Below are 60948 nucleotides of genomic sequence, written 5' to 3' on the forward strand. Positions count from 1 at the left end.
TTCCTACAAAGTTTATAATAATGTTCATAGCTCCACAAACATGGACTCTAATGACTTCTGCTCTCCTGAGGTTTGTAGCTCCAACATGAGCTTGATATCTGTTTTTTTTTAACCAAAAACAAAGCTCTTAAGAATTCTTTATCATATTGTCTTGAAGTTTACAACTCCCACTGAAGCCCGACTCAGACAAATTGCAAACATCTAAATGCCAGTGACCCTGTGATAGACAGGCGACCTGTCTAGGGTGTACCCGCTTCCTGCAATCATGAATTCATTATGATCCTTCGCATCATTATTTCCACACACAGTGAAACATATCTTCCTTGTGCACCTTCGGGTACAGCAAGAATCAAACACTATGTCTTAGCTCCTCCACAGCCCCTACTTCTTAGTGTGACCTCTGACTCTAAGGTCCCTCTTGTGTTTCCCTGGCAGCACCACCAATCAGCTCAGTTAAATGTGAGCAATGTGGGAAAACACAAGTTGCTCATCTCATACCAAACTGCACGTGCACGTGTGTGTGTTTGTGTTGGTTTTCAACTGATATTAAATTGTGGATTCAAAAACACAGACACCTGTCTTTGACACAATTCATGCAAACTAAACAGATGCTGGTCGGATGAATAATCATCTGTTTATTCAGATCCTTATGCACTATTTGCGTGTAAGCTTTGAGTCTGGTACTGTACGTGGTTTCCTCCACTGGTTTGATAGAAGAGCAGTTTGTCTTATGTTGTTGTGTGTAACATTCATACTAAATGTTAGTGTTTTTTAATTTCATTGTTATTAAGTCTATATTATGTCTCAGCTCTGCAATAGACTGGCAACCTGCCTGGGGTGTCCTCTGCCTCTCCCCTTATGACTGTTGGGATAGGCTCCAATACTCCAGCAACCCTGAACTGGATCAGCGGTTATGAAAATGGATATTGGTATGGATATTGTTAAATATATATTTTTTGAAAGAGCATGCATAAGTTTTATCCTGAGGATTTCCCAACAAACAAACCTTACATCTAAAACAGAAAGTAGGCAAACACACACACACACACACACACACACACACACACACACACACACACACACACACACATGCTCTGTTCCCTTCTTTGTGATCACTTGGCAACAGCACACAAAGGCCAAGGCGTGCTCTGCTGCACACAATGTGACACTGCTTGTGCATGACAGGGTGGGGAGGAGCACAGCTCTACCCTTAACACACACGCAAAAACACACAGAGTGGATTTGGCTACAGGCCACGTCCTGCATGTGTCTGCACAAGCCAAAATAACATGGAGACATTCAGTACAGTGCCCAAAAGCACCATCCCCTCAGCCGCACCATTGGAGAAATGAGCAGGGACCACTGCTTTGTCCTTCATGCTGATTAAATGCTAGATTAGTTTGTCTGCAGCAGACTGAGTGCACAGCAGTATTAATTACTCCATAATTACACCAGATTGTGTTTCTGCTGTGTTTGACTGCTGTTGTTTTACTTTTTACTCTGTGGTCAGTGGGGCTTTAGTAGCATGAATCAAGGAACTTCATTTGAATCACTTTCAATCCAGCAGCCTAAACTGATGGATGATCCTCCTCTCTAACTCAGGGAAAGCATGAGCAGCCATTAAAAGGATCAGTGCATTCCTCCAAAGAGAGCACATCTCCACTCCTCCATGTGTGCAACTGTTATCCTTAAGGTCCCTCTAGCTATCGGAGAAGTGTTAGTGAGAGGAAGGATAGGAGGCAGACAAAGGGAAGGACAAGCGTACTGCAGGCAGCACTCTGCTCATTTTTGTGTCCTCCACTCCTCTTTAGGGAACCATGGCTACAGGCGGGAGCCTGTGCTTTTAGTGGTCTGAGGGACCATGAGGTGTGTGTGCAGCTTAGTTCAAGATGCACATGGGACCAGAGGGCTCTCCCACTGAGCAATAACTCTCCTGCATCTGATGGGGGTTGGGCAAAGAGAAATAAGGAGATGGGATGTGAAACAAGTCCAGCAGGGAGGGAGGGTGCAGAGATGGGACAGTATCTTCACCAGATTTTGAATCAGAATCAGAATCAGAATCAGAAGGTTTTTATTGCCATATGGGTGAACAGGTTCACAGCATTAGGAAATTGCTGCGGTACTTCGTGCTTACAGAAAAAAAAAAACAAATAAGTATAAAAACTATAAGACAATATACAAGTATACAAATTGCAAATATACAGAGATATTAGAGCTATAACTATAGCACAATATTACAAAATTACAAAATATACAGTGCAGAGACTAATTAAAAGATAGAAGAATGTAGACTATATTCCACTAATATGTACATCAGTGCAATCAGACAGGTGCATAGACATAGGGTCATCAGCGTTTGTGGAGGGTGGTGGTAACAGTCTTAGGGTAATTGTTCATGAGTCCAACAGCAGAGGGGAAGAAACTGTTCTTATGGCGGGAGGTTCTGGTCCGTATGGACCGTAGCCTCCTGCCTGAGGGGAGAGGGTCAAAAAGTCTGTGCCCAGGGTGAGAGTGGTCGGCTGTGATCCGACCTGCACGCCCCAGTGTCCTGGAGGTGTACAGGTCCTGGAGAGATGGGAGGTTACAGCCAATCACCTTCTCAGCAGAGTGCACAACGCGCTGTAGTCTCTGTTTGTCCCTAGTGGTGGCTCCAGCGTACCACACAGTGATGGAGGAGGTGAGGATGGACTCAATGATGGCAGTATAGAACTGCACCATGGTCCTTGCTGGCAAGTTGAATTTCTTCAACTGCCGCAGGAAGTACATCCTCTGCTGGGCCTTTTTGATGACAGAGGTGATGGTGGGCTCCCACTTGAGGTCCTGGGTGATGGTAGTTCCCAGGAAGCGAGAAGAGTCCACTGTGGTGATGGGGGTGTCAGTCAGGATGATGGAGGGTAGAGGGGCTGTGTGCTTCCTAAAGTCCACTATAATCTCCACTGTCTTCTGGGCGTTCAGTACCAGGTTATTGTGGCTGCACCAGGACGCCAGACGTTTGACCTCCATCCTGTAGGCCGACTTGTCCCCGTCTGAGATGAGTCCGATGAGAGTCATGTCGTCTGCAAACTTAATAAGCTTGACAGACTGGTGGTCAGAGGTGCAGCAGTTGGTATACAGGGAGAAGAGCAGAGGAGAGAGGACACAGCCCTGAGGAGTGCCAGTGCTGATGTTCCGGGAGCCTGAGACATTCTTCCCCAGCCTCACGTGCTGCTTCCTGTTCGTCAGGAAGTCAGTGATCCACCTGCAGATGGGATCAGGCACGTTCATCTGGGACAGCTTTTCTTGGAGGAGATCAGGGATGATGGTGTTGAAGGCAGAGCTGAAGTCCACAAACAGGATCCTGGCGTAGGTTCCCTGGGAGTCCAGATGCTGTAGGATGAAGTGCAGAGTCAGGTTGATGGCGTCGTCCACAGACCTGTTGGCTCTGTAGGCAAACTGCAGGGGGTCCAGAAGGGTCCAGAAGATTTGAGTCTCATCTCTATTTTACTTCCAAATGAAGAGGACTTTGAAGAAAGAACTGCTGCATTAAAGCCCTGCTGAAAATGGATAAGGACACTGGAGTGTTCAAAAAGAAGGGGTGGCTCTAAGAGAAACACTGAGCAGAGCAATGACATTGATCTTTAGTGACACAGGAGCTGTAAAATCACAGAGAATACACGTACTAGAGAGATGTTCTTGCCTGTACCCAAAGGGGCAACGGAGACATAGAGGTGACTGAGATTACATAAGCACTGTGAAGGATTGTGACGAGGTCTTTGCTGGCTGGCGGCATCCACGGGAAACTTAAGCCAAGTCGCAGTTAAGATAGCAAGATCATACAGGCACCTTATAAGAAAGCATTAAAGATGTATACATTATGAATGTTCTTTCATTCAAGGCATGCTAGCTTTGCCTCTTTTTTTTCTGTGACATGCAACTGAAAAAGTGAAGAAAGTGTCACTTTACAATCTTGACCTTCTGCAGATTGACAGAAAGCACAAGTTAGGGTTTTTTTAGTTTAAATCACAAAACAGATTTTACCTGTTAGCTGCTGTCCATAATATGATACAACATCCTAAATGAAACACTGAGGAACTGAACCTCAAAACTCGACAGTCTCCCACACTGGATTAGTAAAGGGAAAGGTTGAATAAATATTTCAGCAAATAAGAATCCTGTCTGAATGTCTCTGCTTTCCTGCATTGTTCTTTCCCACCTTACACTGCATCTACTCTCTGTCCCCATTATGCAATCAAAATCCTGATGACCAACATAAATAGAGACTGGTTCTCTGTCTGGGTATGAATCATCACCTTTAGAAGTATGCCGAGATAAAAGAAAACTTTTTGATCAATGCATTGTCTAGATACTGGAATGCGGTCTGTTACTATGCAACACATCAGCTCCAAAGATATTCCCGCAGAGGATTTTCATCCGCCATCTGTCTGTGCCCTCCCCCTGAAAGCTGTTTCTTCTTCTTTTTCTCCTTCCTCTTCTCTTTGACTGGGTTTTTGATTCCCAGCTGCTTGGGGTGGGGGGTGGGAGTGGGGGGGGAGGGGGAGGGGGAGTCTTTCAAAAGTAAATATCCATTTCCTCCCAGATGCTATTCTTTTATCCTTCATGCTGACTGCAGAGGTACCTTTGTGACAGGAATCAGTATGCCGCACAGGCAATATTTAAACACTCACTCGCTCTGTCTTTTCTATCGCTCTAATTACCAGCTTTGCCTCTGATGTTAAAAAGAGTTCTTAAGGGGAGACAAAATATTTATAGATCATTGTGTTTATCCAGGGTTGCATGTAATTACTGTCACTTTGCAAACATTTTGCTTGAAATAAATGCTAGCAAATCAGTCTGGGGCTTAACTTGTGTTTGCTATTGGGTTGCACAGTGTGTTCGAAGGGACTTGTTTGAGTGGCACGCCATGTTTACTAGTAAATGTTGCCACACTGTCATTTCACTGAATTGTTGGTAATTTAAAACACAGCTAAAATGATTCTGAACTTAACTCGATATGCAGTCTTACTGTGAATTAAAAAAAACAAACAAACACTTGAAAATGCATCTTGTTTAATGTATGCATTCTAGGAACACATGTTGTAATAAGGATGCAGAAACACTTGCTATAATTATCTCACATGACTAATTTTTCTGTTTGCTCTAATTCAACATCTAAACTGCTGAGCGAGCTGTTTGCTGCTAGAAGAAGCAGCTGTTCGGTTTGCTAATTGTAAGAACTCCTGCTGAGCACTCTTAATGTGTGACATCTCTACGTCAACAAACCGCAGGTGAAATAACGTTACCGCTTCATAACCACAGGGATTTTCTTATATTCACAAACTTAACCTACAGACATTAAAAAAAACCCACAGATTAGCGTCTGATAGTTCTCATTTCCTTTGGATCTGCATCAGATCTCTGCACAAATGCACAACTAGGATTTATAGTACAAGAAAGAGTTACGTGACTTATTAGTAGATAAAATCATCGTGTGGCCCACAGTCGAGTGGACTCAGTTGCAGCAGCCTACACTTTGGCACAACATAAATACAGTTGTGCAAGCACAGTTTTTTTTTTTTTGTTTGTTTTTTGAGCAAGTCCATATTTATATTTAGAGTGTATATATTTAATTTGTGAAGCCTGAACGTCTTGTCTATAGGATTGCAGTCAATCTCCATTCCTTTTGCAATCATCATGCTGCAGTCTGGCAGTTCTCTGGAAAACAAGTTAACATTAATGACTTTAATTGTACTACTACAGTCTGCAAATGCGAAGAAATGTGATTAAATCAACACACATGCTGCTCTCTTACACTCGGGTGTATATTAGAAACTATACTTTCCATTCACTGGAAGCTGTGGAAAGCCAAACCGAGGTCTGTTTGTGAATTAAGGTGTCGGACTCCAACATCAAGTCTGAACGTGGATCAGATACAATGTCGATCCTCCTGGATACAGACTTCTCATGTAATGCTGTACATGGCTACATCAAAATGTAGTGAAACCCAAAATACCTCTGAGTCTTTTAGCACCTGTGGAGATGTGATGTGCTCAGAGTTTCCGTGGTGCCACCTTTCAGCCAGGGATCTGCCAGCTTTTGTCACAAGCAGAACCAATTTTTCCATTAACGTGACAAAAGCTCCAGACATCTGTTGCACACGTTCAAAAGAAAGACCGGGCCTTGGTTAAGATTCCTGTTTGTAAAATGATAGAAAGGTCATATTAGTTGTCATGACAGCCATAGCTTATAGCTGTTGCATGAGGCAGCCTGAGATAGGACGGCCAAGGCTGAGTATTCAGACAGCAAGGGCAACAAAGGGGTTTGCTATTCCTTCATGCACCTGGAAAGTATGTTCTAGGCTGTGATTTTTATTTAATTTATTTTTTTCAGATTTTTTTCTTCAGATAAATATTTTCCATTTATTGCACATCCAGTCACTGCAAGTGCTGTGTGTGCTACGAACAGCCCAGTTTGGATAGGTGATTACTGGACACTGTTTAAACCTCCCCAACAGAGGGCAGATGATGGAGCCGTTAGTCTCTTATCGTGGAGAAATTCGGCTGTTGCTAATGAAGAACAGCTTGAGCAGATTCTTCAATCTGTGACGCTGACAACCCAGCCAAAGACCCCAAATGGTGCCAGCTCTGCTGTTGTGTTCTGTCAGTGAAGTAAGTCAGTAAATCTGTCAGAATTACTTTAAAAAAAAAAAAAAAAAAGCGCAGGGTCTGTTCTGCTAAACCAGGCACACACAAAAAAGTCGTGTAACCCCGACAGTGAATTAGTAAACAGAATGTAAGAAAATGTGTCATGGTATGCACACACACACGCACGCGCGCTTATCTATTCACCAGTGTATATCCATTCATACTGTATGCACAGATGCAGTCAAAGGCACACAGACAAAAGCTGCAGAAGCACAAGCACCCACACACCCACCTTCACTTTGCTGTTCTTAAGCAAACAGCCCGAGGCACAGTGAATGAGCATGTCAGTGGTGTGGGATGACATTCTGTCACACAAAGAGTGTGTGGAGACAGATGCCTCCTCATCCTCCTCCTGTCCATTTACCTAACATACATTTAGAGCCTCAGATGTCCTTGTTGGTCTTTTATGATTTGAATCTGTTAATTTTTGCACTAAAAGACAAAGCTGGGTATAGATATCAAAATATAGCTTCGAACGAATGCAAAAGTAGGTTACATCTGGGGAAGATCCTCATTACAGTGAAGGGCGAAGAAGAGTAGCATACTCTGCACAGGTAGATCTGTGATTGGGCGGCTTTAGTACCCGAAGATGAGAGGATGAATAGACAGACAGGCAGGCAGGCGATGTGCCAGGGTTCTCCCCACAGCCACAGACACTCTAATTAAGGAGCACAGTGGGGAGAAAGGGCAGAAACAACAGCGCTGCATTGTCACATAATGATTTTCTTATCATCTGTAGTGCAGGAAAAGCTGCACATCTCCCATCTGATGGCTATAAACACGTTCTAGGAGATGCCCCTGAGCAGCTGTCTAGTCACACCCAGAAACATGAAATCAACAAAGTCTTGGTGTTATTTTCAGCGCCTTGGAGAGAAAAAATAATCAGCTTGTCCTGATATAACTGTGTAGAGCTTGTTTTCACAGGGTCATCAATTCATCTTATAACAACGCTTGTCACTGTGCATTTATATTAATGGATATTTAGTCAACCTACGTGATTGCTCTGCATAATCACTGATACATATTTATAGCTCTCGTTACATTTCTGCAGCATCGTTGACCCTATTCCGCGATGTCCAGATGGACCAGATGGAGTGACAGGGAAGGGAAATACCTGTAGAGAGGGACAAATAATTATTCATATTTAATTTAAAACCTGTTCCAGCAACCTTACTGAGACAAAAACTGAAGAGTCTGTGTCATTTTATTTCCGTTTCATCAAGAACACACTTTACATTTAAACAGTACAGCCTAGAGGAATTCTGTCGGGAGGGTGGCTTCTTATGAAATTAATTCACATGGAACATTTTATGCTAAAATGTAGGTTACATCCACTGAACTGAAAACAAACACTGTAGTAGGCATGTTTGTTGTGTTTTCACTCCGTTTTGCTGTCTGTTTAGACTCATCATTCTCACATTCTGCTCTTCTGCTTAGAGTTTCCCAGCTTGTGTATAGCAATAGCCAAAGAAACCAAACCAAAAAACCCAAAACTCATATCTAAATATGCAAATATGCGATGCTTGTTACTATGTAACAGGCAATGCATAGATATATTATAAATAATATAAAAGGAAATAGATAAATTTCCATTTATTGAACACATTGCAAAGCATGCGGTAAATAAAAACAAATAACAGGCAGACAGTTAATAGGAAAGTGGTTACAAAAATAATGCTGGTAAAAAATTGTTTGGATTTCACAAATTAATTGTGGGAGAAATGGAGAGGCGGGCGATAGGGATGGCAAGTTTGAGCAGATGGGTCCTGGTCTGCGTTGTGAGAGCAGCAGATGCCCTGAGATCCTAGGCCACAGAAATGCCCCCAGACGCTCACATCAAAGCGTTAAAGAGGCCAAGCCCAGTAATTCCGCCTCATTACACGTTCCCTCTCGCTGACAGGAATAAAGGTTAATGTATTTCCTCAACCAACAACTACTATTTCCACCGGGAAAACGATCAGGTGGATATTTATACTTGGTAAATGGATGCCGGTCAAGGCAAATCCGAACCTTTTGTGCTTCACTCTTACATGAAAACAAATCTGAGTCAATACAATCCAATACAACAGTGAATGATGTTGTCCGTCTACATTATTTAGGAACCCTTGCTTTACAACAAGCTTCCCCTGGTTGGACAAAAAAATATAGCACTGAATTTTTTCTTTTAGTTTGCAATTTGTTTTAATTTGTTTTTGCTAATGATGACATTTGTTTTACTTTTAATATATGACAACAGATGGCACTGTAAACAAAATAGTGCAATTAAAAAGAACATCCTTGAAATGAGCCATGTTTTGTTTTGTTGTTGTTGTTGTTGGTGGTGGTGGTCTTTTTCTTTTTTCAGCTTTAACCTTTTTAATGCAGATGTGTCTTCTCCTCAGTAACTATCAACACTCAGCTCCAACAGTATTTACACTCCCATCAGATCCTCACTTTTATGTCATATATAAAATGTCAGATGCTGTCACTAAAACTGGCCCACACACCATAGAAACACACAACTTAATATCTGTGGGAGATGCTCTGCTCCACTCACTGATTTGTGGCAGTGAAGGAGGTGATGCAGGACTGTGGGTATGCGATGATGATAGAGCCGCATACCAAGCAGACACCGTCGCGCAGTCTTCTCTGAGGAGAGTGCCACCATCTAGTGGACCAGAGATATTTCTGCACTGAAGAGTTTGATACACAAATCACTGGACTGGTGAATTCAGAGCATTCTGGACCCTACTTCTGTTTGACACTTATTTTAATGCAGTGCTTTAATTGATTCACCAGCAAACTCTTGTACAAAATGTTCTCTAATGCTTTTTTAAAAAAAAGAAGGGTCATCCTGTCACTCCCTTTGGCTACAGATTTTCAACAATCTCACACCTAACGCTGTCCTTTGCATTGTAACAGGTGAAGAATCAGCATGCATGCTGCACTCTTCTGCAACACCACACATCCTCACACCTCTCCCTCATCCATGGGCAGGCTGCTGCCTTTGTAAGTCTCCTACTTGGTCACAAACTTGTGGAATTTGGAATTTGCTGACAAAAAAAATAAATGCTCTTTCTATTATGCACAAGAAACAAACTGCTGTGGCGGGTTTCACAATATGTTTGGAAAATGTCATCTGCCATTTACTTACAATATATATTTCTGGTTTCTCATATCTTAATCTTTGGTTAATATTTGTGTATTGGAAAGTATTTAGCCTTACTTGTCCCTGAATTGTAGTCACATGGCTGCAGGGATGGCAGTGTGACTGACAGTGGTTGGTCAACCACTTTGGTTCATAATGAAATCTCAGCGACTGCTGCACATTGTGCCATGATATTTGGTTCTTATGTAAATGGAGCCCCAAGGATGGATCCTGTTTACTTTGATGTCCCCGTTTGTTTTCCTCCATTTGTTTTAACATTAAATAATCCCTTCAGTCACAGCTGTACTTTATGCTCAGTGCTAATAAGCAAAATTTGCTAGTTGCTTGTGCTAACACACAAAACTGAAATGATTAAAGTGATAAATAATAAAGCTGCTAAACGTCAGCATTTTTATCTCTCTTGCAGTGCGTGTTAGCATGACAAAGGCACATTGCTATGAAAATTTATTTGCCCCCTTCCTGATTTTTTTTTTTTTTCATGTTTGTCACACTTATATGCTTCGGATGATCAAACAAATTTTAATTTTACATGCAAGTTTTAAATGATAATTAAATGATAATTTCAGGAAAAAAAAGCTATCCAAGCTTCCCTGGCCCTGTGGATTTACTCAGGTTATCTTGATCTAATTTTAAAATTTGATTATCTGAAGTATTTAAGTGTGACTAACATGCAAAAATATAAGAAATCAGGAAGGGGGCAAATGCTAACATGGCTCTAGATGTTATACTTTTAGTGTCCTGTGGGCCACCACAGCAGATCTTCTGCCTCCATCTCACCCTATCTCTAGCGTCCTTCTCTGTCACAACAACCTTCTTTATGTTCACTGCATCCATGAACCTCCTCCATGGTCTTCCTCTTTATAGAATTCATTCTTCTACAGATCACATGCCCCTCTGGAATACCACCTGAGCTGGTGTTGTAGTGAACGTGCTTCCAGGTGATGGTGTTTTTGAGGCCAGTAGATGCAGATTGTACAGTGGTGAAAATGAGTCTCATGCTGACGGTATTCTTCAACGGTTTCAATATTTTCTCTCCCTCCTTGCAGGAAGGCAGGACACAAAGTGCTGCGGTACCTCACACCAGAGTTTGAGCGATGTAGATCAACTTGTTTGTGATGACTCTTAAATCCAAATTAAAATGCTACCTCTGTGCAACTTTAACAGTGATGTACACATGCATCTCATGTGCAAATCAAAACCAGTGACTGAAGTTTTGCCTTTTAATGCGGTTTGCTTCACCTATCTGACCACCACAAAGAAATATGGGGGTCAGTCAGATCGACAGGATCACAGCTCAAATTATTAAACTGTTGACTGAAAGAAAATCAGCCCACAACAATTTTGATAACTCATTCTGCAATTAAAATGCTGTCTGTCATTTTGAACTAAACATCTTGATCGATCAAAATAAGTCATCTGAAGAGGTCAGATTGTGAGGGATATTTTGTCACATTTTTTGATAATTTATTTGATTAATTGATCTGAAAAGAAAATTTAACTAAATTAATCAGTGACTGTCCATCTTACTGGTTTAGTTTATCTTAAATACTATGCCCAGCAGTGTCTGGCCATGATCAGCAGTAATTAGAAGTTATAAACATCATTTCAACACATTATTTAAAACATTATTTAAAATGTGTATTTTTTAAAAATCTATCTTTGCTTGTACAGGATATTGTTGTCATAAAGTATGCTATATTTCTATACTATCAGGCAAGTTGTGAGCAGATAACATAAACTCTGTACAGTAGATGGCAGATAAACATTCTGTGTCTGCCTTCAGCCCTACACCATTCCTATGGTAACAGATTGAGCAGAACAATAAACCCACTTCCCCAAAATTTTAGTTTAAAATTGTTTTAATATTTTATATGATAATGCTCACTGAACTGGCGTCCATTTTATCATAACTGATCCAGGGTTTTTTATGCAACGCAGTTACTATTTTAGAGACAACACTGGCCTCTAGTGGACATATATGTAATATGTAGCATATATTGCACACTGACACAGGCTCATGTGTGCACACGTGACAGGAAGATACTACTCATGTAAATTAAATATTACAGTCGCAGCTGGGAGGTTTTTCAGCAGGTATGCATAATGCTGGGAGTTTCTTCCGTCTGGATCCCATAGTGCACACTCATAGGAGGGAAGATTTTCCTCACCCTGACTTTATTCCAAGCAAATGGCTTTTTTTTTTTTTTTGTCTGTTCCATTTTCGCAAACGGATGTGTGACGTCAAAATGAGGATGAATGACGAAGGTGCGTTCACGAAGGTGTTTTTTTTTGGGGGGGGGGGGGGGGGGGGGGGGGGGGTGGGTGCTCTGTGAAAAACCCTAAACATAATTTCTCCATTTCACTGCCACTGCCACTAAAAGGCACATGTTTTTCAAACAGAATATAAAGTTTCCTCCCAGTGATGAATTTTACTGGAAGTATATTAATATGCTAATATTAGTGGGATTTTAATTGTTCTCTGCTCCATTTTGTAGGGGGAATATTGCAGGGTGCTTTTTACTCCAGCTTACTTAAATTCTGACAGCTACATAGCCTATACCTTTCAGTTTAAAAATAGAAAAACAAATATATAGGGAGAATGGGGAAATAATTGCAGCTGCGATGATCAAATTTGGATATATGAAACTTACAGCCCTGTTCTAATTACCCGCACTGCTGAAAGATGAACACATATCAGTCACAATCTTATTTCAATCTATTATGTAAGATAAGGAAGATTGCAACAGAGATCAGGGACAATTTCATGTAACCTCGCAGCCAGCTGGTTACATGGCATCAAACAACATATATATGTGTCATATATACACCAATCATCCACAATAATATTATAAAACCACCCACATCTGAAATGAATACTGGTCACGTTACAACACAATGTTTTACTCAGAAACTCTTGTGGTATAAGAGAGACCTACAGATGGTTTTAACATTGAAGCTGATGGGTCTATATTGCACTATTAGTACATGCTTGAATAAGGCTATGATTGCTTATTGTGCCAGCATATTTTTTTGTTTTGTTTTTTTACTTTATATGTTGCAGAAGTATTGACTAAGGAACTTTAGTAGCTGGTCATAGAGCTGCCTTTTTCCACTTTGTGTTGACACATCTGAAAAATTAAAAATGTTTAACTTGTATTTAAACTAAGTTGATGATGATTGTAGCAACAATGTTACTAAAGTTTTTTTTTTTCTCTGGATTTTGAGAGTAAAAATTGTAGAAATATTTTTAATACTTTTTCCTATGCTTCTAGGCTTAAATAAACATGTATAATTTAACATAGCTGAAAACTCAATCTGCAACTACAATTCCAGTTTTTGAACTGCCTCAGGTTGTGAGCAAGAGTTAAAAAACAGAATGAAGAACAGGAACTTTAATATCAAGTGCCTCTGCAAAACGACTCAGGTGAAAGCAGGTCTGTAAAGACTACGTCTACTTAGTTACAAGGTCATCATACAGTATTTGAAGGGACTAGTAAGCATCTTGTCTTTGTGAGAGAAATTTTGAGAGGGGAAGAAAGTGCTTAGCAAGCAAACCAACATGAGTATCTGACTGTTTCATAACTGAAGGACATGTTGTAATTCATCTCTCTCCATAAGCAATTCATATTCAGCAAAAAATCTAAGCAGAAATAAAAGATTCAAAATGCACCCAAAAAAGTGGTGACCTGTAATTATTCACTCAGCCAAACACTGAGCTGTGGAATCAGTACTGAGCCACTGAGCACTCAAAAAATTAAATTAATTCTTTAATTAATTAATTAACATACAGCTGCCAATGGAGATGTAGTGCTGCCACAATGTAATTCTTCCTTTATAATACTAGTTCAATAAGGAGTGATCATTGGGAGGAATTAAATATGATTTATTGATAAGGAATACAATTAGCTATTTGGTGATTAGACTCTGATGGCCCATCATAGCAGAATGAACTCCCAGCAGAGACAGGAATTAGGACATCACCCCCCCAAAGTCTAGATGCTGGTGGTGAAGACAAAGATGGAGGCTTAGAAGAGGCTCTGAGATAGAGTTGGGTGGTGGAAATGGGGAGGAGATGGGTTCCACAAATGAGTCTGAAAGGGGGAATGGCAGATGAGCAATGATACTACTCTGAGCGGAGGCTGATTGGCTCAAAGAAGAAGGGCAGAAAGATGATTGGACTAGAACTGATGAAGTCAGCATTAAGTTGACAGTTTGGGAAAGTGGAAGTGGCTTTTTTGGGAAAGCAGGCAGACGAGTGATTGCAGATCTTATTGCATCTTATTGAACTTATGCCTTAGCTTCATTATAACCTTTGTGCTCATCTTCTTGTAAATTGTGAAATTATAGGATACTTACAATTATTTTTCACTGAGGACTGCGCAGTGGACAGTTGTACCTTTAACTGACAGTTTATAGAAGAGAAACAAGGAACTGGGACTATGATGTGGATGACCTACAATAAAGTTCTATATTCAAACAAGTTGGGAGACTTTGCTGTTGGTTGGCACAGTACCAATCTGAGCTACAGCGATAGGCCACGTCCAAGTTTGGGACAAAAATATGCAATCATACAACCTGTAAAGCAGACATATTTATAAAAAGCATAATCAAGAAATAGCAAGTGTTATTATCAATTTGGAGAAGTGTTCCCAGGCAGTGGTGTTTCACATTAGATGGTACAAAGTATCCTGGGTTGATAAAAATTTCTTATGTAACAGGCTTGATTAGAGGCAATAATCCGAGCAGACACCTAACAAATCATCACTAGCTTGAGATTGAGTTGCCTATGACGCATCTTTTTTATTTAGGGCCGACAGTGAATATCCAAACATAACTCTTTATTCAAGTATTAAAATGTAAAGCACATTATTTCGAACAAAGTACAAGAGTCAACACAATTAGAAAAGCAGAACTCAAACGTTTCCGTCACAATCAATGTGTAATACATGTATTTTCTCCCAACTATCGACTCTCCTCGGCTCCTCTTTAGTCACGTAATGCATAGAAATGTTTGCACAGTAGCTTTAGTAAACTACAATCCTGTGTCCCAAAAAATATCTGTTGGTCCCTTAACTAAAATAAAAAGGATGACAACAAAAGGAAAGTATTTGATGCGTGGATCCAACCAAATTAAGTGTAAAGTGGCCATGAGCCAAGCAAGTTACTGCACTTAGCAAATCACTTTCACACATACGGACTGATAATTTCTGAGGGTTTTCCAGCATTTGGAGTACAAGAATGTTTATGGAGAGGCTAATAATGTTAATATACACATTTTTATGAACTATGTAGTATTTTGTACTGAAAGCCAAATAGTATAGCTACAAACATAATGCCGTTTACCTATCAAATAACATCAAAATACGCCCAAACTATTTACCTTTCATCAGAAACTTCATGCTTGATTTTTTATCAAAAGTCAATATAAGAAAGGCACAACAAAATGAGATCAATATCCCACCCTAAATTAGATTAATTGTTCCAACAACTATTATTTTTACTTTTTTTTTTTCCTCCACTATGTATTTTGGATTACTTATTTAGATAAGCTAATTCAAAACAGTTACCTCATTTTTAAATGAGAAGATTAGCAGGTAAATCTCCCAGTTTGACGGGAACAGAGGCATAGATATTTAAAGAGCTTTTGTGCCTATGATTTGGTTTAAGTGGTCTATATGCCCTTGATATTTGACATCGTCATAAATCTGGTAATCGGAGAAGCACATTACTTACAACTGATGTAATGGGTTCAACACCCGGGAGACATCTTGAAATAACAAGAGTGACCGATAGGAAAAACCCGGTGGGAAGTCCTAATGCATGTTAAAAAAAAGGTGCTGCAATGAGACATCATTTAACATTCTTTTCCTATTTGAGCAAAAATGGGGTAAGGGTGAAAGATGACACACAAATGAAGCAATTGACATCACCTTGTAGCCACTTTGGACAGGGCTTCACAAACCTGTTTGCCCCGAGCACTCTTAGAAGAGGAAGCAAAAACTATTATTTCTACTTAAGTGAAAAACAGACTTCCTTACCAAAGTGCCTGTGAGTGCTTTAGATTGCAACATCTTCAGAAAATCAATTCTGTTTGTCGAAGCAGTGCTATTCTGCCATGTGAGCCATGTACTATCCTTATAACATGTAATTAGTAACAACTCAACAAACTTTTCTGGGGAATTCAACAAAATATGTGTGTTTATAAGAAATAAAATGATTCCCCAGAGAAGAAATACACATTAATATAACATAAACTGTCATTTAACATTAAACTTAGGTTTCCTAAACAATATTTAAGTACCATGAATTCCAACAAATCACGATGCTCTTAAATATGCGTATCAGATATCAGTCCCTGTTGCCAACAGTGACAGCTTTAATACAAGAATGCACTGCACTCCAAAGTATTTTCTTCCACATGTAGCACTGGGATAAGCTGGAGAAAAATGAACAAACTGAGGAATAACTAGTGGAGTGATATGGGCTCCGCTGCAGCATTAGGCTCCTGTTTGCTGAGGTCTTCGTCTTCAGCCACCTTTTAAGGGACGGGCAGTCTCAGAGCAAAACCCGGAGCTGAGTCATGTCCACCTTGCGGACACGACACTCAGAAAAGTCCTACAAAATCCTGGAAGAATCTTTCATTTTCATACCATCAGTCTGCTGTGATGCCTTTCTCTCTGAGCTCCTCTGTCACTCGCACCAAGTAAGTGGGATCAGGATAGCCAAAACTGTAAGAAGAAATAAAAAAGCCATCACTGCACCGATATGAGCTCAGGCAGTAATAGTACCATCTAACCAAGGACAACGACTGATAGCATTTCTCTGTCAGGAACATGGATGAGACCTGTCAGTCTCTACCACACCAGCAGCGGTGCTGAGCATATTACAGTATTAAATCTCACTAGCTGTTCACTTCCAGCCGAAAGCCATACATACCAGCGTGGCCCGCCCCATATTGAGGTCTTGTGGTGAATGTCATTCCAGGTGATGACGTTTTGCATGCCCGTAGTCATGGAGGTACCGATGGTGAAGATAAGGCGCTGTTCGAAGGCCCGGCGCAGCAGGCCCAGCACACGGTTCCCCTCGGGGCTGTCAGGGAGGTAGGCCACACGGTCTGTTCCTGGGTAGCGCACACCCGGGTTGGGATGTTCTGGCTGTTAAGAGTTATAATAGGACAAGCTTATGTTAGATGTTAGATGTTAGATTCAACTCACTGTCACTGTGCACACAAGGCACACAACGAAATGATCGTTCCAGATCACTCATCTAGAGATGAGCATCTGCGGTCATGTAGCCAGAGACCGGCATAAAGGCATAAACGGCTTTGATCAATCATATGTCTCTGTCAGGGTCTCGCGCACTTTGTTACATATTTTAGCAGACAATTTTGTGAGGAATGCATTTCCAAAAGTGTATTTTTTTTAAAATATATAATCTATTACAGATATTTTGTGATTTATCCATTTATATGGTAGTTTCTTCAATCTGAGATACATTTCAGGAAACAATAAACACAACCTTGAAACTTGATTTTGCAAACACATTACACCCCCCACCCCTACTTTGTGTCTGTTTCCTGGGAAGGGAAACTCCACTGCAAAAAGGTCAGTTTATTTTTCTGGGGAAGTCCGATACTGACATCTGTTTAAATTTCCTTCTGTGTGGAAACCCACTCATCTTATCTCAGCTTGGACTTGAAGTTTACACAGTATTACACAGAAAAGCAGAACACACACTGGCGTGCTGGGGTTTGAAAAGATTATCACCCTTACCAGGAAACATCTTTAAAAAAAAAAAAAGACAGACATTTTTTATGTTTTGTTAAAGAAAATGTAGATGATCCTAAAGTTTTAGAATTATATTTTAAGGTAAGCTTATTCCAGGGACTTCATGGACTTCCCTTTGGAAACTGTAAATTTGGAGCTGGATTAAAAGTTATTAAAGTAAGCCAACTAGATAGCAGTCAGGCATTCATATTCTTAATTATTATTTGCAATTCTAATAATCAACAACGTTTGTGTTGTATGTCCATGGAACTGAGTTGTTTTATTACACATAAAGATGATTACTAAAACCTTCTTCCCCTGAGTTGCACTTACTGTCCGCATCTGCAGTGCATTCTTGACCTACTCACCGACTGTAAGCCAGGAGGGAAGCTGTAGATGATGCAGATACACCCATAGCCTTCATGGCCAGGAAGCTCCAGATCAGGATCTCTCTCTACGATCATTGAGCCATTGGCAGGCTGATTCCCAATCAGCTGGCCATACACTAGCCGACATACGGGGCACGCTTTCTTCACTTTAAAGGCTTGATCCAGGCAAGAGTGACAGAAAGAATGGCCACATTTTTCCAGGGTAGTCTTCTCCACTATGTCCCCCATGCAGATTGAGCAGGTATTACTGTCCTCTGTTTCACTGTGGGAAGCCATGCTGGAGTCCATGTCTTTCCTCTGGGCAGCCTCGTGGAGCATGACACATGCCCCCTCATCAACAGGCTTCTTGAACCTCTGCTGCTGTCTCTGGGAGCGCCGAGGCTGGGGAGGTGGAGGCTGAAGCAGGCTCCCCTCTCCATTCGGCTCCAGGACTCCCACACAGGGCAGCAGCGCCCTCTTCCTTTTGGATCCCCCCTCCTGTTTGCTCATTTCTTTGCGGGCACAACGGCATAAGTCAATGAAGGCTTTCCGTGTCTCGCTGGAGATGGGTCCATCCATCACCCCAGCTCCGACGCTCCTTGAGCCTTCTACTGGCTGCAGCCGAATGGCACAGCAGCCCCCCCTCTCTCCTCGCCTAATGATACCAACACTCATCCCCTGCTTGTGCTGGAAGTCAATGAGCCAGGGCCGCCCAGCGGCAGTCAGGTAATCCCACACTGCCTGTGAAACCAGCACCTCATCACTGCCCTGGCCAGCACTCACACTCATCTCATCAGAGGAAACTGCACAGAGAAGCACATAAAAGTCATCAGTTTCTCAGCAGCAAAAGCAAGTTCAAACAAAGCACTTGAATGCGTGTGTCAGAAATTAAATCTCGCTTAAGAAGTTACCCCCCACAAGTGTTGCAATATGCTTTTCACATGCATTAAGGGGGGGGGGGGGTGCTATTTTTTAAACATACATGGCTACAAGAGTGTTTTAATTTGTTTTCCTTTTCTATGGTGTAGGAGCTCCGGCAAATAAAACAGCATGGCATTTGGTTAAAAAAAAAACAAAATTTCTGCAGTGTATCTATGCATGACAGATTAATCTATGTCTCTACACGGGCAGCTATTTACAGTGGCTGTAGCGCGTCAAAAAGATATACAACAGGCAGTATCGCGGCATTGCTAAGGACGTATCAGCTGTTCACAGATTCAGACTGTAAACAAAGGAAACTTAATCCCCCGTCATACGCGCAAAAGCACGAAAAGCCCACTGACAACGAGCCACACGCAAACACTTGAGAATGACACTTCTTTTGTGGTTAAAGGTTACCTTGTGATCCCATAAATTCCTTCAATTGCGAATAAAGCGTCCTGTTGAACAGAGAAAGAGAGGAAGAAAAGCTGAAGGACTGGAACAAACGTAATCACAGCTGCTCGCCGATATTTACACTGAGCCATCCTCCACCGCAGCGAAGCGAAATTCAGCGATATCGCAACATTAGCTTAGCCTTAGACACATTTAGCTCAAACATTAGCTAGCCTAAGTGTTTCCACCACCCCCCTCACCCCCACCTCGATTACTTCGACACCTCACCCTTAGCCGTAGCTCGTCGCTGCCTGTCAGGGAGGTTTCTAGCTGGATTAAAGAGCACTGAGCTCCATCGGAGGAGGCCTTTATTATTATTATTTCCGACGTGCTGCTGCAGTTTATCGGCGGACAGCTTAATCGTTTGTAGTCAAGACATGATTCATATCTCTGGAGGATTTCAAACGGCCAGCTTTCGCAAATGCCATCCAGACTCTGCGCCTTCTCTGTCAGTCACGCCTGTGTTTGCCTTCCTCATACGTCCTTGGCGTAACAGAGTAAATAGCGTTTGTAGTTGCTCTTCTTCTTATCTGGCTCCGACCACGCTAACTGTGTGACTGCCTGTTACAGTCAGCTAATTTGTTTTTCTGCTTCATTCTGACTGACTGTGTCTGAGCTTTCTAATAACCGTTCCCTTTCTGTTGAGTGTACGGGAGCAAACATTATTAAGGAAACTGGGACCTACGAGAAAATGTGACCAGGAAGATCGTCACCAAGCTGTCACGATTGGGTGACACATGTTTTTTGTTTTGTTTTGTTTTGTTTTAATAATGTTGTGATTCATTCTGTACTGTCATGGTTATCACCTTTAACATAATAAATAAATGGAGATCCACTCTATTGTTCTATTTTGATTTAAAAAAAAATAATTTTAATGCCCCAGTTAAAAATTTTGGATATACTACAAATAATTCGAATGAGCAAATAATAATAGCAATGCACTTATGTACCCTACAGCTGTGCCTGAACACACTAATGCACTAATTGCAGATGGGTGGGAGGAAGAAAAATCTTGTGGAAATCTTTATCAGCAGGGTGAAGGCTATTATAGTTTTGACCTTGGCTTTTGCAAACGATGTTTATGTGGTTTTAGAACAGCACAGCTATAGTAAGAAGAGATGAGAAGAAGGCTTTTCATAATGTAGCCAAGAACATATTCCAGGTCTCTATAAACAACCCACACATGCCTTTCTATCATCCACAAAAAAAAAAATCAAGCTACTAACTTCATTCATATATGCACCTATAATGACATATTATTTGGAACATAATCATCAACTACCAGTCATCCTGCACCATGCAAAAGTCTTTTGTTCATTCTCATTTGTTTACATGGTGTTTAGGAACTGGGCACAAGATCTAACTAAATTACATGTTCATTAATGTGTTTATCAGAAGTAGTTATTTTATTGTGAACATCAAAATGTTCCTTTAAAAAATCCCTCCTTATTATGCTTATAATAGTGTTACACATTTTTCTTTTCTTTGGCTGTGATTATGATTTCCTGAACAATAACTAAGATCTGAGATCAGGGTTGCATTAATGGAAAATGACAGTAATCCGCCATCATCCTCACATGAATTTACTCTGCCCTTAATGAGGCAGCGACATGGAGCCTGTTAAAGGAATTATTAGCACTCACAGAGAGGAAAAGATAAGCGCCTCACTTCCTGCAGAGATGACTGAATAGATACACCACACTAAACGTGTGTTCACTTTCTTGCCGATTTATCATTTAAACAATTATTAAGTCTATAGATTAACACCTCTTCAAGGAAAAGAAAACATGGAGTTTCCTACCCACTCTAATTTTTGCCTAAATACATCTTGTAAAATATATATTTCAGCATTATTAACTAATGAAAGTGAGCCTTTTGACATAATTCAAAAAATGTACAAGGGTTCGCTTTCATATTTAAATCATAAAAGGCATATAAGTCAATACATATAAAACATCCACCAGTTGTTTTTTTTTTTTTTTTAAATCTTTTTCCCATATGGGTTGTTTGAACCAGAATCAGAAAACCTAAAGAAAAAACTTGAATTATTTATGAAAATTCCAGATGCTGTAACCATGAAACATTTGGTGTTAAGCTTGATGAATGAGAGTGTTTTGCAGTTCTGTTCCTTGGTGTTCTATTATTCTGAAACTGAGGTCTGACTCCATTATAACTGCAATCACAAGCAAACTTCTGACATTGAAGGTTGCTCTCCTGTGTGAGAGGGATGCATAAGATCCCTTTTTGCACTTTTTAAAGCGGGGTGGGCAATTAATTTTCCAAAGGGGCCACATGAGAAACTGGGACTGTTGTGGAGGGTAAGCTTATAAAGAGATCAAATTAATATCTAGCAGAAATGTCCCTCCACAGTGGTCTCAATTTATCATGTGGCAAATTAATTGCCCATGCCTGTTTTGGATAAGGGGAAGAGCATGGATGGATGGATGAACTACTCTTTTAAAGGAACCAATAATGTGTTAAAGAAATAAAGTGGAAAATGAAATAAGCCAAAACACAGACTGTTTCTGATATTCCAGCCTCCATCTTTCTGCTTTTCACTTAATGCAGGTTTATGCAACTGATGACTAAATCATGAAATGTGTGCTTGCATTAAAGTGAAGTCAGATGAGACACTTACATTTACAGACCTACATGTGCAGTTCCTTAAATCTTCAAATAAACGACTGCTTAAAGTAAGTTTTCATCTTCCAGTTAAAAACAGTGTAGACACAAAAGCGTAAAATTATGCTCCAGTCTGAATGTGCGCTGCAGAATTCAAAATGTTTTCACTGAAGCAAAATTCCTTTTAAATCCTACCAAAACAGTGAAAAACTGTATCTGTGACTGGCTTTGTTTTTTTTTAAGATCAGATGAGATTTATATATTTAAAACATAATCATATCCTACTCAAGACACCATGCCTGTGAGTATAATGACCACTGGGTCTTTATTCACTGTAACTGGAGCCACTCCAAGATTTGTGCACCATTAGTCTTTCATTTCTGCTACACTTTGCATATTAAAGCTTGGCAGTGTTTAAGTATTACATATATGTAATTTTTATGATTTCTTCATGAAAATTGTCTCAGAGAATGATGATACTTTATTGCACTGAAGAATAATGCATACATTTTAGATTACACTAGAGTTACCAAACCATTATGACCAAGTTATCAAATCCCTCTATGAACACAGCCACAAGCTAGTGTACTCCCAGTGCTGGTTCAAAGCCCGAATAAATGGGGAGGGTCGTGTCAGGAAGGGAATCTTAACCTAAAAATCTTTAGCAAATCAAACATGCAGATCATCAAGAATGAGATGCCCATATCAGATCGGTCAGTGCCCAGGTTAACTGTGCTACTGTTGGCTGGAGAGAAAGGAAGAAGAGAAGTGGAGGCATGTTTGGATGAGCTGCCAGGCAGAAGAGGAAGATCACAGAGAAGATTCATGGATGTGGTGAAGGAGAGTGTGCAGATGGTTGGTGTGACAGAGGAGAAGAGGATAAGGTGAGATGGAGGTAGATGATCCACTGTGGTGACATCTGGTGACAAAGCTAATATTTGCACCACCTTACTGTGAACTGCTTTAAAAATCACTTCATTACTGTTTGTTTACATTTATGCCATGTAAAGTACAGTCAGACATTTTTAGCAATATACTTGTCAAACTTTATAAATGGCATCAGTACAATCAGGACAGTGGGAAAGGAAGACATTAGGTTTAAAAAATCACAACAATGAATCCAAATTATGGCTTATTATCTGCCAGAAAAACTAGGAGAAAAACCAGCTATTGTTAGATCACCACTAACAGCTCTCTTTTCTTTAATAATCACTACTTCACACGATTACTTCTTGATGAAACTACTGCAGCAGCTTTGGGCATACTCTTTTGAGGACAACAATGTGACTGTAGTTGAAAAATATTCTGCATTGCAATATTGAAGTTGATAATGTTGGATGAAACCCTCAAACCTCAGACTTTTTCTAATTGTTCTGTCATGAACTTTAACATTAAATCTACTAACTGAGGCCTGTAGAGTCTAAGATGTAGCTCTTGGGATTTTTGCAGTTTCTCTGAGCATTGCACGGTCTGACCTTGGGGTGAATTTGCTAGGACATCCACTCCTGGGAAGATTGTCAGCTGTCTTGAATATTTTCAGCACCCCCTTGACCCTGAAAAAGCTAAGCGGAAGAGGATGGATGGATGGATGGATGATCTTTCTCACTGTAGAATGATGGGCTTCAGATTGTTTGGAAATGGCCTTATAACTCTTCCCAGACTGATGGGCAGCCACAATTGCTTAAGTTCATCCTTCCTCCTTGGCACTGTATTAACAAACATCTGAATGCTCCACACCAGCAAACTGCCAAATCTTCTGCTTTTATAGAGATGCTCTCACATTGCTGATGATCAATTAATCAAGTGTATTTTATTAGCAGCAACTGGCTGCTACTTACCCTCTTAATTCCCATGGAAGCAGTAAGGGCATGTTTAGTTTTTCACACACTGTCTCTGCATTTTGGCTTAAGTCTTGTTAAATAATGGCACAGTGTAATATGACGTGTTTTATTGTTCATTTGAGATTGCTTTTATCTCATTTTAAGACATGCTAAGGCCCAGATAATTTTGATTAAGGCCTGATACGTAAAACCTTACAAATGACAGGGTGTACTTTCTTTTAACTATATATCAGAGGCGATTGCTCTAAGACTGCAAGGGAAGCTCAGCTTCCCCTAAAATGTCAAAAAATAGGTGCTCAAACACATACTGTTGTGTGTACATGTCATTGACTAAATATGCGCTACAACGCGCTCAACTTTTGTTCAGAATCAGCTTCTTATCACTGGTAACGACGCGGCTTTCCTCTCACTCATTCCCGCAGCTTCCCAGTGCTTTAAACAGTGTGGACGCTGAGCGTCTACAGAGCTCAATAGCGAAGCAAAGAGTGCAGCGAAACGAGACGAGTCATTGGATAAATGCTGGGCTTTGTCCCGCCCATCGGACGCTCAGCGTCTCTGGGGGTCTATGGGGCAGTGGGCTGGCCTCGGCTGTCCCGGACGCTCAGCTTCTGCATGATGATTGGATGATCTGTCTGAGGCTGAATCCCTTTTTGATTGACAGCGAAATGAGCGAATCAGCGATCTTTTGGTGTAAACTCCTATTAGATCTCCTTGGAATAAGCTGCTCAAAGCCTATCATGCATTGATAAGTTGGAGTGAATGGGGAACTATTATCACCAGTAACCTATACCCTTATGCAGAATCCATCAGGCATGCAAGTGTGCCATTGCTGTCTGATTCACATACCTCCTCTTTCAAACATTTTTGTTCCATCCTACCTAACTTCACTGCTCCTGTCCCACGCATTCAGAAGCTGCAAGCATTGTTATTCGACCCGTTATTATCAGTGTCATCTGTGGCTCAGTCCTCAGCAAACACTCATCTGACTCTGCCATCCTCTCCTTTCTATCCATTGGCTATTGTTCTATTTGTGTTTTTCTGGCAGCTGCCAAGCCTCATACTAGTGATGCTGTCTCTCTCCTCTCTCGCCCAACTGCTTGAAGCAGATCCCAAAGTGACATCAGCTAGAAGCTTCCCCGGATGGCCTTTTGTCAGTATCCATGTGATCTTCTGTGAGCTTAAGTGCTTTAGTTCACAAAGAAAGCCACTAAAAGTAGCAGATGCAGATGACACCCTCTATTCCTATGGGCCTAAAAAGCTATGCTTTGCTGTGATTTATAGCCAAGGACAATGTTAGAAAGTCATCTGTCAGCAAGCTGTGCAGGTAGATGCTTAGGCTTCCACCACTGTATCTTGGGCATTTCTTGTCTGTTTTGCAGTATGACAGGCATCACTACATCCATCCATCCATCCATCCATCCAGGCATCACTACATTCACTACTTTAAATGTTTTTTGTGCTTATATTTTATGTTTGTGTATGAGTCTTTGTGTTGTGTGTTGTAATATGATGGGAAGCAGTACTTTGCATAACGACTCCATTTCTATCTAAAGTTTGCTTTAACTGCAAAGCATTTGCAGTCTTCTCCCTATCTGGAGAGGTGGTGTACTTCCCATTAATGCCACTGTACCAAAATTGGCTGCAAATTGATGGTGCTCAAACAATAATTTTTTAATGAGGGACTGAAATTAATTGTTTGAGGTTGCATCAAGAAGGGCATCTGGCACAAAAAAGATCTTTTAAATCAAACATGCAGAGCTACCTCCTGTAGCCACCCCTTGTGAATAAGAGAACAGCCAAAAGAAGCTTTTTAATAGAATTCAAATGTAAAAATATAAGATCTTTTCATTTTTGTTACTGGGAGGTAAAAGTTTGTGTTACAGTGGACTGCTATACATCCTCATTTCTTTTTTAAATCAGAGAGTATGGAAGCTTGTTTCTGTATATAAAAAATATATATATAATTTTTTTCCAAAAAAAAAAAAAATTTTATGTAAGAACTCAAAATTTCAGGTTATCTCAAAATTTTGACTTAGTAACTCAAACGTATGAGAAAATAACTTGAAATGATGAAATGTAAAGTCTTTTAAGTTAAAAATTTGAGATAATCTTTTTTTTTTTTTTGACTTAGCGTGCTTACGACTGAGAAATTCTTATCATAGGAGAATGCAGTGTCCCTTGGTTTCATAACTAACCAAGTGACACTGCATGCTCCAGTGCATGGTTGCTGATATTTTGGCATACATTATATTGAATATTTATTATATACACATGAATATTTCATTTCATATCCAAATCTCAGTATTGATGAAATTCATTATAGCATTAACTTTGACTTTCATAACATAAACGCTTCACAAATAAATGAATAGACCTCGTTGCAGCTCGACTAGTTACAACAATAAAATAATTTCATAGTGACCCAATTATCATATTACTGCAGGACTCAGGAAAGCCTACTATCATCTAGTTGTAACATTCATACAGTGTAAGTGTGAATTGTCCATCTCCATCATTAGATAGTGGGACTTCACTTGGGTGGAGGAGTTCTCACACACCCCTGGCTCCATGAGCGCGCTCCTTCTAGAATTATCTCCAGCGGCTTCGGTTTGCGGAGCGCCGTGCGCACGCTCCAAATACGGGACGTCACGAGAGAACGTGGAAAACACGCGATCTTTGCAGAGACAAACCAGCGCTTCTGTTGTAAAAGAGAGTTAACTGTTTAGTTGTCAGGAGTCATTTTTGCCGGGCACTACCGCTAGATAACAGTGTCAGTGTCGTGGTTCGACGAGGGAGCTTAATTTGGTAAAACAGTAAATATGTAAGTCTTGATGATTTACCGTAGCCGTTAACGTTGGTAACTAACTAGCTACTTGGTAGTACAGATCACCTACTTCGTATTAGCTCAAGTGAGCTAGCACACGAGTTAGCCTCAGCAGTTCAGCCGTGCCCAATACTGTTGCCAAGACAAAAAAGGCACAGCACCTCGTTAACCCCACAGACTACAACTTTCCCCCAGCCTGCTATATTTTTGAACAAGCCTGTCTCAAACTCGTAACGTGAGCTAGCTTTGTTTACGGACCTGACAACAGCTCAGTCATCGTTAGCTAGCAGGCTAATGTCAGCGATTATGATAAGCGTAATGCTAACAGTGAAAAAGCATGGTGTCATGCTCCCGAGTGTTCACTTTAGGCTAACGTAAGCTAACCCTAGCTTTCACTTTCTGTTAATTTAACTGTCCGTGATTGCAGGACATTCTGCTCTTAACTGTGTGAAACAGTGGCCTGAGTGTGGTTCACATCTAACCATGACGGTATTACCGGAATCCTTCAAAGTATTATAATATGTTAGTATGTGTATCAATATGTACAATGTTTAATTTTAAAGGCTTATCGTAAACTTTTTCTGAACAGGGGTAGCTTGTAGGCAAATAAAGGGCTGTTTGAGAGGCCCGTGTGCTAATCTGAATGAATGAGCTACCCCTTCCTCAAACACCACTCTAACGTGTGTGGGTACTGCACCCTATACACGTGGGCCATGAGCGTATAATGCCCACGCTAGGCTGTGAAAGTTAAATACCTGACTAATATTAACAAGTTCTAATAATGAGATCAGAGTGATGTGATTTTTTTTCTCCTTTCTGTTCTTGCTTTATAGGCAGCCTGCAACAGCCAAGTGGTATGACAGACGAGATTCTGTCTTTATAGAGTTCTGCGTGGAGGACAGTAGAGATGTGCAAGTAAATTTTGACAAGTCAAAACTCGGTTTCAGGTAATTTGCATTGTTAGCATATTAAATGATGATATTGTTGAAATCCTGATTCCTAAAAGTATCTAAAAGAAAGAGGAGCCTGACGTTTTTGGAACTCCGCTCCTAGATCTGTTCCCTGGTGTTTAAACAAAGTGATGTGTGGTAGTCTTATCATATGATAGCCGCTCATTTCATCTTACAGCTGTGTCAGTGGAACAGAAGATATCAAACACCAGAATGCAGTGGAACTTTTTGGGGAGATTGACCCTAAAGTAAGTTTGTAACTTGCACACACAGTTCAGGTTGTGCCCTGTCTTTCATTCTTATGAACTCTTTACCAGTGTCTCTTTCTAACATGCAGGAATCCAAATACAGACGCACTGACAGGTCCGTGTTGTGTTGTTTACGAAAGGCCGAGGCTGGGAAATCATGGCCAAGACTTACCAAAGACAAGGCAAAGGTAACTTTGAGCATTCTAAGATTTACAATCACTCTGAAAAAAGAAGTACAAATTTTAACCCTCAGGAGTCAAGGGTATAATTGTCCATTTCTGACTACTTTTGATTTGTACTCTTTTCAGCTTGAAAACTGTTTTATCTTGCCTTGTTTGGTTTTTGTTTTTTTCAGCACAGCTTCACATGTGTGACTGTAGTTATTTTTTCATTTTGACATAGTGTATCAACACATTTGGACCTAAAATCACAGAAAAAACAAAGGGAATGCCATTGGGGTTTTTTTGTTTGTTTGTTTTTTTAGAATATCCAGTTTTTACGGTTTCTTTCTGCACCAAACTTACATCAAATGTGACAATATTCAGGAAAAAGAATGGAGTAAATTATCATAAATCTAGTTTTACTTAGCCTAGCAACATAATTTTAAAAAATGGTATATAGTTTGAAGTCCGCACTTTCCACACAAGTTATAACAGAGACTTGGCAAGGCAGCGTCTTGCTGCTATGTCATCTTAAATCAATTACCTTACTTGGATGAGCAGGCGGGTCCGTCGACTCCAGAGATTTAAAAGGGTTGTCTATCTATAGAAGTCCATCAAACTGCGTGTGTGTCGGGCACAAGTTTGACTTGTGAGCAAGAGGGAAGGAAAAGGGCATGCACAAATAAATGATAGTCTTCATCAGGTTGCATTTTTATTTCAGTGTACATTTTACATGCTATGGGAGAACTATATAAAGGGAGTTCACACATGTTCAAGTATTTCACAACTGCTGTGATGCATACTCTGCTACATGTGCTGCAGAAGGTGCTGAGAGTGTTATAAACAGTAAACCTGGAGCGGGATCTGCTGCACAAACTGACACCATTTCCACATTATCCCTAGCATTGTTTTCTGCATTATATTCTGTTTAAATATAAATAAAATAATTTTTTGTATTAGTATATATACACCAATACTTGTATATCTGTGATAGGCCATGTTAATCGGTCAGCTCTTTATATATCGGTATCAGTGAGTCTCATGTCTAACTGCCTCAACTCAAGTGTAGAAAATTTTTTACATGTAAGTATATGGTTGCAGATTTAAAAAAAAAAAAAAAAAAAAAAAAAAAAAAAATTGGATTGTGTTGCAATTTCTAAATGTCGAGTCACAATTATAAAACCAGTCAGTGCCACCTAGCTAAATTTCTTAATAAATGTCAATATTAAAAACTTCTGGAATAAACTGATTGGATGTTGCTGTCTAACTGAAACACTTTAACCTACTTGCTTTTAGTGCAATTGGCTAAGTGTGGATTTCAATAATTGGAAAGACTGGGAAGACGACTCAGATGAGGACTTATCGAGTTTTGACAAATTCTCAGAGGTAAGTGCTGAACATGCAGTCTGCTCAGTGTTTGTGTTCAGATAAGCTGACCTGTTTGTGTCCTGTGCATTTCTCCAGATGATGAATAGCATGGGTGGGGATGATCTACCAGATTTAGATGGCGCAGACGATGAGGTACATTTGTCATTTGGTTCATAGTTCTTATGGAGACGAGTCAGTTTGGAGGCATTTTAATTTAGTGAAGCTAAACATAAAACTGTGAAGAAATGTAATTATTTCTCCTTTGTTTTGCAGCACGATTCTGCAGACAGTGATGATGAAAGTAAGTAGTAATCTAATGCTTCTTTTCCACTAGTGCCTACTCAACTCGACTTGGTTTCATTTGTTTTCCATTACAATTGAATGCGGCCTCAGTAAGGCGGCCCCAAAGTCCCGTGACTTCATTTGTATGCGACACAAACTTTTGCTCCGTCTAGCTTCTACTGGATTTTGTCAGCTGCCAAGCACAAAGACATCTGTTAGTTTGTAGCCATTTTCCTCATTGCTGGGTTTAAAAAGAAACTGCAGGTTTGATTCTTATGAAGGGGTCACTTTCATGACATCACTGCCTGGCCATTCATGCATTCTGATGATGTCACATTTTTGATTGGAACCCAGGCTCAGTAGGTACTAAAAACGTACCTATTACCAGGTACTAACACTTAATAGAAAACCCTGAGAGCTGAGGTGAGTTAAGCTGAGTAGGTTATAGTGAAAAAGTGACACAAAATAACTGTGTTGTAATTTATAATCTGTAGTAATTAGATCCCGTGATTCCCAAGCCACTGATAATGCATGTCAGTGCAAAAATGTGTAGAAACAGATGATTAATTATAGAATAATTTGAGTAAGCTTGGGAGAAATTATTTAATTTGTAGTAGTGTCATACATGTTTCTGTTTAAGCAGATGATTTTTGACTTAAATGATAGTCATAAAAATCTAATCACATACTTAGATCACGTGTTTAACTTTCTTTTTCAGAAATGCCTGATCTTGAGTAGTTGAATATGGATGCCACCTCAGTAGTTAACGATGTTGGTCGAAGAGAGAGACTAGGCATGAGTTGGCATCCACGTTGGAGAAGAACCTAATCTCGATGCAGTTTCCAAAGTGGCACCCTTAAAGGGAGTGACAGGGAGTGACTGTGGGTTGGAGACATGCACAGAAATCCATAGCAACATACAGTGCTGTGCTTTGTTGTTTTGTTCTGCATGGACAATTCTGTTCAAATGAAAACATTGTTCATTGAATTAAATGATCATGTAATGGGATGTGCTGATGTCTTACAACTTCTCTCTCTCTTTTTGTTTTTCTTCTTTTTGCTGATGTCAGGTTCTGTATTAAATGTTGTGATTTCTAATGAAAAGAAAAAAAGACTCAAAAATGCCTATTTTCCAAAAAAGTAGATTTTTTGATAACAGATTTTTTCCCCTTTAATGTTTGTATTGTAAATTGCACATATTTTCTTTGTTAATTTAAAAGGCAGGAGTTCTGCTTGAAATGGGTTTTCCAAATGTATGCCAACATAACACAAATATTTAACAATAATTTTTTTAAAACATGTTTCAGCATTTAAAATAAACATGCTTGTGCAACTTACAGCTTGTGTTGAGGTTATGGCAGTGGAGTGGTGCAGTTGTCTCATATAGTCATGCCTTTGCAAAGATGAGTTTCTTTATGCTGTTATATGAAACCTTGCACATTACAAAAATTAATTTTCTTACATAGACTGAGCTGATTGCAGAAATTCTGTGTAGTTTACCAAGTTACCCAAATAGTTTAATTATAAATGTATATCACATACAACAAAACTATGCTTGGAGGTTTGTTTGATTCAACATGTGTTGAATTCTTTTGCATTTGTCTCATGCTGTGGGAGTTTGGCTATACATTTCTAATAAACTTTACTGGTCACTGTAATTGTTCTCTTTCCCATAGTGGCCGTAGAGTTGCCTTCCTAACAGCACCATTGTAAATGATGGAAGTCGGTACTGATAGTTCGAATATGCAAGTTCAACTCGATATTGCAAAGCTGTCCCTTTTTTTTTTTTTTTTTTTTTTTTTAAATTGATATATTTTTTTTAGAATAAAGTTTTGTATAGATGTTTTTGCTGGAGCAATGTTAAAGCTAGAAGGATTGCACTTTGAATTATTTGGTTGTCCAAGGTATCATATTCACAGTACATTTTCACACAGAACCAGGACTACAAACACACCCAATTTCTTAAATTGAATTACATAAGGGATCTTTTAGGGGCCAGCACTAAGAGATTTGCAGCAATCAAAAGCTCTTTAGAAGTCCATGTGGATATGTAAGTATTGAACTATAAAGAATTCTGAAAAATCTTTAAAATTTCCATGAATTGTGGCTTAATACACAAATCGTATTTAACTTTTACACAGAACTGCACTCAACTTGTCCAGCCTTTCAGGGGTTTCCCATCTCTTGTTTTCTACAATAAACTTTCCATAGTCATAACTACTTAAGGTTTGTGAACTTTGTGTGCTCGATAAACTAATTATTAGTAAAGGGCATAGTATGTTAATGAACTATATCAGATTGTTGAGTGAGATGAGTATCCCTAGTTATTACAACAAAAGCCTGTTATATAAAAAGATCATTTTAAGGATGTTGACCTCTTGCTAAAGTTAGTTTTTTTTAATTATCTGATCCATCTCCTGCGTTCTACAATACATGTTTTCACCGCTGTGTGGTGAGTATATTCCAGAGCTTCTAATCTAGTGTGAGATATTTAGGTGCTGCATGTTATGTATGCGTCAGCAGTCTGGACCCAGAGAACAGGAAAACACAATGCAAGCACCTTTTCAGCACCCTCCCCTGTAAAACTGAACTGTGGGCTTAAACCCACAATAGGTGGCTTAGGGAGTCACAAAAAGGCCATAATACTCAATAGAGATGCCCCAACCGGCAAAGTCATAAACTGTCAGAAAAAAGAAGATAAACACTATTTTACATTGGTATTTTTTATGAAAACCAAATGGTCTCTTCCATCATATTAAACGGACAACTTCACAAGTAACCTGCTTTAAGAAATTAATGTCTACAGGTTATATTTGTATATTCCCTTCACACCAAGCAAGCAACCCTGGAACACAAATAAATAAAACTCTGGCCTGTGGAAAAGTAAAATGAGATTCAACATTGAAGACAAACAAATCATAGAAACTAGCAGAAACTGTTACAGCCAGCGTTTTGTTTCCATGCCTGAAAGGAGAAAAGCGGTGAGCTCAGCATAATCCTTTCAAAGCACTGCAGCCATCCCTTTGGCCGTCCTGGTCAGCATGATGCTCCAGTGCAGATGCTCAATGCCAGGCCTGCTCTCCCCTCTTCCTCTCCAACCGTGGATTTTCCACTGCTTTATCTGACCTGAGCCTCCAAACTATTCCAATCCACACAATGTAAAACTCTGCCTAATCAGTTCTGTTGCCACCAACCCAATTTGTACCAATCCACAGCACAAGTGGAGAAATTGAGAAATTGCTCGTGCTTTGTAGATTTCCTCTTTGAGTAGTCAGTGTGAACTGCTCATGTTATTTTACACTAGAGGAAATTAAAAGAAAATCATAAAAAAAAATAAAAAATCACACACTATTAATATTATCTGCTGTGCTTGGGAACATATATTTACTGGAAACCAAACAAAAGTTCACTGCACTAACAGGCTCTTCCCACCACACGCTCACTGCTTTTATTTTCCAGGTTCAAGACCACTACAGTTTCTCAGCAGGGGGTTTCAGAGTCAGCGACTGGGTTTCTGATTTGCTGTTTTATTTCCACCTCCTCTGGTTGAATTCTTCAGCCAGGCTGTTAAAGAGACACGGGGACTCTCCATCTCCTCCAGTAAACCCAGAGCTGTAGCTGAACCCCTAAAAAGCTGCAGAACCATGTGGCTTTCTAAGATGCTCTAAATCATATATGTTGTCCAACCATAATTTTTATTTTCTGGTCCACGTTGATTATTTCTTGGCTTTTCAAGTTAGTATTTTTGTGGGTGTGATTTTCTTTTTTACAATAAGCAGAGAGAAATCAAGGCAGGAAAAGGGTTGAATGGCTTTGTTTTGATTTGCAGTATTGTGCACTGACCCCTCCCCTGTGCAGTGTGGCACTGCCGTGGTCCTGGGGTATTATAAAAAGGCTCCTGAGCTCCCCCTGCTCTGGTAAAGAGGCTGAATGTCTGCAGGACATGCTTATCGTTTGTTTATCCATGTTCCTCCACTAACAACCAGCGAGGTTGGCATATAGATGCGCAGAGACTGGCATACTGCTCCACTCAGGAGCTCTCTATGACAGAAAGCAGAACAGCAGATTACTTACAGTTGCATGAGAGTTACATGTTAGGAAGTTTAAATTTGGTTGCTATTAGATTTAGAGAGGGGGTTTTGGTTTAAGGGCAAATTTTGCTCTTTGTTTTTTAGTGTCAAACGCTGTCATTTTTGTGGAGAAGCAGCTTCTCCTTTTATTTGATTAGTTGTTGACTTTTCATCCCTCCACTCAGAAGTTGCTTTTTTTGCCACCATGTGGGAGTTCAGGTCCATGTCTTTCTGGCGGGCAGTGTTTGCTGAGTTCTATGGCACAATGTTCTTTGTATTCTTTGGGCTGGGGGCGGCCCTCCGCTGGACCACCGGGCCCTACAATGTTCTTCATGTTGCCTTTTGCTTTGGTTTGGCGGCCGCAACCTTCATCCAGTCTATTGGCCACATCAGTGGAGGACACATCAACCCGGCCGTTACCTTTGCCTACCTGATTGGCTCTCAGATGTCCTTGTTCCGTGCTTTCTTCTACATCATTGCCCAGTGTCTTGGAGCGCTGGCTGGTGCTGCTGTGCTCTACGGTGTCACACCCGGCAACATGAGGGGAAACCTGGCCCTGAACACGGTAGGATTACCTATTACCTGCTATTACATAACTTTTTCTCATGCTCTGTTAAATATTAGGAGGACTGACTAGAAATTAAAACAATTTACAAAGTAGGTGCACAAAGCAAGTTTTCCAGTTGTTTTTTGATTAAGAAGATGTGTGGATGCATAAAATGCTAAATATCTGTTTCACTTTCAACCTGTGCTTGTCTCTTTGAATTTATGCACTTCAGAATACAATCCACCCCTCTTTTTTTCTGTCTTCAGCTGCAGCCAGGCATCAGCTTGGGCATGGCCACTACAATGGAGATTTTCCTCACCCTCCAGCTTGTCGTCTGCATTTTTGCTGTGACAGACGAGAGACGCAATGGACGCCTGGGCTCTGCTGCTCTGGCCATTGGCTTCTCTGTGCTCATGGGGCATCTTCTTGGGGTAAGAACCAACCTGGAGTTTATACATTTGAAAAAATCACTCTGGGTTCATACAAGGATATTCTATCAAGTTAAATATGCATTTTTTTTAACACCTCACTGTCTCTCTGTGTCTTTTATCTAGATGTACTACACTGGAGCTGGAATGAACCCAGCAAGGTCCTTTGCTCCAGCTGTTCTGGTCAGGAATTTTGTCAACCACTGGGTAAGATAATTGTGTCTGCCAAAAAATGATGTACTACTAAATTACTTCACACCATAGCATCCTCAGACTAAACAACACTTTTCTACTCTCTGTCATGTCTGTTAACATCAGGTGTACTGGGTGGGCCCTATGATCGGTGGTGCCATGGGTGCCTTGCTGTATGACTTCATGCTGTTCCCCCGTTTCCGTGGTCTTTCCGAGAGGCTCGCCACACTGAAGGGTGCCCGGCCCCCTGAGGCTGAGGGCCAGCAGGAGACCAGGGGAGAGCCCATTGAGCTCAAGACACAGGCCCTATAAGCCTGGAGTTGGAAGATTGGCTTTCTGAACCGCACCCCACCATTGCCTCCCCATCCCTCACCTGTCATGCCTCACTCTGCACCCTCAGTTCCTGGTCCATCCTCAGCCCACACACTGTTTTTGCACACATACCTCCTCCCTGCCTCCTCATATGCTAACATAGATCCCAAACATTTTGTTTTCCTTGTTCTGCATCTAGAACTGGACCTCCTGATTTACAGTGAAGGGGCACCCACAGCCCTGATCATCCTTTTTGATTTCACCACTACCCATCCTACATTCTCTTCTTCCCCCCTTGGAATACAGGACAAAGATGGAGGGTTGGAAGAAGACTTGCCACTGAGGGAAGCACCCTGTGCCCTGTGGTGTGGGGAGTCAGTCATTCCTGGCTGACCAGGTGGCTATAACTGCTCAGGACAGGGGCTGCTATCTCTATCTTTCCTTTCCTTTCCTTCCCTTTCTCTCTCTTTTCTGTTTTTTTTTCCCTCCCTGTATTGTAGTCTGCTAGGAGTGAAGCTACAGTAGAGCAGTGGACTTCTGCATGCTTTTTTCCATTTTGATCCAGTGTGATCTCGCCCTTTGTTTGTTTTGTTCCATGAACTTTGGGTAAATTACATGTAGGTATTGTACTTAAGTATTTATTTGGCTTATAATCTTTTTTTCGCTGTATGTGTGAGTGCATGCGTGATAAGGAGTGAGAGAAAGCGTGCTTGCATGTCTGTGTGCACGTGTATGCTTGTGTTTTTGTTTTATTGATCATTTTTATTTTTCACTTCTCATTGCCAACATCCTTTGTTTGTGCTCTGATTTTTCTTTTAATTTATTTTGCCAGCTTTTTAGGGAACGATGTTCCCTACTGCCCTTGCTGAAACCACAAAAGTTCAATACACCAGTTCAATCAATTCCATGTTTAGAGTGATCCTTTTTTTTTTTTTTTTAAATTGTAAATGAAGATAATTAGTTTTAGTCCAGCCAGATCCAGATTTGCTTCTCATCTAGTGAAGCACACACACACATACACACACATTCATATTTGTATTAAAATAAACAGCAGCAACACCCAATATTATTTGCTCTTTTATAAATTACAGTTAAGATTGCAAATCCACATGTTATTTTAGCACCCAAGTATGCTAACCATTTTTTTTTAAGCGGGAAATCAGCGAGTTTAAATAATCTATACCATAACCCTAAACAGCTTCTTGAGAAGTTGTTTTGGATGGTGACTTCCTGAGATAATTTTGTTCTCAGAGCTTTAAAGCAGCTTTCATCAGCGATTCGTGTACAGGTGTGTAATACTGGTTTTGCTTTTACCTTTGCGTGTCTGCCATGGTAAAACAAAGAAAGCAAACCTGACAGGAACAAGCGTTTTCTCTTTGGGCCGTGTTGTTTGACATGACTGAAGGGTCGCTGTACATCAGCTTGAGGTTAGAAATGAAAGAGTGCATGAGGTGTGGTGGCTTCTTGCTGGTGTTCGCAAACACCTGGTGACTTCTCTTTTCTGAACTGTGCTGGGTGGCTCTTAAGGAGTGAGATCATTTCACTGGACAAGGCCCTCGGATATTTTGAAGGAGAGAGACGGTCATGGTACGGCGACTGAACTCTTTAGTGTGTTTGTACAGGGCGGCGGATGTACGCTTTTATTTTCATACAGTCTACACATGAGAGAATGAACTTTGAAGTTGAATCGGCCTGGTGTCCCCTCTCTCTTCCATCCCTCCTTCGTTCACCCTACCTCCTCCTTTCATTCGCCAGGCAGCCATCCTGTTCTTCTCTCCTGAGGGAACATCTTCAGCTGCTGGGATGGAGGGAAGGGGGCAAGGTACTGAGATAAATTAGTTACAAATTTCACCAGAGCAGTTATTGAACCAGACATGTAAGCTGATTCTCTCTGCTTCTTCAACATAATCTTTTTGTGTGTGTGTGATTTCCCTGGCAGTGGTTGAGTAGAATTTACATTTTAATGACCTGTTGAAATTAGAATTTGTTTTCTAATGGGAAAAAAAGCTTTGTGATGTACAGTGTATAGTGTTCTTCTTTTTTTTTTTTTTTTTTTAAATTTCATGACTATTGAAACTGGACAGATAGGGAATATAATATGCTAGCTATACAATGTGTCCTCTTTGGCTGACAGATTATGGAAGTGATGCCAGTTATGTTGTGCAGCAATATGCTTTCATTCAGTGGATGGCCTTTATGGTAACAGGCATACCTTCCCAATTATTGATTATTTTTATATGTCAAAAAAAAAAATCAGAAAATTAAGTTTACAACTCCTGTTTTGTCTCCTTTCTTTTAGAGTAAGTGTAAAAAAATATATATATTGGATTTAGGTATACAGCTTCAGATAGTATTTACCAAAGAAATAAACCTTAGATTTATACAGCAACTCTCCCATATAGTACATAACACATTTCTCACACTCAAACTAAGTAATCATTTTCATAAACAAATCAGATGAAATTATGTGTGTACCACAGTAGCACTAAAAGCTACAGTTCATCTGTCTGCAGCTGCCTGTACTGAAAACTATCCTCCAATGTGCAGTTGCATTCCTGGATCTTGACTTAAGGGAGAAATGACCAATTTCTTGTAAATAAAATCAAACAAATATTTTTGGCTATTTACAGAAAAAGTGAAATTTTATTTGTCTCCACAGTGAAAGACTATAAGGTTTCTAGTAGTACACCTGGAGTGATATACAAAACTCACTAAAACATATGAAAGGTTAAGCAAGTATACATATCAACTGACCTTAACATCCAACACACCCTTACATGATAACATGCACAGCACTGACAGTGACGGTAGGTAGTGCAAAACTTGCTGTAAAAACAGAATCTCTTTTATGGCTGTCTCTGGCAAACATTCAATGCATATAAACAGCCGTAATCAAAGGAGTTTAAGGTTTAGCCAAAGAAAATCAGTCAGTGTTTTGCTTCTGTACATCACCACAGAGGATTTTAAAACAGACAATCAAGATGTGATTGAAGTGCAGACTTTCAACTTTAATTCAAGGGGGTGACTAAAGTATTGCTTTAACTAATTCAGAATTGCAGCCTTTTTATACACTATTACGGCTGATAGAAGTATACAGGGCTGTATTCTCTGCTCAGATTCATCCAACTGCTGCGTAACAGTTCAGACATTTCAATGAGCCCATAGCACACTACAAAGGCAACCCCAACTCACAAACGTGCAACAACTGAAGGCTTAGCAGAGCATCTCAATGGAAGACACATTGGATGATGTCTGTGGGTCCTAGATCTCAAGCAGTAATTGACTGCAAAGGATTTTCATCCAAGTATTAAAAACAGTTCTTACATTGAACATTATTTTAGTTTGTCCAATCACGTTTGAGCCTCTGATAATGGGGTGCTACATTTAAAAATGGCTGGACGTTCCTGACCAGTTAATGTAATACTTTGGTTGAACCCTTGAATTAAAGCTGCAAGTCTGCACTTCAGTCACATCTTGATTGTTTGGTTTAAAAAAAAAAAAATCCACCGCGGTGGTGTACACAAAGCTACAAACATTGTGTTACTGTCCAAATATTATGGATTTAACTGTATGTTCTTCTGAAATTCTCATCATGCTTGAGAATAAAGGGAAATAAGGGGGATGTGGTTTGAAAATATATTTTTACTTTTACTTTTTTTAGTATTTTTTTTAATGTTTTGGGCCATCAAAAGGGAAAATAAAACATTTACACAATGTTGATTAAAAACAATAAAATGAACAAGTATTGGCTGACATCAAACAACATTAAACAACAAGAGCTTGTTTTGATATAATAGAAAACACACTTGGATTTTTAATTGACATACAGTAGATATAATAATAGAAACACTGTCCATCACCCTTCACAACTTCTACCATTTTCTGCAGAGGCTATTAGTGTAGTGAGTTTCACAGTCACCACAGATGGAAAAGCTGTTTATTTCTTACTGAGTATTTACCAAACACACTATCTGCAGAGACTGAATGAATATCCTACTGTGAGAAAGGTTCAACCAGGTTTTCAGATAACACGGTCTCACTAAAATAGACAACATGCAACATTTACTAAAAAGAAAAATACCTGGCAGATTAAAGTCCACTAACTAGCAATGTCATGTAACATTGCCTTTTTATACCTGCTATCATACTTTTGGAAACGGTTGGTAAAATGCTATAATCTGTACAGTAATCCACTTATTTTTCTAAAAACAAGCAAAGCAAAAAAACCCAAAACAAAACAAAGAGGACCAGGTAAGAAGCACATAAGGTTCGTAATGACGTGTGCAACAAGGCACAGATGGCTGCCACAAAAAATATTTTTGTTCTGGTTTGTTCAGTTTTACTTTGTCCTTAAAATTATTTCCTGCTGCCACACGCCACCAGCTGAACATGTTGAGTCCCAGACAAACCAGCTTTTGTCGCTAATTTTTCACTCAAAAGTAGTCCAATCTTTAGGTGTTGAAAGTGAAAGAAGAGAATCTGGAGAAATGGCGGCATTTTTGTCATATGAGTCGAGTTTGGCTTTAATCTCTAGCCGGCTTCTTCTTTCCGCTCCAAAAACAGCCCGTGAGAATTATTCCTGAGACTCGAGATTAACTGAAAAAGTCCAAATCCAGAGGCCTGGAAAACAGGGCACATGCACATGATCGAACCATCTAAAAGTATTTTTAGAAAAATCAGACAACACTGCAATAGATGTCATACAGATAAACCAGAAAACCTACATGGGTTCTATGGCCCCAGATGAACTCCCTGTAGGATCTATTATTTCATCAGGGAACTCTGGTGAGTTGAATGGTGACTGGAACTGTTGCCTGTAGAGTGAAAATACTATCAGCAGATTTGTTGATGCAAGGACCAGTGAAATTTTCAAGCTTTTATCTTTAATAGTTTTTGAGATTTTCATGTTCAAACATTGCAGCAGATTTCAATGTGCAAAAAAAAAAAAAAAAAAAAAAAAAAAAAAGTCTTGAAGTGGGTTGATTTTATATATGAAGCTAAAATTTCATAGTGAACATTACATACGTCCAGACTTTGGACCATAACGTTCTTGTGCAAATCAGCAGAGGGTCCATGTTGATTACCAAAAAGACCTGAGCATTGTTCTGGACAAAAGATTCATAGGACCAAATGTTATATCCTGGATAAGAAACAGCTTCAGTATATTAGGGGGGAAAAAAACACATAGATCTCAAAGCAAAACCAAAATTTAATTTGATAAAGGTCCTCAAAACTTTTTTTGAATTTTCCAAAGGACTTCACTTTTATAAAGCATTAATAAAATAGTTGTAGCATTTGTTTTGTCATTTCTTCTGATTTCCCTTTTCTTTCAGTGAATATTTGGTTTTGAATTATGAAGGTTGCCATGTTTTGATTTAGTGGAGAAGCTGTTTTGTTTGTGTGCGTGTGCCTGTTGTCCTCTTTTTCTTTCTTTTATTAAAAAACAAACAAACAATGTGTAGGCTTGATACTCACATAGAGAAGCCACTGGGAGAGGCTTCAGCCGCAGTTACTATGTTGGATCCCGAGGATGCAGCTTCCCTGCACATGTATGTAAAATGAAAGGTTATAACACAAAACGAAGCACAAACAAAGTCCAAGTCATTGAATTGAACATGGAAAAAAAGAAATAAAAAAATATAGTATTATAAAAGTATTATTTAAAAACAAACACTGAAAGATTTAAATCAGATACAATATCTTCAAACACCATCACTACACACTGATTGCCTGCTGCTAATTACTGTTTGAAATAGTACAATCTTTCTAATTCAATAATCCCAAGTATTTTTGGCTGTGCTACTATGAATAACATTCACTGACTTTATTTACTTTGGCGCTTTGCCTTGCATGCTTTGGAGTGTTTAATTTTCAGTGTGTATGGTGCTACAATTAGGTGGTGTGGATTTTAAAAAAAGAAAAAACCAACACTTACACAGGGAAGCCAACCTGAGGTGAGGGCATGGTTTCCCTGGACATACAAAACACATAATATGAATTATAACCATAGTCCAAGAAGGCAAAATGAGAAAAAATAGGACAGAACAACCATTACAACATTACCTTTACTGACTATTAATAACAAATTGAGACACAAAATGAAATATGATCAAACATAAAAAGTGTATAATTTCTAGCTTTGAAGCTTCAGGAAAATTCAGAGTATTGTGGCATTAAGCAAAAATCAGGATACTTAATTATTACATTCAGTGATTAACAAATTTATTAGACCACTACCCACTGGTTTATGCAGTTTAGCTGCCCTAAATTTGTAATTACCAAAATCATTTTATGTTTCTTTAATGGTTAAATCACCAGTATACACCAGCTCTTCAATCAAAATTATAGTTATTTACTTGCATTCCTGAATAGAAAAAAAATTGTTTTATTGGTTGAATATTATGCTTGATTAATTTGAGACATCTCAGAGAAATCCAGGGTTCTGTCTCAAATTTGGGTATAAAAACATGAATCCAGTTCAGTGAATTCAGTCATTTTCAGTATTAAACAAGTTTGATCAATTTCTAATATATTAGTGTTTTTCTTGTTTTTAATGGCAGGTGGTCTTGTAAATATAATTTCAGGAGTCTAGCATTTCTACCTATTTTTCACAAATACTGTTAGAACAGTGCTTCTCAATTATTTTCTGCTATGCCCCCCCTAGGAAGAAGAAAAGACCTTTTGCGCCCCCCCCTCCGGCGCGACTGTAAGTACCTGCTTTACGCTGTGAGTAGGCAAAAAAAAAAAAGAAAAAAAAAAAGTGCACCATAAAGCGCAGACTCTGACAATGAGAGCTCCACTGCCACCTACTGTTGTGGATGTGCAATTACACTTTATTCTAGTATGGCAAAAAGAGCATGTTCCCCCTGCGTGTCCCCCCCCCCCCCCCCCCCCCCCCCCCCCAAGGGGGCGTGCCCCACTATTTGAGAAGCACTGCGTTAGAAGGACATAAACTGTAATTGTTGCCAGCACAAGATGACTCTTTACTTCTGCGGGAACATTGATGATGAGGTCAGTATGGAAATACAGTGACAGAGCGTCCAAGGTACACTTACATAATGAAGTTAGCAGAACTTCCCTGTGCTGTATTGGAAGCTGGAGGTGGGGCATCCCTGCACACATAAAGAAATGACATGTTCTCTGTATTTTCAAGTTTCCTGAAAATAACTTTAATGTTTTTTATTTGTTATATATATATATATATATATATATATATATATATATATATATATATATTTTATATATCTCAATCCTTACATGCCGATTCTAAGCTGGAGGGACACTGGGATGTAACCTGTGTTTGTGGATAACTGAGGCTCTACTTCACAGAAAAAAAAAAGCAATTAATGTGAGTTTTCTTAAATGGATTATATAGCTGTCTTTGTGCAGGAGAACAATTACCTGTGTAGAACTTTCCGAAAACGTCACGTTTATTATATTCTGGATAGAGATATGTTATGTGCTCAATGTCACGAATGCGGTCCCCGAGGCCACGGATCTCAAGGTCTCTCTTGCTGAAAGGCTGAATGTTCTGGATTTTTTGTCCCCCATCTAGAAAAAAAAAGTTTAATCCGTCACTACATACATACATTTAATCATTATTATTCATCTCTGGCTCTCTTCCACAGCATGTCTTTTGTCCTGTCTCTCCCCTCAGCCCCAGCCCCCTCCGTGAGCCTGGTTCTGCTGGAGATTTCTTCTTGTTAAAAGGGAGTTTTTCCCTCCCACTTTTACCAAGTGCTTGCTCATAGGGTTGTTTAGACTGTTGAGTTTTCTTTATAATTATTGTAGGGTCTTTACCTTACAATATAAAGCACCTTGAGGCAGATTACACTTACACTAAACCGGTGCCCTATCAACACTTACTTTCACTAGGAGACACATACGCGATGGTGATGCCTCCAATTTCAGAGTCACTAAATCGAAGCAGGAACGTTCCATTGGGCCTGTCTTTGAGAATCAGGTGGAGATGCTGCTTCCCAATGAAACCAAATATCAGCCTGGTGGAGCAAAACATTGTAAACAGTTGTCATCACAGGCCACTAACATTCACTGATGAAACAGCAGCAGAATCTTCTTACCCTTCGCTCCAGTAGGACTTCAGGTGTTTCTTGGTTAGCTCCATTACTCCTTCAAACCACTGCCAGAAGGTGAACGTTCGACCCGGGAGGACCTCCTGTAAGGTTGAAAGTCACCGTAAGATTTGTAGGTCAAACTGGTCTGTGCCAGAGGATATGCATGCATACCTTATTAAACTGGGCCCAGGAAACCATCATGTTACTGAAGTCATCAGCATAGTCAGGCTTATCAAAGATCTTCTGGGCCAAGAAGTGTTGGTTGTACTGGTCCAAATTGTGCTGCGTCCCGACCTCAGATGTAAATTTACTGTTGAGAGTGTTGTACATCATCCTCCACGGCACACGCTCCGGCACCACAAAGGGGATTCTGTCCTGATGTCAGAAATATAGAAAACTAAACTGCACATTCTGGCAGATGTTAAAGGCAGACTTTTATTTTTCTTCAGCTGTTAGAATTTTGGTGAATGAGTTTTGGCGGTGGAGACTCTCATCCCTGCCTTTTTTCCTTGAATGACAAATGTCTGCTATTTCCTCGTGTTCTATTTAATGGCACTTCCGCTTTCCCCACACAGAGCGTCCTGGGACGCTCAACTCTGGTTTCCAGCAAAATTCACAGAAAAGTTCAAGAAGTCAGGTCATACAGCACTCAAACCACTGCTGTTTTCTCACGACTGTTGCCACACTTCTTAAATAAGATATGCTCTTAGTTGCTACTTCTGCGGTTGTGCATTTGATAAACCACGCCTCCATCCTAGCAACCACCACTGTGTTTTTCCACCACAAGGGGAAGTAAATATAATGCCTCGCCAATCCCTGACGCATTCTAGGTCAGGAGTGAATTCAAGAGTCTTGACGCTAAACATTAATTCTGCACGCATTCCATGTGTTGGCTTTCCCAAACTCTTAGCAGAACAGAAGACAAGCTGCTTTAGTGAATTTAAAAAAGGACAGGTCAGCAGCAGCAGGAAAAAAAGGAAATAAAGCAAAACAATAATTTCATGCTTACTCGCTCAGAGAACGCGCAGTCCCATATGATGGTGGCCACAGCATTGTTGTCTTGACTGCCATGAACAATAACAACCACTGGCTGAGAGATCACCTGTAATCAGTGACGTTATGTTACGCAACAGCTTTCAACCGTCAGCACAGCTGATAGCAAATGTGTTAGGATGTCAAATACAACTGTGTAATGTGAAATAGGAGAAAAAAAAAATTAAAATCACTGAAGAACAGCACACCGAGAACAGTTAAACAACAGTCAGAATAACAGATAGGGTCGAACCTGTATCCTATACGGAGTGTCACAACCTGTGATGGTGATCTCTGCTGTGAACAGGAGAGCAAATTTCTCCTCTGTCACCGACTCTGAGCCCTTTCTGTCTGCTCTCTTGATTTTCTTGATGGACTGTTGAATCAAAATAAAAGCTTAAATTCAAGGATTCAAGGTTTTTATTTGTCATTTGTGCATGAACCAAGGTCTAGACACATTGGAATTTTTTGCGCCGGACTCTCTCATAGTCAACCAAGTATAAAAAAAAAGAAATAAAATAGAGCAAATTTCCTAACAAGGCTGAGTAATAATTAAACATGGAGCTGTAAATGAAGACCAGTACATACCATGTTTCTGAAGTTGGCACACGTGCTCTTGGTGGCTAAATTGTGTTCTAGGACAGCTGAATTGTTGATCAGTTCACCCACATTATCACTGCAAGTAACAAAATTTCAGTGTCAGTTATTCCCTCATACGACTGCTGTATAATTAGTACCTTAATGGAAGCCACTTAAAAGTTTTAACTTCTGTTGTTTATTCGATTTGATTTATTTATGAGATCATTTACAAGACACTAAACAACAAACAAGTTACTCAAGCATCGTGTATAGTCTTAAAAATGAACAAAGATTACATTTTACACAGTGTAAGAGTTCTTAATAACATGAGGTGCTCAGTCTTAAATAAATCTAGCCAAAACAAAAATAAACAGGTGACTTCTTAGGTCAGTTAACAGAATACAAAAGGAATCAAAAATACTTTTTCCCCCCATCAGGACACCTTCGGCTAAAAACAAAACAAAAGACTTGAAACCCAATGAAAGGTAAAGTGATGAATGTCAGCTAAACTGTGAACAAAACATTTTAATTTGATCCCAATCCCAACTCCTGACCATGTAATGAATGCAACCATTATCCAACATAGATAATGGTCGCATTCATACGTTAACATACGTTAGAGAGCAAATTACAAGAGGTTTGAAAGTTAATTGTGAAAGTTTCCTGATAACTGTATTAAAAAAAAAAAGTAAACATGCCCACAGCTTACACTTTTCCCCTGTGGGAATGCATCCCAAGTGCATGCCACATCTTGTCCCTTGCTCTGTTTGCTCTGCACAATTTTATGCACAGTCTTTGTGGTTTATTTGCTTTGTGTGGTGCAGATGCACCTCTGGTGAAGCAGACACACAGATCCCCACCCCCACCCCACGTTCCAGCTCAGAAACACGTGACTCACCCAGGTACACTGCCCAGGTTCCTGGCCTGCATTTCATTAATGATTTGTGCCTTCACCATCACAGGCTTCCCAGGAGCCACTTTCTCTCCCAGCAGATATCGCACAGTTGTGGAGAACTTTGACTGAGTCTTAATCACCTGCGGGGGCTGCTTGTCCACTATAAAGGAGCTGAAAGAGTTACAGAGTTATAAAGCTGTTTTCTTCTTTAAAAATGTTTTAAAGTGAGTCAAAAAAGAAAACAATGGGACTGTACTACCTTTGGATCAGAACCTGCAGAAGTTGCGAGAGCCTTTCCTGGAGGTCAGAGCTCATTTCCCCCGTCAGCATCAGTTCCTGTCTCAGGTTTCCATTCATCCCAAGAAGCTGCTCACACCTGACGTAGAAAGCACAGAAAAACACAGATGCCCAAACTAGTAAAACATGCAAATTATTTGAGTAATAACTGACCAATTTACACAATCACACAATCATTCTTCATTAGAACATTTTTTCTGTGTTAAACAAGCCGAAATTCTGATCCAGTCATTGTGCTGGTTTAAACCAGTAAAGGTTCAACAAAGTGATTACAGTTGAGTCTGAGGTGGGATTGAATACATTTAGGAAAAATGTTAGCAATCCATCCATCCATTCACTTTCGCTTATCCTGTTCAGGGTCGCAGAGGAGCTGGAGCCTCTCCCAGCTATCATAGGGTGAGAGGCAGGGTACAACCTGTACAGGTCGCCAGCCTGTCGCAAGGCCAACACAGAGAAACAGACAACCATTCACACTCACATTCACACCTATGGGCATCACCAATTAACCTAACCCCAGTAATTGCATGTGAGGCAACAGTGCTAACCACTGCACCATCGTACATCAACTTTTTGAAACATTTCACACCAAATTTTAGTCTAATGGAAGCACTCGATGAAAAGTCTAGGAATCACCAAAGTCTCTAGGATTCATCCACCAGGGATCATCAATATCTGAAAAATTGCATTGCAATCTGTCCAATTGTTTGAAACAACAGATCAAATCAACTACCAGGCCAACTCCACTACGTCCTGATACTGATCAATAAAGTTCAGTAGTATGTTATTGGATTGTGGATACAAATCTGCACTATTTTCTAGTACTGAAACTTGAAACTTAAAGACAAAAGTGTCAAAGACTGTCTTCCTTAAGCGTAAAGGATGGAATGAAACCAATACTGCACAAAGGCATTTAGTCCAAATAGCAGAGTCGTGTGCACCTCACCAGGTCTGCAGGGGGTTGAGGTTGTCATCAAAAGGAAATCCTATGGCTGCCTTGCGCTGATCCCACACCCAGTCCTTCAGCCTGTCAATAAATCGGGTCTGGCAATTGCCTAGAGAGTCCACACACTCCTTCAGCAGGTGTGTTTGTTTCTACAACAACCAACATCCAAACATATTGCAATTTGATTATTAACTGAAAACAATTAATCATGTTTAAAAAAAAAAAAAGTAACTTGTTTCTAAGGTGCCATTTTTGTTGACATGTTGACAGGATACACAGGCTCACCGTGGTCAATGCTTGTACATTGTACTCCAGCTGCTTGATGTGTGCTTGAAGTTTCTGGACTTCTGATTTTCCATCCAGTCCATTCTGCTGGAAGGTCGCTGTTAAAACAAGAAATATGACATATCAAATCCTTCCTGCATTGTTAGGCAATGCTGCTTTTTAAATTAAAAGATAACAGGTTTTATAGGTTTCTGAGGGAAATACGCTTTCTGTGTCCATCCATCCAATACAGGTTACACAGGGGGCTGGAGCCTATCCCAGCTGTCAGAACAAAAGGTGGGGTACACCCTGGATAGGTTGCTAATCAAACATGACCAATTTAGAACTGCAAATTAACCTAACCCATGTACATCTTGGGACTGTGGAATGAAGCCACAGTATTCCTCTTCCTAATATATATATATATATATATATATATATATATATATATATATATATATATATATATATATATATATATATATATATATATATATATATATATATATATATATATATATATATATATATATACCTTATGCTAAAGGTTTAAATAACCTTTAGCATAAGGTTATTTAAACACATGGAAGATGGATACTTCATTCAAAAATTTTAATCAGGTTTGCTGCTGATATAACTTTAACGTCCATTTTTCCAACCATAAAAAAATATATATTACTTTTTCGTCCCTGTAAAACAAAGTTGGCACAGTTTCATCAGTAGCCCCAATGACTAAACATGCCACGTGAAGCTCGCCAGAGATAGACGGACAGGAAGATGCCTCACTCCGTTTAAAAAAAAAAAAAAAAAAAAAACGGATCCAGGGTTTGGGATATATATATATATATATATATATATATATATATATATATATATATATATATATATATATATATATATATACATACATATACATATATATATATATATATATATATATATATATATATATATATATATATATATATATATATATATATATATATATATATATATACATATACATATATACACATTTTGTCTTAATAAACTACATGCGTATAATTAAACAAGACAGTATCTACAAAAGTCTGAGCCTGTATATCTGACACATCAAAATAGGGAAAGGTGAAGATTAAATCATTAGCGACCTCCCAAATACTGGGAGAAATATGTCTAAATTTAAAACCAAAAAAACCCAAACAAAACCCCAATCATTCATTTTAATACTTATTCTGCTCTCAAAAACAATCTGCCACTTCCTACTGAGCAAACCAGATCAGAGACAGTGATGACATAAGAAGCATCTCAGGAGCAAATCTGTATTTTAGATTTAGACATCATGCACCTGTCTTTCTAAGAGAGCTATGACACAGGTTAGAAAGGTTTCTAAACTGCAAAATAATTAAAAAAAAAGAATAAACGAAATAAAAATTGCTCAAAGAGCTCAGAAAGCCAAGCAGAAAACAAAACAAGGCTATGATTTCACGTTGAAAAACAGGAACTCTTTATTAAGGTATTTACGTAAGCTGCAGTTCTGTCACTGGAGTCTTTTGGTAATTATCACCGTCTCACTCCTTACAGTATTTGAGATGATACATATACAGGTATTGCTGAAGATTAAAGTCCGTTTACCCCCCGTGCATGTGTGTGTGTGTGTGTGTGTGTGTGTGTGTGTGTGTGTGTGTGTGTGTGTGTGTGTGTGTGTGTGTGTCTCACCTTGCAAACTCTCAAAGTTTTGCCTCTCCCAGTTGAGCTCTTCTTGCACCTGGTGCATGGATTTTCGAATCTCCTGGAGATTAAGCACCTTCAGAACCAGGTGGTCTACATCCTGCATGTTCACTAAATCTCGCATCTGGTACGATTGGCTGGGTGCAGGGTTGCTCTATAGACACGGAAAAAGCATTAAATACACGTGCAAAGCACCATTACTGGGGATTTTTAAAAATATATTTATTTTGTATGTCACTGAACGCTGTGTGGCAGGCAGTAATAGAACCCCAATCCAAGACTCCGGCGACAGGATATAAGCTCAAAATACTCAGCTTTATTACTGGTAACACACTGAATTAACAAAGTGCAAACGGAGGTGGACTGGAGCCAGCAGGACAAACTAGAAATCTCACCGAACAAGGAAAACACACTGACGGGAGAGAGCACAGCATAAAGGGAGACGCTGTTAACAACACGACACAGAACGGAGGAAGACTCAAGATAAAAAATACATATACAAATAATCAGGGAGGTAGAACACACCATGAAGCACAGCTGAAATTAATCACTGAGACAAGATAATGGACATAAAACTGAATACAGGACACAAGAGAGAGGAGACTAACAAAATAAGACAGGAAGTAAAAAACACAGAGACTGCAACTAAGATATGGGAACCTGACAGACAGAGATGCACAGAGGAAGAACTAAATTAAAACACTGAAAACACAAATATGCTTAACAGGAGAGTATACAAACAATTAGGTAACCCAAGAATCTCAGAATAAACAAAATCACAGAGTACACAAGTCAAAACACTGGACAACTAGCCCAGGACCATGACGGCATCTAGAAAACATATTAGCTTTACTGATCTGCCCCTGAGAAAGGCCTCTCCAATCATTTATCTTACCAATTTTGCTGACAGCCTTGTGGCTTCTGGTTGTCAGGAGAATATGCACAGCGGACGGGGAGGGGGTGTTACACAGCTTATTATTTGTGAGCTGAGCCACAATTTGCTGCAACCATTTATGGACATTTTGTCAAACTGGTACAAATAAAAATATGCAGAATATGTTTCTTTTTGTGGCAAATTCACAAATATTATTGCAGATCTTTGCCTAAAATCAGTGTTTCTTCTGGTAGATAATTCCACTATCTAAAAGAAATTATATTTCTAAGATCAGAAACTTTTAATTATAATAATTAATAAACTTAAAATTAATAATAATTTTAATAATTTAATTATTGGTAATGTGACTGCATACCACACTTGCTGTAACATTGTTCCTATTGACGGAATCAAGGAAGCCCCGACATCAAGGATGCGAGCTGTTCATATTATTGGAGATTTATGCTTCAGCGGGAAATCTACTCTGCAGGTATGTCGTAACCACAAACTCCTCTAAAAAATCCTATGATGTAACCTGTCATGACCTGACATGAACTTCCCTAAAAATGTAACTACGCACTGTGTTGATACAGGCCGCAACTACTGTGACTAACCTGTATATCAGTGAGAGGTTAATAATCATTGCTTCAATATAAGGAACAATAATTGTAGTAGCAACGTAAGGACTCGCATGTCAGCAAATTCTTGGGGGAAGGGATGAAAGGGATGAAAGGGAATGGACTAAGATGTGGAAAACACTTGGAGGATAAATATGTGGGAAAAAACTGACCACAACAATGAGTGGGGAAAAAAATCAGATGTGAACACTTGGCTCTGAACTTATTAGAAGAGCTGGCAAGATTGTGGCATACCCAAAATGTCAGGAAAAAAACCCACTGGATGAATTAAAATACCCATTAAACACACACCGTTAGAACTCAGGACAACGACTCTAAGTTTCCTTTTCCTCAGAAATTTACAAATTTTTACCTTGCGCTCTAAAACTCATTTTGAAGGATATTCTCCTTACAAACCCCTGATCCTTCGGCACTTTCAAAGTGCCTCTATCCAGTGTAATTAACCACCATCAGATCTTAGTTACACTTAACATAGGGACTTACCCTGGGTACCAGAGCCCTCTCCTGCCTGAGGATATCCCTGACCATCACTGCAAACTTTAGCGGCTGCTGGCGAAACAGATCCTGTAAAGTAAGCAAATGTCTCAGAAAATCTTGAATACCACTAGTTACAAGTATGCAATCATTTATGCTGATATCACAGATGATATCACAGATGATGCATTCCTAGCGTGTATGTTTTCTTTAAAATTATGAAGGACTCCAAGCACCAAAGCTGCTTCTTGTTACAGAACCTAAACAGAAGTTTCTGCAAAGTTAAAATTTTCATGGGTGATAGGAGGGTGAAAAAATTAATTTCAGGAAAAAAAAAAATCCAGGTCCACCAGAAGGGGCAGCTGTAGTAAATATCAACACGTTTTAGTAAATAACTCATGAACCACATGTTGCACAATTAAATGTCCCTGCATTCCTTAAATGGAGCTACATCTACTGATAAAAGCCATTTTCTCTGCTATATTTTATGATAAGATATACTTTTCCCCAAAATTTTGGAAATTCCTTTTTTACAACAGTTAAAATTATGGTTATGTGAGGAAACAAATTAATTCTGTGTTGCTTCATTAAGATCTCTTTGTTTAACATGTCATATTTAAAAAAAAAAAAAGACTTCCAATAATTAACACTTTACATTAACCAGAACCTGTATGAATTCCTCAGCTGTGACCAGCAGTCGTTTTACAACAATTCAGTGAGTTTACAATAAACTCAGTAAACTGTAGACTCTGTTTTTGTAAATGTAGGCTTTATGAATTTATATCAGAATGTGACTTTTTTTCATATTAATTATAAAGCCACTGTCTTCTTTATTTCTCTATTAGTGGTCTCACTGCAGTCAAACCTGCAGCAGTGAAAATTTCTTAGCACGGTTACTCAAAGAAACGGCACATAATCTTGGCTACTAATAGCACGCCAAGTGAAAAAGTGCTACTGTATACCAAAAGGGAAAACATGAGGGACCAAAAACTCGCTTCAGAATCTCCTGATGGACACAGTCCCCCTACCATGTTCCTGCTCATCTGCATCAGCTTCATCCTCTCAACAACATTGGCGTTCTGCAGAGCAACCGTTTGCAGTATGGTGATGGCCTGGTCCAACAGATTTTCAGCTTGACTCTGAAGCTCCACGTTTTCAATTGAAAAGTCTTCCCTGCAAGAATGCACACACAACAAATGCAATATTTATGATAGATAGATAGATAGATAGATAGATAGATAGATAGATAGATAGATAGATAGATAGATAGATAGATAGATAGATAGATAGATAGATAGATAGATAGATAGATAGATAGATAGATAGATAGATAGATAGATAGATAGATAGATAGATAGATAGATAGATGTGCATGCACATGTGCATCATACCATCTTTGGTTCTCTATCCACTCAGCTATATAATGCCTGACTTCAATGGGGAAGGAGTTTGGTGGATAGAGGCTGCTGACTGTCTCGTAAGGCAGACGCTGTAGCATCTGGGTCATTTGTATCCACTGGGCCATGATCACGCAGGGCTGTAAGTAAAAAGAAAATTCATTTCATATTTTTAAAATACAGTGGAACCAAACAGGACATCTTTTTGATTTAACAGCACACTGGTGTAGCTCTGGTCTTTTCAAAGGTGTTGTGGGAGTAGGAGAAAGAGACTAGAATAAGCTACTTTCAGCTGCTCCTTTATTCACTAAGGAGTAGATTATTTATTTATTTATTTTCAACACCAGATTCTCTTCACCCTGAAAAGGTTATGAAGAAAATGGATGGATGGACGGACGCTCTTCCCGACACAACCCTCAAGGGATGTGTGTCTCCCCTTCCAGGCTCAAACTAGAGAGCTTTTTGCTTATTAGGTAGATGTGTTTAAAGTTATACTACAGAGCCAGAAAGAGAACAAGAATACTGATCAAAATTATCTGAATGTATGTCGAAGAGACACGATTTAGATTTTTTTCTGCCATATGTCAGCCACTATCTTTTTATTTATATACATATATGCATGCAGTATGTAACACTGTTGATGTCTTTATAAACAAGCAACCTATTGTTGCAATAGCACTTGACCCCTGACAACTATCTGTTCATCTGCTGAAAGCAGCCTGAGAGCATTTAAACAATGAGTTGAGTTGCTCTGCTCTGCTGGCACCACACATCATTCCTACCTATCACTAAGCACCTTTTTTTTTTTCATATTAATAGGCCAAAATCAGCTGGCCATACATTATTAAGGCTCTACTCTAGAGCACCTAAGTTAAACAGACTGGCAACCTGTCCAGGGTGGACCCCACCTCTTGCCCTATGACAAATGGGATAGGCTTCAGCTCCCCCACAACCTTAAATTGGATAAGCTGTGAGGAAAATGGATGGAGTCTGATGGCAATCTTTTTCCACCTCTACAGCTAACAATAAGCTTTAGAACTTTAAGCGTTTTACTTTAATGGTCCGGTGTAACCAACATTAACTTATAATATCTGCAATGATATACTGGATCAGTTGAGCAAAGCTGTGAAAATAGAAATGTTCTTGCTGGCAGAAAGTAATTACATCCTTCCAACTTTATCAGCGTCCCAGATGTGGAGTGAACAGCTTAGTGTAAACAGTCCAACTACATGCTTGTTTTTCTAAGACTAATGAAGAGGTACTATGATTTACCTGATGTAAAACACTCCAGCAAAGATGTTGATGAGTGGTTTGTTTTCCATTATAACACAAAGCCTTGCATAGCTCTTGGCAGTAAGACTGTCGTTATGTTAGCAGAAAGGGATTTCCTGACTCATTCCTGATCTGAATTGGTGGTAACAACAAGAGACATGTTGTAGGGCCTCTCCAATTTAAAAGCTATGGCTTTTATCTTAAGGCAGCAGGACTATAAGCAAGACAATTCTCATATTAAGTCATGATTTCTGGTATGTCTGGTATATATGGGTGAGAGTGTCCAAACTTTTGACTGGTACATATTGAGCAACTCTTTAAAACTGAAGAAACTCTTAACTGAAGAAACAAGGCATTGCATAACAGCTTTTACACTCATGAAAGTTCGATCGCTACCACAAAGGCAGGTTCAAATTTCTGTAGATAGATTTTGTCAACACAAAAGCACAGCAGTGGTGGAAGAAGCAGTAAAGAAACTCAAAATAATCCAGTTTAAAGACTGACGCAATCTGAGAGTTCATTCTGTTTTTCTTACAATGTTACAATGTTCTGCTGGAAAACCTGAGTTCTGGCATTCATGTAGACATTACATTAACATTTAACACCCACTGGAACATTGCTGAAGACCCAGCACACCTCACAAGGCCCTTCTTGAAAGCTTTTGTAATGCAAGTGCACCCCACTCCACTGCAAGGATGACTCAGGAGCAACCAAAGAAAAACAACAAAGATTCCATTGTTGATCCCAGTAAGATTATGCATCCACAACACAGGTCTATTCCACAGAAGCCACACCCCTCAGCTCACAGAATGCCAACAGATTGGTACCAGACACCAAACCTCCAGGTGTACTGCGTTTAAGCTCACCAAGTCTGAGCTGTTTTAACGCTACGTAACATTACATAATAATGCTGTGGCTGCTCAGCATAAATTTACCATGTCTGATACATCTGGCTCTGACCCGACATGATTATTTAGTGATCAGTCTTTATATGTTTATGATAACTACAGATATCACTTGAGATGCCAGCAGGTGGGAGAATTTATGGTACATGTAATGTTAGATCTTATTAATGCTGGCACTGCCAAAGGCACAGATTATCATCAGTAAAGTAAACTAAACACAAATAACTTAAAAATCCATAAGACTGGCAATTCATGTTCCTAGTTGCTTTGATTTTACACTGTTGCAGTGTAACATGAGATTAGGCCTCTGGGCAACACAGTACCCAAAACAACCTGGAAGGAAATGGAAAAACTACAGCCTGGAATGCAGGTCTTTTTTTTCTCTGTGTGTCTCTCTTTGGCTCGTTAAACTGATCTTCTTTCTTGTGCTTTGACTGGACTGGTTTCAAAACAAGCATCGAGGTGTACAAATAAACACAATGCAATCCACTGTGTATGATTTCCTCTTACAGTAAAGCTGTATTCCTGTATTGTATTAGGTTGCTTGTAAAATGTCTCTGTGTTTTATAACCACAAAGTTGGATTGTTAGACAGTGTCACCCTCACATTTTCACTTTCACACAGCAGTTTATAACCACATTTTTAAGCTCTCAGCCATTTAGAAACTTGCCACTCCTACATCCTAATGATGGTTTATTAGTAGGTTCCTTAGTGTAGCAGTATATCACCCTTCACTCCTGCAATCCTTTGCATATCAACCTAGTTAACAAACAAAACTGCATTACTGCAAATGCAAAGAATTCTGAAAAATGCGACACTGATGTTTAAATAGCAACTGTTGCAATCAATCAAAACTAGCTCCACATCATATTTGTCAGCTGGCCCATTCAGGCTTTTAGTGGGTGGCCTCGCTGCAGGTGTCATGCCACATGGAAACTCCTAACTGCAGGTCTTTCTGCCCCTCATGTCACTATTGGGAGTACAGTGGCTACTCATGGGGAGCTACGCCTGTCTGCAGATTCTCTGGTGTCTGCATCTAAACTTCTAGCTCATTTAGAATCAATGTCTTCCATTAAAGAGCACTAATCAGTTTATTTTTCTCATGACTCAAGATCATTCATGTTTATGTTGTGTGATTACATTATAAGATTATACAACATATCAAACATCTTCCCAGCCTTCTCCCTCATCTTAAAAGTGAAGAACACGCTGTACATGCACCTCCCTTGTGTACAGGGAAAAAAAAACTCCCAGAATTCATCTCCTGAGAGTATTTCAGACTGATCAAGCTGCTTCCTTCACTATTTGGCCTCAAACTTTGGCATGGATGTCTGCACTGCTACAAGTCCACTTGAAATTATATAATATAATGGCTGAGTCAGTGTCACATCATGGGAGTTTTCGCCAGTTTTTTTTTTTTTTTTTTTTTTGGGGGGGGGGGGGGGGGGGGCTACAGTGTGGAACAATGTTAAGGGAAATAATCACTTACGTAAAAATGTTTTTAAAAAATGCATACAATGAAAAAAAATTGCTCATGTTGCACAAAGGAAAACAGAATGGTTTATGTAAGCTTGCTTTTTCAAGCATCTGTTTTAACTTTAACTACTGAAAGCAGAGTCATTGCTGGAAATACTTCAAAACAACTGGCACCACTGCCGTGGAATAAAGATAATTTCACAAGGATCCACCAGGACAGTTAGATGCAATAGGTAGGTATTATTATAATTTTGGAACTTCATCACTTCTTTTATATTTTTCATATTCATTATTATCCTTTGATGCACCATTTAAAAACCAAGGACATTTGACATTTTTTTAGACACTGCACTGTTTGCACCTTGCCTTGGTGAGTTCAATCAAAAGAAGAAGGGCATTCAGTAGAGCACACACCTCACCCACCCCAAATTTTCTGTCTGGCAATGCTCCACTGCAATAAACACCACTTAATGTCATCATACTCCATCATAAATTACCAGGTCACTAGAAGGACTTTATTGGCTTTTAAAACCTTTAAAATATGATTTCCATCCATCCATTCTCTTCCACTTATCCTGTTCAGGGTCACGGGGGGGCTGGAGCCTATCCCAGCTAACATTGGGTGAGAGGCAGGGTACACCCTGTACAGGTCACCAGCCTGTCGCAGGGCCAACACAGTGAGACAAACAACCATTCACACCTATGTCATGTCTTTGGACTGTGGGAAGAAACCCACGCAGACACGGGGAGAACATGCAAACTCCACACAGAAGGGCCTGGGCCAAGGTGGAATCAAACCCAGACCTTCTAGATGTCATTGTAGCTGTGAGGCAGCAGTGCTAACCACTGCGCCACTGTGCTGCAGTTTTCTATGATTTTCTATATTTTTTTAAATGAGATCCACATGAACAGATCATGTCATATACAGTCTGGACATATTTTATGCAGTTTATGAAACCTAATGGCATCGTCTAAAAAAAAGGTACACGGAAAACAAGAAAAGCAGAGCTATGACTTGTATCTGTGTGTGAGTTTTGTGTAGGGTTTGTAGTTCACTTTGCATTATTGTGAGTATTTCAATTTAAATTAGAAGTATCAACAGTAATTGCTTGTACCTGAGTACTAAGTTTCATTGCGATTGATGAAAAATTCACTGAGAAATTAATTTTAAAAATTTTGTAATTTTGTTAATGATGAGAGGTTGGGATTTTTTAAACTATAGAAAATTTGTGGTTCCTTTGAACTTTGACCTTGAAAATGAAATCATAAATTCATGGGCCCCTAAGGAATATTTTAACAAAGTTTCATCAATTTTGGCTCAAACTGTTTGCTAACAGAGAAATGAACAGGAGCGAAAATAACCTTCTGCCACCTCTCGCTGGGTGAGGTAATGAGAAGTTATTTTGCGAATGCCTGACAGCTGCAGAGATGGCGAGATTAAAAATGTTTTTGAAAAACTACATTCCCATCTTGCTATATGCAAAATGTGGCACCAGGTCAAAATACACTGTGATAAATATAGAGTCAAAATCAAGTTGATTTTATTTATACACCTTGAAATCCCAAATTGTGTATTCAGCTTTTCAACTGTAAAACAATATATCAAATTTTTCTGAATAAAGATTACTGAGTGAAATGGGAAAAACCCATACCTACCTGAAGACCTTCTGTTCAAATCATTATGTATGATAAAAATCTGTTATGGGGTAGTCAAACCAGAACTGGTCATTTTCCACTGCCATTCTCAGAAATCAGTGTGGGGAAATTTTACATTTTTATGCGGCTGTTTTGAAAAGGTGTAAACTTGTTAGTTTTGCAAGAAACAAAGTTTAATGAATGACTAGAGGAATAAAGACTAAACAATAAATCCTATCATTTGGCCTTTGGGGAGAAGAATGAGTAGCCTTTTCAGTTAGCTTAACTTTCTATATACCCCAAGCAAATATGATTATTTTTCTGATGAATTAATCTGCCAATGATTTCATTTTTTTATCATTCAGTCATTTCTTCAGTGTAACGTTTAAAAAAGGGGGGGGAAATCAGATTGTCAAAGCATACCAGAGTAGAAGGTGCCATCTAGCTAAAAAAAAACACTTTTGATGATAAATTAAATTCATAGCTAAAACAAAACGTTGATAAAATACTTCCATATTCCATAACGTTGGGTTGGTTGAACAAAACAAGCAATCAGAATGCACCAGCCTTTACCTTAGGAGCATGACTGATATATTTTAAAAATCTAATCTAAAACACTCCTGAAAAGCAAAGGCAGATTGCTGCTGAGTGATACCTGTCATTACAATTTGCAGAGGATTCCTACAAATCTAATTTATGCCCAGAATATTGCCAGAACTAGATGATGGCAAATCACTTGTTACCAAAGGGATGCTTTTATACATTGTGTTCTGTAAAAAAAAAAAAAAAAATTTTCATGAAGTACCCATGTAAATACCAATATATCTGTTAGACCAATATTAGCTGGCCAATGTATCAGTAAGGCTCTACTAAGGAGCTCACTGGAAGTTCCTGAATTAGCTTTAGATGCTGATTGCAGCATCTGTCATTGCCTAGCAACAAACTTTAAAAACTTCACAATAAACTCAGCCAGGACAGCGCAACTAAAGTTTGCGTTTCCTCTACTGACCAAGCAAACCCTTGAGGTGCTAATCTTAGATGTTAAATGCCGAATCATTCTATTTGAGATAACTAAGGCTAAAGTTCCCTCTATTTTGGGTGAGATCAACAAAATGACTCCCCTAGCACATGAAAAACTTGTGCTGGTAACTCTAGAACAACATGCAGGATATACAAGGCCCTCGATTTTGAAGCAGGGAAGTAATGATTTCTCCTCCAGTACAAACACCCATTATGTGTGTTGTACAGCGTAGACAGGCATAAACACAATAGAGAAAAAAAATTATAAAGAATGCGGAAAGCAATCACTTTTCTATGTGCAAACATGCCTCCTTTGTTACAGCTGACACTGTTATACTTCTTTATGAGCTCAGTAAAATAAAATTTGTAGCCACAACACACACACAAATCAAACTGTTTGATTTAAAAGAGAAACCAAGAGACTTCCGCTTGTTCCTTTCATGTAGTGTGGGAAGTAAAGCAGTGGGGAGGACTGATGTTTCTAGGACTAATAGTTGCTGGCAAGTATTTTATAGTGTCAATTATTTTTATGACTGTGTCCATCTGCAACCTCAGGCGAATTTCAGCTACACAGGTGTGTTTTCACAGCGTTGACAGGGTGGAAAACTGGATGCCTGGCAGTGTAACTGTTCTTCTAAGGAATTAAAAGTACACATTTAAGTACACTACACTAAAATCTTGAATATGATATTTCTAACATGTTATAAAACTACTGTATAAGCGGATATTAACTCTATCGATATTTAATATCCATCCAGTGTAAGAATCGATGCCACATAAACAGCATTATAGCGTTTTGGAGCAGTGAGGGCACATGATGACACAAATGCAGTTGGAGAACAGGGCATGAAGGGAGGGACCAAGGTGAAAAGGCACTAATCGTGCTGTCTTGGCGTACACAACTCCCTTCAACATTTCGTAAAAGACACGTTATTACAAAATACTTATTTGAGAGGTAAAAGATTAAAGCAATCATAATGACTATTTTGGTTCTCAAAAACACGAAAGTGGCAAAAACTACGCTGTGAGGTTGTGTTTAAGGCCGACGTCTATCCTGCGGCAGCCTGTTGTTTCAAAAGCAAAACATGACAAACCCACACATCACCCATTACGCACGAGTCTCAGAACTGACACGTTTTCGTGATTAGCACAGATAACGTGAGCAGAAGGAAACATTTACTCTTACCTTCACTTGTGTAGAGAACTCAAAACATTGAAAAATGCTGCGGCTCGTCGCCGATTCCCCCCTCTACTGGCTCACAAGTTCTCCGAGCAGTCCTACAGAACGGGACCTTCCTCCATCACTCAGTGTAATGCTGACGCTAAACTCCGAAAGCTGGACAATACGCGTCGTTAAAACGGAAGAAAACGGAACTTTCGATGCCAGCCCTTCGTGCAGGTCGCAGGCAACTTTTAACGACGTAGAAACTCGGTTAGGCTCACTTCCCTGTTACGCACGAACAGAGCGCGCTTTATTTCCTGCCTTCAAGTTCACACATGACCCAAAGTACTACGTGTGTGAAGTTGGGACGGCTACCAGTCGTGCTGTGTGGTTCATAGTGAAGGGGGCTCCTGAATAAGAACACAGGTCGTTGTTGGTCCGGTGCGCGCATTGTTTAGTCTGGGATTTGTGTCTGTCTTGTCATTATTTTACAGTTTAAGCTTTCCATCCTCTGTATCTCATCGGTGAAACAATGGAAGACCGTGAGCCTGGCATACTACCGTCGGCTGTTATTACGCTGAAATAGAAACTGCAAGTGAGTGTAGTGGGCATGGTGAACTTCCAGAGAACGAGTCGTAGGCGGAGTAATGTTGAGTCATTTTACAACATAATGTAGTCTGACTTCCAGTAAGGAGACACATGATACCATATCTTCAAATGGCAGTGCCTTCAAGAGGGATAACTTCCTAACGGTAAATGCAGAGGGAAACTTACACTATGCTTACACTATTCAGCGACATTAAGGCTTTAATTTGGCTCTGGATTTGTGGTAAATTCGCCCTTTAGTAGCTTGAAATTTGCCCTCTGTGCTACCTATGAGATCATTATGTTTCTAGTTTTCCTGTTGAGCTTGGTGTAATTTCCTTCACATATTTTCTATGACTAAGGGATTAATCAAATGCTGCCGGGACATGCAATTAATCTACATGTATTCAAATGTCTTACTTAAATGGGCAAATATTTAAATCCCTGTTTAATTTGACAGCCATAGATAAATTAACAAATAAGAACTTAACTACTGCTTTAATAGTGATTGTTAAATCCAGCAGTAGCTTAATTA

The 60948-nt window shown here is 39.5% G+C and overlaps 4 protein-coding genes across 9 annotated transcripts; 2 read left to right on the top strand and 2 right to left on the bottom strand.

Annotated features, from left to right (window-relative positions):
- Positions 1-16169: 16169 nt before the first annotated feature.
- On the bottom strand, positions 16170-20077 carry dtx3 (deltex E3 ubiquitin ligase 3). Of its 5 annotated transcripts, none has more exons than XM_030734729.1 (5): positions 20022-20067; positions 19301-19341; positions 17963-18765; positions 16765-16982; positions 16170-16556 (listed from the first exon to the last, which is right to left on the bottom strand). In XM_030734729.1, exons 2-5 carry the CDS (start codon positions 19311-19313, stop codon positions 16481-16483), a joined length of 1110 nt encoding a protein of 369 aa, XP_030590589.1. In that variant the 5' UTR covers positions 19314-19341; positions 20022-20067; the 3' UTR covers positions 16170-16480. The 5 variants fall into 5 exon arrangements, with proteins under 5 accessions (XP_030590589.1, XP_030590588.1, XP_030590591.1 ...); XM_030734728.1 differs by having other exon boundaries at positions 19565-20047; XM_030734731.1 differs by lacking the exon at positions 19301-19341 and having other exon boundaries at positions 20022-20077.
- A 6353-nt stretch (positions 20078-26430) lies between these two features.
- Positions 26431-30968, top strand: ptges3a (prostaglandin E synthase 3a (cytosolic)). The gene is made up of 8 exons (XM_030734253.1): positions 26431-26620; positions 27457-27570; positions 27752-27821; positions 27911-28009; positions 29279-29368; positions 29447-29503; positions 29624-29651; positions 30351-30968. Coding segments are annotated over exons 1-8 (480 nt in total). The 5' UTR covers positions 26431-26618; the 3' UTR covers positions 30371-30968.
- Positions 30969-33564: 2596 nt separating this feature from the next.
- On the top strand, positions 33565-37806 carry mipa (major intrinsic protein of lens fiber a). The gene is made up of 4 exons (XM_030732876.1): positions 33565-34266; positions 34515-34679; positions 34803-34883; positions 34995-37806. Exons 1-4 carry the CDS (start codon positions 33907-33909, stop codon positions 35178-35180), a joined length of 792 nt encoding a protein of 263 aa, XP_030588736.1. The 5' UTR covers positions 33565-33906; the 3' UTR covers positions 35181-37806.
- Positions 37794-60385, bottom strand: stat6 (signal transducer and activator of transcription 6, interleukin-4 induced). 2 transcript variants are annotated; one of them, XM_030732874.1, is made up of 22 exons: positions 59853-60385; positions 52353-52498; positions 51990-52134; positions 50971-51051; positions 48964-49129; positions 47287-47384; positions 47002-47150; positions 46021-46137; positions 45765-45932; positions 44876-44963; positions 44541-44663; positions 44265-44357; positions 43427-43630; positions 43262-43356; positions 43047-43180; positions 42582-42731; positions 42438-42501; positions 42236-42292; positions 41116-41151; positions 40656-40721; positions 39905-39994; positions 37794-39800 (listed from the first exon to the last, which is right to left on the bottom strand). In XM_030732874.1, the coding sequence occupies exons 2-22, from the start codon at positions 52484-52486 to the stop codon at positions 39773-39775; spliced, it is 2286 nt and encodes a 761-aa protein (XP_030588734.1). In that variant the 5' UTR covers positions 52487-52498; positions 59853-60385; the 3' UTR covers positions 37794-39772. The 2 variants fall into 2 exon arrangements, with proteins under 2 accessions (XP_030588734.1, XP_030588735.1); XM_030732875.1 differs by having other exon boundaries at positions 42438-42498; positions 59853-60384.
- Positions 60386-60948: the final 563 nt, after the last annotated feature.

The sequence above is a fragment of the Archocentrus centrarchus genome, chromosome 7 (genome assembly GCF_007364275.1).
Source record: "Archocentrus centrarchus isolate MPI-CPG fArcCen1 chromosome 7, fArcCen1, whole genome shotgun sequence".
NCBI lineage: Eukaryota > Metazoa > Chordata > Actinopteri > Cichliformes > Cichlidae > Archocentrus > Archocentrus centrarchus.

Bases quoted from the DNA above. Each gene is read 5' to 3' on its own strand.
- ptges3a (XM_030734253.1), top strand. The intron at 27,822-27,910 runs GTAAGTTTGTAA...TCTAACATGCAG, and splicing joins TTGGGGAGATTGACCCTAAA to GAATCCAAATACAGACGCAC. The intron at 29,504-29,623 runs GTACATTTGTCA...TTTGTTTTGCAG, and splicing joins TAGATGGCGCAGACGATGAG to CACGATTCTGCAGACAGTGA.
- stat6 (XM_030732874.1), bottom strand. From the start codon at position 52,486: ATGGCCCAGTGGATACAAATGACCCAGATGCTACAGCGTCTGCCTTAC. The intron at 44,964-45,764 runs GTGAGTCACGTG...TGTTACTTGCAG, and splicing joins AACCTGGGCAGTGTACCTGG to TGATAATGTGGGTGAACTGA. The intron at 42,732-43,046 runs GTAAGTGTTGAT...TTTTTTTTCTAG, and splicing joins GTATGTGTCTCCTAGTGAAA to ATGGGGGACAAAAAATCCAG.
- dtx3 (XM_030734729.1), bottom strand. The intron at 16,983-17,962 runs GTGAGTAGGTCA...AACTCTTAACAG, and splicing joins TCCCTCCTGGCTTACAGTCG to CCAGAACATCCCAACCCGGG. The intron at 16,557-16,764 runs GTATGTATGGCT...TTCTTCTTACAG, and splicing joins ATATGGGGCGGGCCACGCTG to TTTTGGCTATCCTGATCCCA.
- mipa (XM_030732876.1), top strand. From the start codon at position 33,907: ATGTGGGAGTTCAGGTCCATGTCTTTCTGGCGGGCAGTGTTTGCTGAG. The intron at 34,267-34,514 runs GTAGGATTACCT...TTCTGTCTTCAG, and splicing joins GAAACCTGGCCCTGAACACG to CTGCAGCCAGGCATCAGCTT. The intron at 34,680-34,802 runs GTAAGAACCAAC...TCTTTTATCTAG, and splicing joins TCATGGGGCATCTTCTTGGG to ATGTACTACACTGGAGCTGG.